This window comes from Silene latifolia, chromosome X (assembly GCF_048544455.1).
Source record: "Silene latifolia isolate original U9 population chromosome X, ASM4854445v1, whole genome shotgun sequence".
Taxonomy (NCBI): domain Eukaryota; kingdom Viridiplantae; phylum Streptophyta; class Magnoliopsida; order Caryophyllales; family Caryophyllaceae; genus Silene; species Silene latifolia.
This window is the reverse complement of record NC_133537.1, coordinates 264,019,990-264,092,078: the sequence shown is the minus strand read 5'-3', so window position 1 is coordinate 264,092,078 and position 72,089 is coordinate 264,019,990. Positions and strand designations below refer to the sequence as shown.

General features: G+C 41.8%; 2 protein-coding genes across 2 annotated transcripts; one reads left to right on the top strand and one right to left on the bottom strand.

Moving 5' to 3' along the window:
• Positions 1 to 18,799: 18,799 nt before the first annotated feature.
• On the bottom strand, positions 18,800 to 20,961 carry LOC141623960 (F-box/FBD/LRR-repeat protein At1g13570-like). Its single transcript, XM_074440123.1, has 4 exons — positions 20,839 to 20,961; positions 19,707 to 20,550; positions 19,455 to 19,613; positions 18,800 to 19,268 (listed from the first exon to the last, which is right to left on the bottom strand). The coding sequence occupies exons 2-4, from the start codon at positions 20,541 to 20,543 to the stop codon at positions 18,996 to 18,998; spliced, it is 1,269 nt and encodes a 422-aa protein (XP_074296224.1). The 5' UTR covers positions 20,544 to 20,550; positions 20,839 to 20,961; the 3' UTR covers positions 18,800 to 18,995.
• A 22,922-nt stretch (positions 20,962 to 43,883) lies between these two features.
• Positions 43,884 to 44,741, top strand: LOC141620043 (uncharacterized). Its single transcript, XM_074437017.1, has 2 exons — positions 43,884 to 44,196; positions 44,314 to 44,741. The coding sequence occupies exons 1-2, from the start codon at positions 43,884 to 43,886 to the stop codon at positions 44,739 to 44,741; spliced, it is 741 nt and encodes a 246-aa protein (XP_074293118.1).
• The last annotated feature ends 27,348 nt before the right edge of the window (positions 44,742 to 72,089 follow it).

The following is a 72,089-nucleotide window of genomic DNA, read 5'->3' as shown; positions in this document are numbered from 1 at the left end:
TCTCTTTCTCTGGGACAAGGTAGACATCTTCAACGTCGTCTCTCCAGATGCCATTGATTTCAGGATCTCGAAGGCACCTTGGAGGGGTATTCCTTGGTAAGTAGTTTTTGTGAGGGATATTCTTGTGAGGGTGATTTTTGTGGGGGTAGTTTTTGTGAGGTTGATTATTGTGAGGTGCATGCCAGAATGGTCGCGGGAGCAATCCGTCCTGGTGTGGGTAGTTTTGGGCGCTCGGGGGACTTTCCCTCGGGCGTGGTGCCAGAGGATTGAAGATAAGTCGACGGTAGGCATCGTCAAGTCGGGTGATCCTCTCGGAGAGACTGGCTATGGCTTCCTCAACCTGTAGGAACATAGTGGCAGTACTGAACACAAATACCCCGTCCGAGGGATCTTTCTCCAAAGCATTCACCTCGTCATCAATTGGCAGGATGAGGTGTGAGCAGTCCAGAGTTGGCTCATCGTCGGAGATGGCGTGGATTCCCAGAGGATTTGTTTTGTTGTTTGTCTTAGTCGGTGGGGGTAAAGGCAAATCTTTTTTCTCAATCATGTCTTGGATGATGTGTTTGAGTTTGAAGCAGGTTTCAGTATCATGCCCCTTCCCTTGATGGTACTGACAGTAGGCATTGGGGTTCCCCGGCAACCGGACTTCTTAGCATCGGCCGGATCCGGGGTAGGTCCGATTGGTTGTAACTTTCCCTGGTCCATGAGCCTCTTCAGAGCACTTGCGTAAGTTGACCCTATATTAGTGAACACTCTCTGGGGGCGCTCAGCTTTCTTAGCAGATGGTTCGACGAGGTTGACCTCATCGATTTTGTTTGTTTGGCCACAGGGACGGGATCCGGTTGAGGTGGATCCTTGGGAGCCTCTGCCAGTAGTCTTGGCCAAGACACCCTTCCGGAGGTCATATTCGATGCGCGTCCCCAGAATTTGCAGATCCTGAAAGGTCTTGATATTTTGATACCTTAGTAAGTTGGCATATACTGGGCGGAGATTGTTGACGAAATTTTCCATCAAAGTTGATTCACTCGGTTTGGTGACCAATTGAGTACTCACCCTCCTCCAACAGGTTAAGAAATCGGTGAACCCTTCCTTATCGTTCTGGGTTAGAACCTCAAGAGTATGGATATTGGCTTGGATTTCAACATTGTCAGCGTATTGTTTAGCAAATTCGACTGCGGCCTCATCCCAAGTGGTAAGGTTTTTCGGATCGAGGGAGTAATACCACTGGCGAGGGATTGGTTCCAAAGAGGATGGAAAGATCCGGGTGAAAAGTTCCTGTTTGACCTCTTTAATGGCCATATAGTCTTTGAAGGTACGGATATGATTGAGCAGGTCCTCCACTCCTTTGAACTTGGGTACGTCAGTCAGGGTAAAGTTGTCAGGTAATTGATCCCCAACAGGCTCGAACCTTCGGTTGTTCTCAAGATGGATATTGTTACCCTGGGCTAGGAGATGTTCTTCCAAGAGCTTTAGCCTCTTCTCAGTTTCAGTCAGAGGTGGAGCGTTATGTTCTCCAGTTTCTTTGTTTTCCAGGGCGTCGATACGGGTCTCGACGCGATCCAAGGTGACCTTAAGAGCGGTAAGCAGGCTGGCTAGCCGATCAGTCATGACATCCCTGTTGTTATCATTGTTGTTGTTGTTGACAGACGAAGTTGAAGACGGGGCCATGGCTCTGAGGCAGAAAAACGGCTCACATTACAACTCAATCCGACACGGTTCGAAGACTGAACGCAGACAACACAAGGATGAGACAAAGACCAGACTCAACAGGACGAGGATGACCGTGTGTGGTTCCTCGGTGTTGACTCGATTTATGACGTGACGGTGTCGACCGAACTTTTGACACGAGTCCAACATAACGGCGCGACGCCATTGGACGGGTCTCGTGGAGAGACAACTCATAAGTAAAGACCCATAAGTACGTTTGCTTCGACTTGATAGACACGAGGCGGAATTGGAATGGTGGACTAAAGTTTTCGAAAATAGAAATTTTCAAAAAGATTCATTTGTCGCTTTATGGACGGCATCCGAAGATAGAGATCTCCGCAAGTCGATCAGTTGAAAGGGTTGTCTTAAGTTTATTTGCAAAAGACGGTTTTGAGTTTGAATCGGCTCGGAAAACAGTGTATTGTTTCCCAAGACGGTTTTGAAATTCAAAATTGTATGTTTTGAAAATCGAGTTTGAAAAGTTTGAAGAGGTCTCGGGGACGGTGCATGGTCCTCGGGATCTCGAAAGTGTCTCGAGAAAAGGGTGTGTGCTTTTCTCGGGTTTTGAAAGAGCCATCATCGGCGCGAAACGGGTTAAAATCCGTGTCTAGACGCGGCGATTATAACGGCGTAAAAAAGTGATTTGAAATGGTTGTGAAAAACCGGGTTTTGAAAGTCATCATTACGACAGCCTAGAAAGGCGTGTTGAAATGGTTATAAAAACCGAGTTTGAAAATCGTCGTTATAACGGCCTAAAAAGGTGTGTTGAAATGGTTATAAAAACCGGGTTTGAAAATCGTCATTACGACGGCCTAGAAAGGCGTGTTGAAATGGTTACAAAAACCGGGTTTTAAAATCGTCATTACGATGGCCTAGAAAGGCGTGCAACGGTCGGCGAAAGACCGAGGTTTGAAACGGCCATTATAACGGCGCAAAAAGGTGTTTTTGAAAGTTTGAAAATGACACGGAAGGACTTATGATCAATTAGCACATAAGCACTCACAGTTCATTATATTATGCATTATGCTGACACGGGTTTTGGCTTAGAAGGGTGGGTTACACACCAAGCAATCAAACCCCGATTTGCGAGAGGGATACCAATCCAACAAAATGTGTAAGAAGGGTGCCCTAGCCTCGTGCTCGAAAGTGATGAAAGCTCTTTGACGAAACAGAAATGTGTGACGTCAATGGTATGCTTAACTCAATCGGGATTCGAAACGCGGGGATGAGAAAACTCACGCCGACGAGATGAGCCAATTGGTCGAAAAGGGTTAGGTTATGGGCCCGGACAAGGAACCCAACCGTGACCGTAATATCAATTAATGCATTCCAACCAAGACCTCATTCGAGTCTCACCATCTAGGGATCACAAAGACGTAAGTGTCCTAGTTCTCCCCAGCGGAGTCGCCAATCTGTGGACATGGCCCACATGCGAGCCCACTTCGATCCGTGGACGTGAAGCGGTCTTTTGAAAGCCACGCTCGGCGGCGTAAAAATGCTTTCGACCGGATTATTTTAGATCGGTCGGTTTCGTCTCGGTAAGGGTCTCGAAACGATTAGAGATGTTCGGAGTCGCCACCAAGCATTTGTGGGATGCTTGGAACCCATTCGAAATCCACTTTATACCTCGGTCAAATCGAAGCACAAAGCAGCGTTTGACATAGGTACTAAAGATAAGGAAATCGTCCCTCTTTAGCATCCTATCTCTAGAATGACTCTCGTACGCTCTGGATAAGGTCGTCCACTATCCAAAGTTTCTGAGTAAGAGGTGAAGGTACGTATTGGGAATCCCTTTAATCAGACACCCAATCCCGCCCACGGTAGCGGCCTCTACTGATCGATCTTGGTTGGTTGAATGCAAAAGTTGATAAAACGGTTTAAATGCATGAATGCGCATCCAATGATTTAAACCTAACATGTGAGAGCTTTCTAAGTCGGTTGATTTAATCCAAGTATCAAGTATAAGATGTCGAGTTGGATTAATGATTGATTTGCATGCAAGACGGAAATTAAACATCCATTTACCGTATTAGGTTTAAGGTGCATAACGTGATCCATTTGTCTTAGTAGAGCGTTTTGCAAATACGATTTCGGAATAAACAAATAGTCTTCTGATCCGTCCTATATCCGGGCTAATCGGAGTCGGGATCGTCCTAGACTAATGCTGGAAAGGGATCAGGCCCTGTACCAGACGGCTACATGAGGCGCGAGCCAGCCGACGGTGTAAAGGGGCTTCCCCTGGTTCTGAAAATGAGTAAGAAAGGGCCTGCGTGAGGCGCGGGTCAGCCTACGGTTATATGCCGTGTTCTGACCTTTTGGAAAACGTTATAAAACGTGTTGAGAAATGGGTATTTGAACCCGATTTGGTTTGAAAGGGTCGTTTAGACCGCATTTGTTGATTTGAAGAATGAGACTCGAATAATCATCATTGTTTTGATGATATTCGGTGTCGGGTTCGACTTTGACAAGCTTGACATGAATAGTTTTGAAAGTGATTATGAACTAGTTGTTTTAAGTTCATTTGACTATAATTAGTCGATACTCATCATCGTACCCAGGTTAAAATCCGGCATGGTATGTAGAACCAAGGATGACTTTGTGTTGATGACTAATATGATTATTTTGGAAATGTAAAGAAATGAAATAAAAGGTTTTAAAATACCTTTTAAATGTTATTAACCAAATATTATCACCGAAACATGGATTTAACCGTCATGGTATGAGGAACTAAGGGTGAAAAATGTTTTATGGTTAAAACAAATGAAATAAAATAAAAAGAGTTTGAAAATATTTGAAATGGTAAAAACCGATTACAAATATGAAAATGAATTAAAGGGAAATGACGAGAACAAACACGGTTGATCACTGACCTGGACACCCCATTTAGGCGCGGGCAAGCCGGCGAACCAAGGGGCTTCTGTCTCAGGCCAAAAATTAGTTTTGGCTCGTTTATCCCATGTTTTGGTTCATGTTATGCATGTTTTAGCATGTTAAAGTCATGAAACAAATGAAAACATGATAGAAGAAGGAGTTTTACACCCTCATACTTACATGTTTGGTTATGGCGAGTGACCGACGTAAGTGTAACAACTCGTTTGGTCGGAAAAGACTCGGTTTAAAACCGTTTTGGTAAGTAAAAAGAGTGTTTTAAGTTTAGTGACGGTGTAGTGGTCAAAGTGGTCGGTCAAGTGATTTAATGCATGATGACGGTACCAAACAATGTGTAAGGCTTGTATTTACGATCAGTAGGTCGTAAATACGCGTCGGATTGTGACTTAAGAAGTCGAGTCGAGAATTTTAAGGGAGAAAAGAGAGGGCGGACACTCGCGTAAGTCTCAAATGGGGGCATTTGAGGGGTATTTATAGGAGAATGAGTGGTTGTGTGAGTTTTGAGCGACGTGGCCACCTGGGCTGCTCAAAGAGGCGCGAGCCACGTCGCGGGTCTTCGAGGTGAGTTGTCGCTTTCACACAAACGCAATCATGATTTGTTCTATCCTAGGTTTTGTAGTCATTTGTTTGGTACTTGACCAAACATAAATCCGAGAAAACTTAAGGTAGAAGGTTTGAAATGTTTTGTTTTTGGTGGTCGACTCGGTTTGACTCGTTGTTGGAGTCGGGATTTGAATTTTTGAGGCGGTTTTTGGTCCAGTGTCGGCTTTGACTCTAGTTAGTGTCATTGCGACCCCGTCGTCGTGCATTAAACATTCCAGGTATTTTTGAAATGTTTTGAAAAGTTTTATTTTTTTAAATCGTTTTAAGTTTTACGACGTAAAGTTGTACACAAACTGTCGATCAAACGCCGTGATTCCAAAACATGTTGTAGTCCGATAATCATCGGGTGTTTGTTGGAGTCTCAGCAGATACTGGGTATCTACAGACCCATAGGTAGAAGTCCTCTCTTGGAGTCTTTCATATTGAACCGGTCAAGTACTTTGTCAATATAAGGTTCTTGACTCAATGCTAGTATCCTTTTGGACCTATCCCTATAGATCCGAATACCCAAGATTCGTTGTGCCTCTCCCAAGTCCTTCATCTGGAAGTGATTCCCTAGCCACTCCTTAACGGAAGTGAGCGATGGAACATTATTCCCGATGAGCAATATGTCATCCACATATAGGACAAGGAATGCAACCTTACTCCCACTAAACTTCATGCATAAACACGGCTTTTCAACACTTCTAGTGAAACCGTATTGTTTAATAACATGATCAAAGCGATGATTCCAACTCCTAGATGCTTGCTTAAGACCATAAATGGACTTCTTGAGCTTATACACCTTCTTAGGGTTAGATGTATCCACAAAACCTTCAGGTTGTATCATGTACACTTACTCTTCTAGAATCCCACTTAAGAAGGCGGTTTTGACATCCATTTGCCAAATCTCATAATCATGAAATACGGCAACCGCTAAGATTATCCTATGGACCGAAGCATAGCGACTGGAACGAAGGTTTCGTCATAGTGTAAACCATGAACTTGGGTGAAACCTTTTTGCCACCAATCTAGCTTTGTAAACATCTATATGTTTATCCACGCCGAGCTTAATTTTGTATATCCATTTACACTGAAGGGGTCGCACTCCTTCAGGTAAATCCACTAAGTCCCATACTTGGTTCTCGTACATGGAATCCATTTCGAACTGCATGGCTTCTAGTCAATGCGAGGAGTCGAGACTAGACATGGTCGATTTGTAGGTAGTGGGTTCACCACTTTCGAAAAGTAACAAAACACCATCCTCTTCGATGTTACCAAGGTAGCGGTCAGGTGGATTAGAAATCCTACTTGACTTTCTAGGAACAATTACCGTTTCAGAGCAGGAGGGAACGTTATCCTCCACGTTCTCCTCAACCTCATTCTCGGTTTGTGGCTCTCGAACTTCTTCAAGTTCAAATTTTATCCCACTCTGTCTTCTAGAAATAAACTCTCTTTCTAGGAAGACATCATCACGAGCCACAAATACTTTGTTCTTGTTTTTATTGTAGAAGTAATAGCCACGTGTTTCCCTTGGATATCCTACAAATAAACATTTGTCAGATCTGGGTGCAAGCTTATTGTCAGACTTGATCTTGACATACGCTTCACAACCCCAAATGCGCATGAATGACAAATGAGGGACTTTCCCTGTCCATATCTCATATGGAGTCTTATCGGCCGCTTTAGTCGGGCTTCGATTTAGTGAAAATATTGCAGACAAGAGGGCAAAACCCCAAAATGAACTAGGAAGCTCGGTTAGACTCATCATAGACCGAACCATATCTAGTAAAGTTCGGTTTCTCCTTTCAGCCACACCATTTAGTTGTGGTGTGCCAGGAGGAGTCCATTGTGATACTATACCACAATCTTTTAAGAGTGAATCAAATTCAGAATTTAGGTATTCACCACCACGATCGGATCGTAGGGTCTTAATCTTTTTATCCAATTGGTTCTCTACTTCATTCTGAAACTCCTTGAACTTGTCAAAGGCTTCACTTTTATTCTTCATCAAGTAGACATACCCATATCTACTCAAGTCATCAGTAAAAGTAATAAAGTAGTGAAAACCTCCTCTAGCGGTGATGGTTAATGGTCCACACACATCCGTATGTATGAGAGCCAAAACCTCACTAGCTCATGTCCCTTTTCCCGCAAAAGGTGCACGAGTCATCTTGCCTAAAAGGCAAGACTCGCATATACCATAAGATTCGAAATCAAATGGTTTGAGCACTTTTGATGAAGCAAGTCTCTTAATGTGTCTTTCGTTTATGTGACCTAAACGACAATCCAAAGGTAGGATTCATTTGGATCACCCATTTTGAGCTTTTTAGTTTCCACATGATAAACGTCATTAACATCATTTAAAACATAAATGCCTCCAATTGAAATGGCCTTGCCATAAACCACATCATTCAATGAAAAAGTACAACTATTGTCCTTGATCATAAAACAAAAGCCTTCCGCGTCTAACGCGGAAATGGAGATGATGTTCTTGGTTAAAGTTGGTACAAAATAACACTTATTTAAATATAACTCTAGACCACTAGCTAAAGTGAGCACATAGGTCCCTACGGAAACGGCCGCTACTCTAGCTCCATTGCCCATGCGGAGATCCACATCACCTTTTGCTAGTGCTCGCACGTCCCTTAAACCCTGCAAATGATTACAAAGGTGAGAGCCACATCTGATATCAAGTACCCAAGTGGAAGTGCAAGCATAATTAACGTCTATCACATAGAGAGAGGAAATCATACCAATAGGCGTCACACGCCCTTCCTTGAGATCCTCCAAGTATTTGGGGCAACTTCTCCTATAATGCCCCTTCCCATTACAATGGAAACATTCGGCCTCGGAGAGTTTGACACTTTTTGCTTTGGGATTGCCATTCTCAACGGCTTTCCCCTTTCCCTTGTCTTGTTTCTTTGACGGTCTCTTGAATTGCGACTTTTCCTTCCTCTTTCCCTTCTTAACTCCAAGGGACATGTTTTTTAACTTCATGGTTAGAACATCTCCTTTTTCACTCCCACTAGCTTCCATATTCCTCTCCGCTTGGGTGAGGAGTGCATTAATTTCATGATAACTCTTATCCATGCCATTCATGTTGTAGTTTACCCTAAAGTGGGCAAACTTGGTGGGAAGTGAGTGGAGGATTCGATCCACAACAAGAGTCTTAGGAATGTTACACCTTAGACGCTCTAGGATGTCGACATATTCGAACATTTTGAGTATATGGGGACCAACCTTTTGGCCCCTCTCAAACTTTTCTTCAAAGAAGCGTGCCGCCACTTCGTATTGGCGGACTTTAGGTGTTTGTGAAAACATAGTAGTCATACGAGTGAATATCTCGTACGCATTTAAAGAAATGCATGAAAGCTTGAGCTTTGGGGACATCAACCATCAACACATTTTTGATATCATTCAACATCCTCACATGGTCATCATAGGCGGTCCGCACCGCCGATGAGGCCCTTGGACCGGGCTCGATGGGAGGGGCATCGGTCAAGTAAGTGAGTACATTGTCGGACAACGCGGCACTTTTGATGTTGGATTCTCATTCAAGAAAGTTACTACTGTCATCTTTTAAGATACATTTGTCCATTACGGACCTTAGCCATGAATCTTTGCCTAGTGGAGTAGTCGATGGAGTTGATGAAGTTGCCATTGCGAATTAAAATGCTACAACAAAATAAGGAAAAATTAACATTCATTGTTTTAAAATTACTTGTGAAAACATGTTTAACAAGTTTTAACATTTATATGACGATCTCCCACTAAATTATATAAATGATTCCAAGACCCAAATTTTAAACAAAAATGAGCATCGCTTGGGCGAAACATCCCATAATCGTGTAAGTTCGGTAAGTCAACGGTTGACTAATTCTACCTCTAGAACTTTTGGTTGACGAATTTCCTTAAATCCATCTACTAGCCCCGGAATACAAGACCGTCTTATACCCCGTTGAGTCCAACCAACTTTGGCGCATGATAACCGTTTACCACCCTACTTACCTGAGGTAAAAAGAAAACACTCCGCTTGGGCGAGCGTGACTCTAATGAACAAGGGATTCATAGGTGTTACTAATTGGTAAGGCTAATCTCAATTTTAGTTATGTGAGAGATCTTGTCAATTTAATCATAAATTCCCTATAAGTGAACTAAGTCGGTGAATGTAAATGACGTGAATTGACAACCGCGAAAATAAAATGTATGTGAATGGCGATTTTGGCATGCGCGGAAAAATAAAAGCAAGCAAGCATATGAATAATCCTAGTATGGCCACCTAGTTAATAAAAACTAAACTATTACATATCGGAAACCAACTCCTTGGTCCCTTGCCTCTTCATTCCAAAAGTGGCTTCTTCTTGTGGGATTTGGAACACCTTCCAAAAATAAACTCTGTCTCGATGTAAATCCGTCTTTTGGAAACGCCGGTAAGAATAACTATTACAATTACATTACATAGCTATTCATATTATACATTAATTAATAAAATAAATAAAACTATTAATTAATTAAAAACCGACGATTCGAGATCGTATTTAATTACAAACAAATCGCTATTCCCATTCATTTCGGGTAATAATGATTAAAAATAACTATACCATACTAGGTACAATAAAATAAATACTTTAAATAAATGACAATCATTCATTCAACTTAAATATATATGCTTAAATTTTTTTAAAAAGACGCCAAAATCGCCCTATCTAACAATCGTTGGTATCCATCTCGGTTTTGTGGATTTAATCGATTTTTAACTTGTAAAAATCAATAATCAACTCTTAAATCTCATTTAAGTCCAAACTAGTTGTCCAAACTGTTTTGAACCTCAAAAATCAGTCCTCACTAATTTGATGATGAATAATTAGTTTGATTTGGTGATATTTTGCTAATTTAATCGGAAAAAACATAACTTTTAAGTAATAAATCCAAAATTAATGAAAATATTACCAAAAAATGAAACAAAAAATTTTGAGTATTCTGAAACACTCCCAAGAACACCAAAATGATAGAAACAATGCCCAAAAATTTCGAACAAATTTTATGAAGAAAAAGATCGATATTTATCAGTTTTTAACCACTAAAACCAATAAACATCAAAACAAGGTGAAATCACATTTTAAATTTCACTTTTAACTTTTAAATCATATTTTTAAATGTACATAAATTTATCAAGGGCAGGAACAAGTGTTTAGAGTATATGATTAATTTATTTCACTTTTATCGAATTTTATCTCATAAAATCAATAAACATGCAAAACTTCAAACCAACCTTCGAAATTTTACATACAATCTGTAGAAAATATGCATGAAACACCATAAAAATTTCATGATCCGAATCAACATTTAACTATTTTTAGTTAACTCTTAACCAAAATACGGCATTTTTGACTCGGTTTTCTACCAAAAATCATTAAAAATAGAAAAATAACTTCACAAATCACCAAATTTTACCACAAACCTTTTGATATTAGTAGGTATGCATGTCCAAAAATTTTCGTGCTAAGACCCCTTCTAACACAATTTTTGAGTTTTTCAAATTATCTCATAATATGTTTAATATGCTCAACATCAACATGCAAATTACAAGCTTAGCTCATGATACCACTTGAAAGATCATAGATCTAAATTATACTCTCTAATTAAAAACAAGTTATCTCATAAAATATTGTTTTAGTGATCTATGTAACATGCATGCTAATATAAAAGCATAAAAATAAAGATTAAGGAAAAATAATTTCCTTACATTGATTTTGATGGTAATATGGGCACAATCAAGATCTCCTATCTTGATTGTTTTTGAGCTTAAAATAAAGGATGATCCTCCTTACCAAATCTTCAAAGAGAAGATCTCCTAACAATGTGCACCCAAGAACTAAACCCAATAATATAACAAGTATTTACTAGAAACTTGTTAAATTTATTCCCTTGATAATATGTAAATATTACTAATATTTTTAGTAATTATTTTTGATTAATAACTTCTTAGTAAAAATGGTTTTTATTATTTTTAGAGAGAGATGATTTTTACATGCATAATGTTCAAAGCATGAGAAAATGAACAAAATAAATTGGAGTGAAGGAGGAGGGGAGGCCGGATCTATAGAGGGAGGTGGAGTGTTCTTTTGCCTTTCTTTTTTATGTCCAATAGAACATAGTTTAGAAAAGAACAAAAGTTATTTTGGGAAGAAAATGTGTAAGTGGAATGATTGTGTTTAAAGCAACACACAATCCCATTTACACGATTTCCATGACCCATTTACGGGTCGAAATCGGTTCTTATATTTGTCGCACAAATACGTGTAATTTTACTTTAAACATCGTTTTATGTTTAAATGCTTCCCGATTAATTTTGTCCAAAACACTTCGTAAATATACGTATACCGCTACACGTATTATTTACGTACTAATATTAATCACATTAATCAATTAGTACAATTTTAGTGAATTAACAATTAATTTACTAAAACCCGTCTCAATAAATTTATTATTCAATTATCGTATAATTAAATAATAATTGCCGCGCCTCGAGTTCGCAACTCAAAATCTCTCAAAAAATAATCGACTAACCTATTAGTCAATAAATCAAGGGACTAAATAAATTGTATCTCATACAATTAATTAGTTCAATTGGGGTTCGTTCCTTTAGGTGTGACCGAAAGGGGTCAGTTGATCACCGCCGTCTCAAGACAATAACGTCAAACTCTAGTCAGCCAACCGTTATCGATTTACGTTAATCAACTGACGAGAATCAAATAATAAATATCCTGTTGATATTCCTTTAATGAGATTTAATATGTAAACGCACACTATTGTGGAGGACACTAACTCCAACAATTATAATATATATATTTACTAAATTATATTTAAGTGATATTTCCAATTTTTATATCAAACTTTTACATTTCATTTGGCAGAAAAATATCGCTAAAAAAATTATTAAAATAATATAATTAGCTTCGTGGTAAAAAAATGATATCATTAGAGTATAGATTTCATATTATTTGCACATATTAAAACTTCTTAGTATGTAAAATTGTGTAATTTTTAGTATGTTTTGTCCACATTGGAAAATAACGTAGGTGTGGTGAATATACTATATATAAATAGTAGAACTGTCCCACATCGAAAGATTAGTATAAGGTGATGTGATCCTATGATTATAAATAGGAGGCATATTTGAAACTTATGTATCCATATTCCACCCAAAATTTTTTGAGTCTCATAAATATTGTTTTAAAGAGCTCTTAAGATTTTCTATCATTATCTACGATATGATATAAAAAATAAAGTGGAAATCGTTGGGAACTACCCGGGAAAGAGTTAAAAACATGAACAAGAAAATCAAGAAATACAAAACTAAAGGTTTTACTAATGGTAGTCTCTTGTACGATGTAGAGATCCCTATCTAATGATCGAGACTAAGTGGTTTTACCTTCAAAGAAAAATAATATGTAGACAATAGTGGTTTTTTTAAGAAGAGACATGTACTTCTTGGTATGTTATATCTTTAATATTTAAAAATAATGTAGGCATGATGAACATACTACGTCTAAATAATTAAATTATGTATCTCACATCGAAAGAATAGTATATGGTAGAGTGATCCTATAAATATAAATGGGAGGCATCTTTGAAACTTAATTATTAACCCAAAAATTTTTATTATAAAAGATATGTACTTTTTAGTATGTTATTTGTCCCACATTAAAAAATAGTGTAGGTGTGGTGAATATATTATGTATAAATAATAGAACTGTCCCATATATATACATTTTCTATATTATATTAAAGTGATGTTTATAATTTTGATATAAAAACTTTATATTTCATTTGACAAAAAAGTATCGTATGAACATTATATAATTAGATTGTGACAAAAAAAATGCTATCATTAGAGTGTAGATTGTTGTATTTTCTCATTATTAAATCGGGTTGTTGTCAAAGTAGGTTCGAAAAAGGCGTACTTAGTATGTTATTTGTCCTACATTGAAAAGTAATGTAAGTGTGGTGAATATACTATGTATAAATATTAGAATTGTCCCACATCTGAAGATTAACATAAGGCAGGGTGATCTTATGATTATAAATAGAAGTCATAACCCAAAATCTTTTGATTCTCTTAAGTATTGTCAGAAAGAACTCTTAAAAGAGTTTGTATTACTGTCTCTAAAATAATGATTTCTAACCTAAGTTAATCTTTGGAAAATCTTTTAGTTATTATAATATATATTCTGTATTTCTTATTTTATATTCAAGTGATGTTTCTAATTTTTATATAAAAACTTTTACATTTTAGTTGGCAAAATAATGTCGGTAAAAAAAATTATGAAAATAATATTATTAGATTCATGGTAAAAAATGCTATCATTAGAGTGTATATATATAGATTTCATATAATTTGCACATATTAAAGATGGTGTATTTCATAATATGTTATATGTCTCACATTGAAAAATAATATAGGTGTGACAAATATACTACATATAAAAAATAGAATTTTCCCACATCGAAATATAGCATAAGGTGGGTGATTCTGTGATTATAAATAGGAGGCATCCTTAGAACTTAGGCATCAACTCAAAATCTTTTGAGTCTTTTAAGTATTGTCTTGGAGAGCTCTTAAAAGTTTATATCATTATATTATCTACCTATAGATTTTATATGTCCCACACTGAAAAATAATGTAGGTGTGGTAAATATACTACGTTTAAATAATATAATTAGAATTGTGTTAAAAAAAATTCTATCATTAGAGTATAGGTTCATATCATTTGCACATATTTTAATTAATGTAAAGAAAAATAGAAAACAAACGTATGAGTATTAATGGATAATATAGTATTTGCTTATTATTAAATCGGGTTGGATGTCGAATTAGATTCAAAAAATATGGTGTACTTTTAAATATGTTATTCGTCTCACATTGAAAAATAATGTAGGTGTGATAAATATATACTACGTATAAATAGTTGAATTGTCCCAAATCAGAAGATTATCATAAGGTGGGGTGATCACATGATTATAAATAGGATTTATCCTTGGAACTTAGGTATCACCCCAAATATATTGAATCTTTCATAGTATAATTATTATATAAGAGACTTTAAACATAATCTTGAATTAAATGTTAAATTTTTAAAGTTGTAACATTTTTTTAGGTGGGAGAAAGATTGATAAAATGGTCAATATTAATAACGGAAATTTTTCATGGTACCCTCGAATTTTGTTAGATTACACATAATACCCCTAATTTTAAGTTTCTACATATAATACCCTTATGTTTACTTTTTTCGTAACGTCGTTACTCCTATGAGTAACTAGATGAGTAATTGAGCATGCCATGCTATTTTTTGTTATTTAGGTATTAAATGTTAGTTTATTAAATAAAATATGGATTTAGGAATTAGATGATGAAGTTTTTGTGTAATAGATAACAAAAGAAAAAGGCTTCACAAGTCATATGAGTAATGGCGTTATGACGAAAGTTGTCAAATGGTATTCTGGGAAAGAAAAAGGTGAACACAGGGGTACCATTTGTAGAAACTTAAAATTAGGGGTACCATGTGTAATCTATCAAAGTTCAAGGTTACCATGAGAAATTTCCAATATTATAATGATATAGTTAATTAAATTTTCATTTAAAAGAGAGAGATATCCGTACCAATAAAACAATAAAGGGGGTATTATTTATTTAATTGTCACGCCATCAAACTTAACGTCCATTTAACAGCCTTTACATTATGGGGTACCATGGACAAAAAAATGGAACCTCAAGGGTACCATAGACAGATTCTTAAAAGTAGGGGTAACATGGAAAATCTGACAAATTAAGGGGTACCACGGAAAATTTCCGTATCTCAATTATGATAAAAAAAATTGAAGAAAAACAACACGTACAAATATTAATGGATCGGAGAGTACTTGATCATATTATTAAATTTAAATATAACTATTAGATATAATGAATAGCAATTGTCCGTATTTGGTATTCGGGATCTGGTTGGATATCGGACTAAGTGCAAAAAAGATGGTGTAATTCTGAGTATGTTATTTGTCACACATTGAAAAACAATGCAGGTTTGTGAATATATACTACGTATAAATAATAGAATTGTCACACATCAGAAAAATAATCCAAGTTTGGTGAATATATTACTTATAAATAGTAGAATTGTCCCACATCGAAAGATTAGTATAAGGTGGAGTGATTATATGATTATAAATAAGAGTTAACCCACGTATATTAATCTTTTATTTTTTTTGAAAGAGATATTTTAATAATATGTAAACAAATCATTAGACATCAATACTGTATATATTAATTCCAGAAACCAAGGAACTTCAATGTAATTAAATAAATCTATACAAATTAATTATACTATATAGTTTTAAATCAATAGCACTGTGCGATGGACCTTAACAAGGGACTTCAATGTATAAATATTATATAGTTTTGGTTGAAGTATGAATTTAGAGAACACCGTAATATGGTGATTTTCCTTAAAATAAATACGCCCCACTTATGGTATTAATTAGTATAAGGATGATAATTATTTTAACATAAATAAATATATTTATTTCGAGTATATTATATTTTGGAAACTATTAAAAAGTAAATAAATTAAGCTAGATTTCCAAAAAAATATAATATTCCATAATTATTTCGACTTAATTAATTTAATGCATATATGTAATATATTTATTTCGAGTAGTGAGAGTAATAAAAGTAATCTTGGATATAGTAATCACTCATTAGATACTTAAAGAGTAAAAAAGTAATTCTGTTAGTTAGTAGTGAAAAAAATTGTAGTAATATTGGATATAGTATTATGATAGTAATCATTTATTTGAATAGTCAAATAACAATATTAGCAGCGAACGGGAGTAGTGAAAGTAGCAGAAGTAACAACGGGAGTAGTGAAATTGTCAATATTAATGTACAAGTAGTGAAAGTAACAATAATTAGATAACAATAATTACGGCGAGAGTAGTGAAAGTAAAAGTAATAATAACGAATGTAATAAAATTAATAATACTAAGAACAAAAGAAAGTATATATGAACAATTAGCTAGACAATCGATTTAAGTAAAATATTAATAGCGGGAGTAGTGAATTTGTCTCATAATTTATTTCTTTGTAATTTTAAGATATACTCCGTACCATAGAAAACTATATTAATAATAAATTTATGAGTTGTGCAACTTTAAAGTAGTTTTAGTTAATTAAAAATATATTTTAATGCTAAATAGAGGTAACCCGGGCGAAGCCGGACACCCATACTAGTAGAATGTAAACATTAAACCCTTATAATGTTTTTTTGCATTATAAATAAGTTAATTACTCCGTTGCAACACACGAGCATTCAAACTAGTTGTTCACTAAAGTTAAGTGTAAGTACATCTCGACTTCCTAAAATCGGACCTACTCAGATTGAAGTAAGAAAAGACTCTTGTGAGATAAGTTAATGCCGTAAATTTGACCAAATATGTCTAGAATCTGGGCGCGGGTAGTTATTAACCAAAAATAAAGAAAATAAAGGTAGTTAAAAAAAAAAAAAAAAAAAAACGTATGGTAGTATTTTTACAAATACTCCTAAATATAAGGTAGTTTTTGGCAAAAAAAAAAATTAAAAAATTAAAAAAATCTTATCTTTATTAATTCAGAAGACAATGCTGAATGGAGAATGCTTCAAGTCATTTGTACAACTTTTCTTTTGGAAATTCAGGTTATGGTGGGCCCCGTTCGTGTGCAAATAATTTATTTATTCAAATCGTCTGACAATACAACCATGCGACAATTTCCGTCTTAAAAACAATTTATGAAATATGTATATACAATAGGAATAAATGAAATTAATTGCATATAATCGGAATGAATTATAAATCGGAATAAATGAAATAAATTACCTATAATCGGAATGAATTACATAATTAATAATAAAATTACATAATTACGAGAATAAATTACATTTAATTACGAGAATGAATTACATATAATGGGAATATATTACAGAAATTAATGAAATTAATTATTACAAACAATGCGAATAAATTAAATAACTTAAATAATTTTTAAAACTAGATAGTAAGATGTTGTTGAGCGCTTAGTGAGAGATCTATGTGTCAAATATGGTGAAACTCTTGCTGATTTTAATCCGTCTGTAACGGGAAATGAACATTCACCCGGTAGTTGTGGTTTTAACGCATCCTATTTACGTGGAGAATGTTCATTTCCAGTTAGATCAGTGATCTACATTAAACATGTAGATCACTGATATAGAACTATTAGATAATTACAATAGAAATGTAAAAATAAAATATTCATCAAAAAACATTCATACCGTCCTAAATACAAACCCGTGCAATTTTGCACGGGTTTAAAACTACAGTCCGGATCGTCTGTCCCGCAATTGTGTCCCTTTCCCTGTCCCATTTATCCTATTGGACCACGTAGCATACAAAAATCCAGCTCATAGATATTGGCCTTCACAACCTAAAACAATTAAAAGAGGTGAAAGTCACGCACTATGCCTCTTCCCCTCTAAAATTACATCTGCACAATTCATTCAACTCCTTCATCTGATCTTTTCATCAAATTGGTAAGGTATTTTAAGATTAAAATATATTGTATGTCTACTTTTCTACTCCGTATTCAATCATCAACTAAGAGTAAATATATTGTAACTGTTTTTTTTTTTTTTGGAATTCACCCATGATAATTGATATATATCCAATTATCTGGAAAATAGAAAAAAAAAAGTCTTTAATTTATGTAGTTGGTATGCAAGGGAGATGAAAGTGGAATTAAAAATCACAATAGTTCCTTGAGTTATGTGTTTAAGAAAATCAGCAACTTGATTCAGTATTTTGTTTGTGTGTTGAAGACCATAGATCCATGGAAAAGTCGAGATACATGATTCTTACCTGCCCTTTTGAGTTTTGACAGAACACAAATATGGAGTATTGGAGTTGGTGACTGAATGAAAGTAAAGTTTGGCACATGGGGCTGTTATTTACTTCAGCTTATTTAGAGTAACGCGCGTGCATTCAATTGTTTTAGGGAGAGTGATATTAACTTCAGGCAGACAAGATTGTTATTAGATTAATTCTCTTTTGTGCTACGTGGTCCAATAAGATAAATGGGACACAATTATAGGACAGACGATCCGAACTCTTAAAACTAGTAGTGTTATCTACCAGAAACATTGGTGTTGCAAGTAGTTCAAAAAACAAAAGCAAAAAGAGGGGGGGGGGAGAAGGGAAATCACAATGCGCACCCAAAAAAACAAAGGGAAATCACTATAATCAATTTTCACCAAAGTGTGTACTTGGGTTCAGACTTTTAATGCTTCCATACTTGTAGTTTCGTAATCAATGGGATCGTAAAGAAGTTGGGTAACCAGAATAGCAGGTGATTTAATTCTCGCAACCTCAAAGTTTCTAAGTCAATTAATAGAATCATAAACATACTCGTAACAGTTGTTAAGTTACACTGTATAACTTATTACCTGGAGGAGACCACATTCCTCATGAGAAACTTGTTCCCGAGCGTGGAATATCCCAATCGGAACTAAAATCGTAGAATGGTGCTAAAATTAAAACAGAAATAACACGGTTAAGAGACTGAAGCTACTACTAAGCTATCAGTACGCAAACAGTGTTACAAAGGGGTAATATTCCGTCGCAAAAACCAAACTGATGCAGGCAATGGTAGAGGTCAATTTGTTTTCTGGTAGGTAAATAAGAGGATTAGGTCTATTATAAAGATGCAGCAAAAATACAGGATGCATTTTTCTTAAAAGGAGTTCATATCAGGGGTCCTCGTAAACTATTTTAGCCACTGGTGATGCTCTACAAAAGTACATCAACTCTCGTGCCAACCTTGTTTCTAAGACTTTTGTAATTTTTGCATCTCTTTTGACCGACATTGTCTCGAGAGCTGGAGAGCAGCGCAGCAAGTATTCAATCAACTTTAGCTCCATGATAACGCCTGAAACGGAAGTTAACTGGACTTTGCGAAGACCACACAGTCGATAGTGAGAATCAAAGGCAATCGCATGTTCTTCACACTCCTTGCCTGAAAACTGTAAACAAACATACGCAGAGCAATTACTTTAACCAACAATGTTCAAAGAGGTAATCTTGTAACAAAAACCAAGCTAACGAACGAGTTTAGATCAACCCAACAATGTTCAAAGAGGTAATCTCATGAAATTCGAAAATACAAACAAGCGAAGACTTTCATCAACAAGGTTGGTAGAGACACTCACCGAGATTTTTAGATCTTCAACAACAGGACAACTTTTAATCAACCCAATAACCCAGAGAAACTCGTCCAAAACATGTGTTTCAATGTTTGATAGCTGGAGAGATTTCAAGCAAGAGTACTTGGTCGGAAACATTCTTCCAATTCTACCTGCAGTCAAAAACTTCATTGTGGAGCCAGGAAAATTTGTCAGACTAACATATTATGTAACTCATTCGGTTACAAATTGTATAACATCATGGTACTACTATCTTACCTTGCAAAAATGCCCGCCAAATGAAAGATTTTCAATTTTACATGGACGGGCAAGGTAGGCAAGGAGCTCACATGCTCCAGCACTTTGGTGATTTGCGACCGTTTCCTCTAATGTGACTGAAAATCCAATCAGAGTTGCAGCATTCCTAAAACAAACAGACTCAAAGTTTCCCAACACTGTCAAGTACTTGAGATTTGGTGCGATAATTTCCATATACTCAAAACCTTTGCATCTCGTTAATGTCAGGGTTTGAAGAGCTGGACAACTAGCAATGAAATCAGTAAGAGAGTTCCCCTTAAAAGTGACATTTTCAAACTCAATCGTCTTAAGATTTACGAATTGCTTAAAGAATGGTAGCAAATTGATTATGCAGTTGTCAAGTGTGAGTCTTTCAAGATTCAGACACGAAAAAAGGTGGTAAGACAACTTAAGAGGCGAGTTTTCCACATTCTTAATGGTGATATCCTTGACACCATTCCTTGAGAGATAGGAAAAACAAGGGCCAATATCAGGCGCGCTAGAAGACTTAAGTTTCGGAATGCAAACGTAAAAAACACTTATGGTGCCAATATGAGACAGCAGGATGACACTCAAAATGTTGAACAACTCCTCCGCTGTTGGTGGTTTGCTTTTTAGCACCGCGGCAAAAACTTTTGCATCAAATCTTAATTCAGAAAGTTCTTCGAATGCACACAGCCAACTCCTTGAGACAAGACACAGTTTTGCAGCATCGTGAAGGGGCAAGCATTTCAAAATTCTACGAATTATGTCATCGGGCAATTTATTGGCAAGACCTTGTGTATCAGTTACAGTTTTGTTGCGCATGTACCGGTTCATTATTAAACTGAAACGCCAAAAAGATGACAGTCACTAACAGAAGAAAAATGATAAGTCATATAATTATCCTCAAATAATCGCAAACCAAAAACTCCGTCTGTCTACATCATTTGTTTACCTCAAAAAAAAAAAAACACAATAAAGTAAAGAAATGGTTGGAGTGGATTGAATTGGATTCGGTTCAGTAATTCGAAATAATCAATCCCAAGTCTAACCTATATGACGACAAATAAACAACAAATGTAGAAATAAAAAACAATCAAAAAAACCTTTATAGATTGAATAGAAACGAAACCTGAGTCTGCTGTCAAAAAAATCACAAATAGTCTAATAAAAGAGTCGGGAAAGATCAAGTGAAAGCAAACATTCCCGTTTCTCCGGTTCCACGGCTCATTTAACCTAGAATCTCGCGGATTTCATTAACTTGCCTTTTATACCAACCTTTGTAGGGCGTAGGGGTGTTCGTTGGTCCAAGATCGGATCGGATAGATTAAACTCTATGGGCAAAAGACAAAATAAGGGTAAAAGAGGTGGATGAGGATCGGACCATATTAATATTGGATCGGACCAAATGCACTAAAGTGGACTAAATATTATCGTTATTGACATATTTTAGCATAAAAAACTAGAACTCGAGAAGTTCATAACAATTAAAATAAGCAACATTATTTTCTAGATTTAATTACATAATTACACATCTTATAATACTTGTAATAAAGTAAAAAATAAAATCAATAAAATTACAATTTTAAAAAAAATTTCTTATATAACTTCGATCCGGTCTGGTCCGAACCAAATGGTCCGGTCTTATCTGATCTTTGATACGGACCACTGAGTGAACATCCTTATTTGTAGGTGTACGTGCTTTTTTGTTTGAAATTAAGACGGAGAAAAATTAATCTATTTATGATAAAATATGATATTTTTTTCAGAGCAACTCTTAATAGGGTGTGAACCATTTTAGCTCTACTTTTACTCTCAACATTTTGTCATTAGATGATCATTTTTTTAGTATAAATTAGTGACATATTATCCTTCTTAATTTCAGACGAAAAAGACCCGTTTGAAATGAAAATTTGCCCTTTTCAAATAAGTAAAAATAAATTAATAAACGTGTTAATGTCTCTTCTCATATGTGTGTGAGAGCCATTGTCCCACATTGGTAGAATAATACTAGAAGGGACTCGTTTATAAGTAAGTGGACTACTTCTCCTACCACCAATTGGTTTTATAATGGAACCTTACTTACTTGTGAGCCGGTCTCATACACTTAATTCCATAAGCCCATTGCGGAGGACTCAACAAAACGTAAATTGACAACTTATATCTAAGATAACTGTTTCAGAAAACTTTTAACTAAAATATTGTTTTCTCCTCCCACCCATTAACCCACACATCCGCATTACCGCCGCAACAAACCATTAGCACCACCATCAACGCTATCGTTGCTGTCCTCCCGCCGACGACCCCTCCTTTCCCTTTTTCCCAACCTATCACCACCATCTCCAATCACATTAACCCACAAACTCCCACATCCACCACATACAACCCACCACCATCACCCACCTTATATAACCTGCAATTTTATCTTAATGCGTAACTAGTTTAGATACCGCGCATAAATGCGCGGTATTTATAGAGTTTTTACTTTTATATTACTTAATAATGCTAAATTAATACCTCACTAATTTTTCATATTTCATGTCATTATATTTTGATATGAGAAAAAAAAAATTAAACTGTAAAATTATTCAAGAAAACCGAGTAAAATTGAACTGCAAAATAATAATGGTATTTAATTAATTGTTCATTTTCTCGTTATTATATATTTTTTCGAGAAAAAAAAATTAAAACTGAAAATTAGTCAAAGAGAATTGAGTAACGTGCTGAAATGTATTTTTTGAAAACTATTTTTTATAGCACAAAGCTAATGATTCCAATTTATTAATCCTCTCATTTGTTTTTGTCATGTAAGTAATCAAAACGATTTATAGTTTTGTTTATACATAGTATGAGTCAAGTCATTCTCAAATAATAGCATCAATAAAAGATTTAATAGTTTATAGCTTTATATTATTTATATTTTAATTAAAATATTATAATTTAGTGTTTAGTAAAAATTATAAAATTTGATGAAAAAGTTAATATTAAGTGAAAAAAATTATATAATGAAATACATTATAATTATTAATTACCTTATTTAGTGAATACAATTAAAGTATCAATAGTTTCCTTATTTATAAAGATGATTTTTGGAGGGAACATTTTGGAGTTCACCTATTCATTTAGTAAATAGGGGATTTGTTAAAATCGCTAATTTGATAATATTAATCCATTTTTGTTTTATTGGGAAAGTTATTTTAATTCGCTAATTCTTTAATAATTGCCTCGTGAAACTCGACTCATTAAGTTATAGGTCAAGTCTACTCAAATTGGATTAAGTTTTTAGGTTTAATTTATTGATAAAAGAATCAATTCATCTCATTCCTCCAAAATTTCAGATTTCTTATAGATTTCATCTTAAGATGAAATTGATGGCCCTTGTGTTTAATTATTGTAGGAATGGGTCCAACACTTTATAATAAAACTATGCATCCCAGCCTCTAATATTCTCTCAAGATCGTTATGCGTTTAAGACAACTATAAAAGTTGTGGGAATGCCACAAAAGCATCTTTGTGTTTTTAACTTCCGAGTATGAAGTTCATTTAAGGGAGGGGGAGATTTAAAAGGAAATTTAAAATTAGTTTCAACCGTAAAATTTAAAAGGAAATTTAATTAATTAAGAAAGTGTAATTAAGTCACGAACCGAGTTAATGAGTGGAAACTAATTTAAAACAAGAGGTATTAAAGAAATTGTCGGGTTGAAGATTGAGTAATTACACAAGTCGGGTTCGGGTTCAAGAAGTAGCAAATCGTGACTCGGGTTTCATAAAGTAGAATATAAAACAAATAGTATAACTAGTGGTAATATAATGACTAAACTAATTGTGTGACTTCTGGTCAGGTCCTGAGTTACTCGGTAGAGTAAGTGGAACTCGACCGAGTAAGTCGTTGTGTGACTTCTGGTCAGGCTACTGCCCAGGAGCACTCGGCCGAGTAGTGAGATACTCGGCCGAGTAGGTCGTACTCGGCCGAGCACCCCAGATACTCGATCGAGTACCCGGTCTGACGGGATTAATTTTCGCGGTTTTGATTAAGATGATTAAAGATTATAAATTACGTTTTATTGGTTTACAAATCACTTTTTACAAAACCTAACGGCGCTTATCACCTCTCTAATCACCCTAATCACTTCCAAGGCTAATTGATCGATCTTGGGTCTACAATCCGTCTTTTCCGTATCGATTTCGTTGGTAAGTGTAGATACCTCATTTCTACACCTCCCGCCAACCACCCAGTGATGATTGGGCCGCATATTTGATACGCGGAATGATTTATGACAGTCCGTAAGTTCGTCGTCAAGTGATAGCTCAAACACTCGAGTCAACCCCTGGGTCATCATCTACGCACCGATACGGTTGTTTTGACAGTAATTAGAGTTTATTTGGAGTCCGGGTCAAAAACCGCTTCATTTTCTAAAAACCGTTTAAATACCGAGTTGGAATACTCTGGAATGTTCTAGAATTCTCTAGATATTTATTCCTAATTAAAATTAATATTTGAAGTAAATATCTACCGTAATATTGTGTTTCATGGAATAAGGAAGTGTAAATCTACCGAAATTCTATAATAAAACGCGGAAATCTTTCTTGCCAAGGAGGAAACCGTTGGAGAAAAGACGCAGCAAATGCTGCGCCTCTTCGAAGAAACGCAGTAGTTGCTGTGCCTCTTCTCTAGTCCTCTTTTCGCATTTTCTAGAATATTTTCGAGATTTGTTTCTAAATCCGTGTCATTCCAAAACTCTTCCATGTGTTTAGTATAAATAGAGGCCTTCGGCCTCCATATTTGGCACGCGAGTGTTCCGCCCTTTCTCTCTCTCTCTCTCTCTCTCTCTCTCTCTCTCTCTCTCTCTCTCTCTCTCTCTCTCTCTCTCTCTCTCTTTGCATTTTAGACTATGTTATTGCCTTTCAACGCCTACGTGCTTGATCAATCGACCACGTAAGCTCAGATCATTCTGAGTCCCAGTCACGTTGCATAGACCGACCAACTTGACCAACTCCACCTTTAATCAACCTAATCAATCTACTAATTAAATCCTCTAACGAGGACACTTTCCACGCATATTCGAGTCGAGCAATCACTAAACGATAACTTTAATCAATCTCGTTTCGTCAAACATGTAAGTCTGAGGGTGTAAATCCCATTTTATTTTTGTTCTTTTATTTTGTATCAATTAATGTAAATTTATATCAAGAGCACGTTCGAAAACCGATTTAAAATCCACCCTTTAAAGCCGTTTTTACGAAACAGCAGAGGTCAGACGTCGAGAAGAAATGCAGCAGCAGTGCGCTTTTTCGAAGGATCGCGACCTTCTTGCGCGCTCTTCCGAGGCCGCCTCTTTGCTCTCTCTTCTTTCTTCATCCTCGACTTCCTGCAAATTTCCTCCTTTTCTTATTCTTGCATTTTCCTTCATTCTCTTTGTTATTTCAGTATATAAATCATATTTTAACAACTCCCTTTTAATTACAATGCTTAATTCGTCCTTAATCCCGAGTAATTCAATACTTGCGGCTTTTCGCCGTTTTAATACAAATCGATTCTTCGGGATTTCGACTTGTTCATGTCGAGATTCTGGAGTCCCAGTTTGATACATAAGTTTTCTTCCGAATCTTATTCGTCCAGTTTCGTCTTAATCTAGCCTCAAGTTTTGCCTTTTTGTATTTCCGACACGAGTTCATCGTATAATCATAATCATGTAAACCGCTGTAAATTTCTCGTTTTAATACGTTTTATGACTTGCCCAGATACATATGATCGGTTAAAACACTTCAATTCGAGTCTAATATCGATAATCCATCTTAAATCTACCAAAGAACAACAACAGTGTTGCGATTCTGACTTCACAGCCAGAACCCAGCTCGAGAACAGACGCATGAAGTGTTGCGCCTCTTCTAGAGGACGCAGCAGATGCTGCGCCTGTTCTGAGTTGGTTTCTGTCTCTGAACTCTTTCTCACTTTGACGTAGCTCCTAATTACGGTTTAAATCAACTATTATTCATATTTTCACCTCTAATATGACATATTTTCATATTTTAATTTTAATTTAATTTTCTTTTATTTTCTTCTTCAAAATCCCGTCTTTAAGCGTGCTTTTGACGTAGATCAAATAAAGCTTGTAACTTTTGTAATTTTAATTATTCATTGTAATTATTATTATGTATGATTTAATTGTATGGCATTCACATGTATTGAATCTAATATTTACTTCGACCAAATTGTTTGCTAAAATACGTGTTAACCGACATAGTCTAATTTCACATGCTAGGATTAATCCATGTTTGTTGCATTGCATGCATTACATCGACGACATATCAAATATGAACGACTTCCCTAATCATTAGTAGAGGCCGCTATCGAGGCGGGCGGGATTAGGTGTTCGAATTAAAGAACTTCCTGATACGTACCCTCACTCCTTACTCCAGTTATCTCTAGACATCCGTGTCCATTGGTATCTCGAGAGTCATTCTAGACATAGAATGCTAAGGGTAACGAGTTCTTAGTGTTCATGTCATTACTTTGTGTCTTGACATGGCACAAGGTATTCGAACAGTTTCCAATTTTCCACAATAAATTGGTGGCGACTCCACAAATGCAGGCTTATTCAACCTTTCACCGGTTTCAATGCCTCACAAATCGGTAACGACCCATGACATGCTTTGGCAAACCAAGGTTCCGTGGGAGAAGTGCCGCCGCCTCAAAACCACAACGCGCGGGTGCGCGTGATGCGGGTGGCCCCTGTCCTCAGTAAGTCTCTAGTACCTTGTTAATTAGTTTATGTTTATCCTTTATGGGTTGCCCTAATTGATTAGGTTTGGGAAAAGGGTTGTTTGGCATGATTGTGATATAGTATTGTTGTAATTATTGCTAGGTGACGAGTTCGTAGAGGAACAATTCTACTTTCCGCTGTTGTTTGTTGATTTCAGTTTTGCTAATAAGGTAAGGTTTCTATACTCAGTCGGTTGTGTATTTAAATTGAAATATATGTGATTGATTGATTTATTAACATGTTGTATTAGATTGATATTGGTTGATTGGTATTAAGATTGGTATTATTGATATGGGACCATGTTCGGGAGATGGTTCCAACCCCATATTCACCTCTTGTGGCTCCCGTCACAAGGGGGATGTGCACATTAATGATCTGGGTGCGCATGTTGCGATGAGCGGCACTTAGGTGGGAACGGTTGCGGTCCCCCCACTGGCGGGGAGGATTACTTCTTGCTATGAGTAATCTGGCAGGACTACACACTTAAGTGTGTAGTCACTTAGTGATTGATAATGGAGTTGGAGATTGTTATTGCAATTGTATTGGTTGTATCTTTAGTATTGTGAAATTCTTATTTTGATCATACAGTTGACTGATCCCGATTTTGTTTTCAAAACTGTGTTGATCCATTCGGGGTTGGTGACCAATTGATTGAGCAGGAATAGCTCAGGATAGCTCGCGGGTTTGCATGGGGGTCGAGTCGTCACCGGTTTTATCTAGCTTTCGTTGACAGTTTTACTTTAGTTCCTTGACAGTTTTGTTTGTAAACGTTTGAGTTTGATTTCAGTTGTATTCATACTTTAAACAGTTTTGGTATTTTATAATAATTGTTCTTTGATGGTCAATTTGATATACTCTACCTCGGGTAACCGAGATGGTATCACCTTGATATGATAGGGTGGTCCTTGGTAAGGCACCTTGGTGTATGGGGGTGTTACAAAGTGGTATCAGAGAGACGATTTTGGAACCTAAAACCAATTAACAAAATGAACATATGGTGTTTAACTAAAATGAACCTGGTAGGAGTTGTTTGGAGCTACCGTAAAGGCTTGGGAGACGTCCTAAAGCCGCAAATTGGCCCTTACAACTTTGAGCCGGTTAGGGGCATTTTGGGAAGTTGTTACTGTGGACATGGGTCGCCTACATGTTAAACCAATCTGTGGACGTGCAACAGTCGAAAAGCCACGCTCGGTGACGTAGAAATGATTGCTAGAGATGTTTAGAGTCGCCACCAAGCAATTATGGGATGCCTGGAAACCGTTCGAATCCACTTTGTACCTCGGTCAAACGAAGTAAAAAGCGGGGCTTGACAAAGGTACTTGTGGAGAAGTCCCTTCGTTTGGATCCCCTAGGATACTCAAAGAAGTATGGCTTATGGAGAGGCTAAGGTATTTTGAGCCTCCGGTTGATGCTTCTTCTTACTCCTTTCGTCATTTTACCACGAGGAATAAGTTGTATGCGGATAGTTTTGCATGCACTCAGGCCTATTGACCTCGAAATTTGTGGAGGAGGGCGGTCCTCACATCCGTTGGGTGGTGCCGTGGTGGCACTTGGGGTCCTTTATGGGGTTGCCCGCTTCGGCCTCTTCTTCTCACTCTTTGATGGTTGTGGGTTTGGAGGTTGCTTCCTTCGTTTATCCGGAAAGGGTCAGGAGGCTAATGGGCCGTCAACAAAAGGTGCACGCTCAAGATACTCTCGTCCAAGAAAGTGTATTCCAAAACTCCGAGCTTGTGGATGCCTTCGAGAGGTGGTGGGCCACTCGGCCAATTTGGGAGGTATCAAACCCCGCTTTAACGACATGGGTAACTCCCGCTTATGTCAAATGCACAAGAGCCTCAACCTTGGAAGAAAGGTCAAAGTTCCGCAATGATGGAGTCATCGACTTGAGGTATATGGAGGCGGCCAAGGCAAATCGCGCCTAATTTGATGACTTTGGCGATAATGTGAGCCCAGATGTGATGAGGCCACCGAAGAAGAGGGGCTTGGGCCCCAAGGAGGCAGTGAGCCGCGTGTGGGCTCGGCTTGGGCCAAGCATAGGGCCGTGTAAGAGTCCAAGTGCCATTGTGGATCCATTGAGGATCCGTTCCGAGGAGGAAGCCCATGCTAGGCGGGCTAGCAAAAAGAACAAGGGGAAGATGCATCCCGAAGGCAAAGGTAATGATAGAATGGAAGAGTGAAGACCTCCATTACTTGCTTTATTATTATGTCGTATTAGCATTTGTGTGCATTTTTATTATGTTGTATTAATTATGTATTGTGTGTTTATGTGTGTTAGTTTCAGTATGTATAATGTCTTAGTCGACACCCTAACTTGGCAAGTCGTGGAATTGTTTAGCTTTATTGTTGTCAAGTTTGTAATCCTTTCTATTATTAATTAAATAAGAGGACTGCTTGTGCTAAAAAAATGTTGTGAACATTTGTTATTTCTCCATCCATCTTGTAAAGTAATTCATTTTGAATTGTCCTAAACTCTGCACATGTGAAGGGGATTTTCGTGGGAACGAAGAAAGGCTTTTTTTTTGGTCGTTGTGAGGAAAGGGAATGCTTTTTTTGAAGTTTGTATGGGTTGTTGCTTTTGTGTGCGGGGATGGTTGTATCCTCCTTCTGTAAGAAAGGATTGCCTACGTCTTCACCTGAAGAGGTGAAATCAAACCATGCTATTAGTTCAAGTGTTTTGTTTGAGTTGAGGTGTTCATTTTTTTTGTTTGGGTGTTGTGGTTGTATCCTTCTTACATAAGAAAGGACTGCTTACGTATTCACCTGAAGAGGTGAAATCAAACCATGCTCGTAGTTCAAGTGTTTTGATTGCTTGTGCAAACGGATGGTGCCTTTGACATATCAAAGGCTGATGGAAACATAGCCAAGTGACGTAACTTAGACTCGATTAAACATGCAATTTCAAATCAGAACTTTTGAGGAATTGACTTGAAAGGGGGATTGCGGTCACTAGTTGTAAAACTAGGGAAAGGTCGTTGGTTGCTGGTGCTAAGGTGCAAGGATAGTATTTCTTGGGTTGGTCTAGGTTGGTTGGGTTTGTGAAGTCTTCCCCGTCTAGGTCACTCAATCTCACAGCGCCCCGTGAAAGGATTTTCTTAACCAGGTATGGCCCCGACCCAACTGGGTTTGAATTTCCTCCTCGGATCGACGGGTAATGGTGCTCGAACCGACTTGAGGATCAAGTCGCCTTCTTTGATGTTTCTGGGTTTGACGTTTTTGTTGAATGCCCGTTGTATACATCGTTGGTATAGCTGGACGTTGTCCAAGGCGCCGAGTCGCCGTTCGTCTAGGAAGGTGAGTTGCTCGAACCTTCGACATGTCCATTCCGCCTCAGGGACTTGACTTTCTAGTAGGATGCGTAGAGATGGGACTTCCAACTCCACTGGTTGTACTGCTTCCATACCGTATGCTAGGTAGAAGGGTGTTGCTCCTGTTGGTGTTATAATGGAGGTTCGGTATCCCAGAGTGCGAATGGGAGTTTGGTCGACCAATCGCGGTAATTGTCCTGCATCTTTTTGATGATGGCGACGAGTGTTTTGTTTGCTGCCTCAACCGCTCCGTTGGTTTGGGGACGAAAGGGGGATGAACGATTTCATTTGATTTTGTATTTGTCCAACAATGCTTGCATTTCGGCCCGGAAGTGGGAGCCTTGTTCGCCGATGATTTCATGGAGTACCCCATATCTGCAGATGGTGTTTTAGATGAACTTGACCACTTGTTTGGCGGTCAAGACTGCATAGTATTTTGCATCTACCCATTTGGTGAAGTAGTCGATTGCGACGAGGACAAAGTAATGTCCTTTGGTGCCTATCGAATTGACTTTGCCGATGATGTCGATGCCCCAGATCGAGAAAGGCCAGGGTGATGTCATGGTGTACAAAAGGGATGGTGGTGTGTGTTGTATGTTAGCGAAGATTTGACAATTGTGGCAATGTTTGACGTAGTGTAAGGAGCCACACATTTAGCCGCATAATCCCTGAGAATTGCGCGCGCGGTCCTTTCACTTCGAGCCCTTAGATTTTATATTTCCGCTTATGTATTTTTATTTCTGTTTTTAGTTTCATTTAGTACTCCAAGACTAATTCCTGCGTGTCGGCTTGGAGTCTCGTTTTTAGTTTAAGATATGGTTTTAGGCGTTTAGAAAACATATCGCTATTCTGCACAATCAATGTATCCTGCTACCAGGACCAAACTATCAAATTTGCCTGTATGAGAGGTGCTAGTCAATTAAAAACCGCTTCTCATCCAAAAGCTTGTTATTGCTTATTGCATGCTTTCAATAATTGTATTGCTTACTTTTATTGCTTTCGTGTGTCAGACTTGATAATCGAGACTAGAGTTCCCGACACACACCCCGAGTCCCGAGAAACGTGCTAATGGGCAATACCTCACTAGTACGAGACCCTTGTTGCTTGCATTCTTTCCCTAGAGTTGGGCAAGGGTGCGCACCACGCTCCGGCAAAAGTACCGGACCGTAACATTTGGTATTAGAGCCCAGTCTTCGGACGGGTTTCTGCAAGCCGCATTTGTTCATTGAGATCGAGAAAATGGGCGATAATATAGAGGACCGAGTGGACGCCTTAGAGGAGGCTATCGATAAGAAGCTTCCCTTACTCGAGGGCATCGTTATCCGAATGGGAGAGAGCCTCGAGGAGATGGAAAAGACGGTTGGTGAACTTGAGTCGAAGATGGATGGGATGAGTACCCTGATCCAAGCGATCAGTGAGGCAATCCCCGATGACCGGTCGGAAGAGATCAATCACTTCCATCGAAAGATCGAGGAGCTAGAGAACACTTGTGCCACGCACTTGAAAGCGGTGGCCAATGACAGGAAGTCTTTAGGGGGCCTTAAGGTGAAGGCGCCCCAACCTCGTACCTACAATGGGTTGAGGGATTCGAAAGCGGTCGATAATTTCGTCTTCGATATGGAGCAATACTTCCGAGTAAGTGGGCTCGACGAAGAAGGGAAAGTCGACACGGCAAGTATGTACTTGGTGGACGATGCCAAGATGTAGTGGCGGGCTAGCTACAAGGAAATCGAAGCGGGCACGATCACGCTAACATCGTGGGCCGACTTCAATAGGATTTTGAAGGATCACTTCTACCCCGAGAACACCGAGTTTGTCGCTCGGAGGAATCTGAAGGATGTAAAGCACACCAAATCAATCCGAGATTATGTGAGGGAATTCTCAGCTTGCATGCTCGAGATTACGGAAATGACCGAGACGGACAGGACATTCGAGTTCGTCAACGGATTGAAGAGGTGGGCTCAACAGGAGGTAATGAGGCAGAACCCCAAGACTCTGTCTTCAGCCACATCGGCTGCGGAGCGTCTTCTCGATTTCCAAGGGGAGCGAGAGGTACCTCGAGATGTGGCACCAACGGAGAATACTGGTGCGCCTTAAATTGGGTTCAACGGAAGGAAGCCACAAGCTAGTTCAATTTCGGCTGGGAACAGTCGGTTTCGCTCACCGAGCAGCCATACTTTAGCGGCGAGCACTTCGAACTCGCCCACAAGCTCATCTTCAAAGGTGGGAAACTCGACTGCGTCCACAACAAAGAAACCGTTCGCGTGTTTTGTGTGCAAGGGTCCTCACAAGATGGGCGAATGTCCCAACAAGTCGAGTTCAACGCAATGATTCAGAAGATGCCAAAGGGGGCTCAAGAGCGTCTTGACAAGGCGTTGGCTGACTATCACTAAGAGTATGATGAAGACTCGGGTGATGAGGAAGACCAGCCGCGTATGAGCTCACTACAGAGGATAAGCGCGGTGGGGAAATTGGACGAACCCCTCGCCAAGAAATCCACCGGGCTCATGTACGTGGACTTGATGGTGAATGGGAGGAAAGCACGAGCCATGATCGACTTGGGTGCATCCCACAACTTCGTGACTAAAGAGGAAGCTGATCGATTGGGATTAGTTCTGAGTGACACGAACAGCTGTCTCAAGCCAGTCAATGAGAAGATGAGACGTGTCCAAGGAGTGGCTAAGAAGGTCGCGGTTCAGGTGGGTGAATGGGCAGGGGAGCTTGACGTCACCACCGTTCCGTTAGATGAATTCAAGTTAGTACTCAGGATGCAGTTCTTTAAGAGAGCATTAGCAGTGATAAAGCCAAGTGATGGTTCGATGCTGCTGATGGGGTCTTTCGTAGTGAAGACCGTGGATGGGGACGAGGACAATAGGAACCCTCGGATCTCGGCAATGAGGGTGATACTGTCGCCGAGACGGGGGACGCAATCTTGGAAAGTACCCAATGGTTCAGCAGAACCGAGGGTGAACAAGACTCGAGCTAACTACGCTGCTAAGTGGCCCGAGAGACAAAATGAGAGTCTACCACCTCAAAGGGGAGTAAAAAATGAGGTTCATGAGACCCAAAGAAGAAGGCCTCGTGACATTAGGGGGCCGCATCGATATGCTGAATCGACGTCCTGGTTTGAGGGTCAGTCGATCCAAACAAGAAGGCCTCATACCATTAGGGGGCCGCGCCGAAGTACTGATTCGGCGTCCTATAGAACTCACTTACCCTTGAATGCAGGTACTAAAGTGGTGATTGACAAGGTGAAGGTGCGCTGGAGCCAGCACCTGGAACGATCTCGTGAAGTTTCCGCTCGAGCAACGAGGACTTGGACTTCCCAGAATTACCACAAGCAAGCGATAAACTTGGAGGAGATGATGTTCGGAAGTCTAACCGTCAAGGAAATACACTCTATTCTTGGAGGGACGATGAATACGATCATGGTGTGGACCGAGAAGTATCTACGAGCCGGACTCAAGAGAAAGCCAAACCTCAATGCAGCATGGATGGCCACAGCTCACCGAGAATGTCTCACTAAAGCGCCGTTCGAGATTTTTGTGTTGCCGAGGGCGGCAACAGATTAGGTGGGGGAGAGTGTAAGGATCCGCACATTTAGCCACATAATCCCTGAGAATTGCGCGCGCGGTCTTTTTTCTTTGAGCCCTTAGATTTTATATTTCCGTTTATGTATTTTCATTTTTGTTTTTAGTTTAATTTAGTACTCCAAGACTACTTCCTGCGTGTCGAATCTTGGAGTCTCGTTTTTAGTTCAAGATATGTTTTTAGGCATTTAGAGAACATATCGCTATTCTGCACAATCAATGTATCCTGCTACCAGGACCAAACTATCAAATTTGCCTATATGAGAGGTGCTAGTCAATTTAAAACCGCTTCTCATCCAAAAACTTGTTATTGCTTGTTGCTTGCTTTCAATAATCGTATTGCTTACTTTTATTGATTTCGTGTGCCAGACTTAATAATCGTGACTAGGATTCTCGACACACACCCCGAGTCTCGAGAAACGTGCTAGTGGGCGATCCCTCACTAGTACGAGACCCTTGTTGCTTGCATTCTTTCCCTAGAGTTGGGCAAGGGTGCGCACCACGATCCGGCAAAAGTATCGGACCGTGACATGTAGTCTCTGCAATCGATTTCCATGGTAGTCCAGTAGTAGCCTAACCGTATGATTTTTTGGGCTAGCATCATTGCGCTCATGTGAGGGCCACATTCTCCATGGTGGACCTCTTCCATGACTTTCTTGGCTTTTTTATGGTTAATGCAAAGGAGCAGTATCCCTTGGGGTGTTCTTTTGTATAGTTTCCCTTGGTTTATGACAAATTGTGATGCTAGTAAACGGATGGACCTTTAGCCTCTTGTATCAGAGTTAGGAGGGAATTCGTTTTTGGTCATGTAGTTGAGGATGGCTTAGTACCAAGGATCGACATGGTTTTCCTCGTCGTTGTTGATGGCGCAGATATGAGCTGGCTCGCTCCTTCTTTCGACACACAAGGGCATGGATATCATGTCGTCAGGTATGTTGACGAGTTCGGCAAGTTTTGCTAGGGCATCGGCAAATTGGTTTTCTTCTCGTGGCAAGTGGAAGTAGTCGATTTGGTTGAAGAATTCGACTTCCTGGTTAATTTTTGCTTGGTATGGTTCTAAGCTGTCGCTTCAGATTTTCCATGATCCGGACACTTGATTGATGATGAGTGAGGAATCGCCGTGCACTCTCAACCTCTTGATGCCAATTGTTATGGCTGCTTATAGGCCGATGAGGCATGCTTCCTATTCGGCGGCATTGTTGGTGATGGCGAAGTCTAGTTTGATTGAGATCGGAACGTGTCCCCCTTCTGGTTATATTATAAGGATTCCTACCCCGAAGCCTCTCAGGTTTGATGCACCGTCGAAGTATAGGTCCCATGCGTCGGTGTCGGTATAAAGGATGTATTCGTCAAGGAGTGACCATGTGTCGGTCGTTAGATCCTCGTTGACGGGATTTTCTACTAGGAAATCAGCGACTGCCCTTTGCTTGATAACCTTGAGGGGTACGAATTTGAGGTCAAATTCGGATAGCATGAGTGTCCACCTGGACAACCTTCTATTTAACACGGAATTTTCGAAGATGTATTTGACGGGGTCCATCTTGGAGTAGATGTGAACCGTGTAGCTGACCATATAACGTTGAGCTTCTTTGTTGACCAAATCAGGGCGAGAAATGTCTTCTCCAGTTGGGTGTACTTGGTTTTGTATTCGATGAATTTTTTGCTGATATAGTAGATGGCTCGTTTTTCGCCGTCGACTGTTTGTGATAGCATTACTCCCATGGCCGTGTCAGTGACGGTCAAGTATAGGGATAAGGGAATTCCCTGCTGAGGTGGCATAAGGACAGAAGGCTTGGATAAGATTTCCTTTATCCTGTCGAAGGCTTTTTAGAAATCGTCGTCCCAATCGATATGATTGGTGGCGCGGAGCTTCTTGAAGACAGGTTCGTAAGTCATAGTGAGTTTGGCTATGAAGCGGCTGGTGTATTGGACTTGATAGAGAAATCCCTGAATCTCCTTCTCGTTCTTATGCCTAGGCATTTGTTGGAGAGCTTTGATTTTGGTGGGATCGATTTCGATGCCTATTTTGCTAACAACGTGTCCCAAGAGTTTTCTGGAGGTGACCCCGAATGCACACTTCTGAGGATTTAGTCTCATGATGTTGTATTTTCGAAGGCGAGCGAAGAATTTTCGAAGGGCGCTGATGTGGCCGTACCGCTCTTTGGATTTGACGATCATGTCATCGACGTATACCTCCACTTCCTTGTGCATCATGTCGTGTAGGAGAGTGGTGGCGGTTCTTTGATAGGTTGCTCTGACGCTTATTAGGCCGAAGAGCATGACAGTGTATCAATATGTGCCCCATTACGTAGTGAATGCAGTTTTGTGCATGTCTTCTTCAATCATTTTGATTTGGTTCTACCCAGCATACCCATCCACGAATGATAATAGGGCGTGCTCGGCGGTGTTGTCTACCAAGATGTCAACGTGCGGCAGAGGGAAATCGTCTTTTGGACTTGCCTTGTTCAGGTCTATGAAGTCGATGCAAAGCCGAATTCTCCCATCTTTCTTGGGTACGGGGACAATGTTAGCCACCCAGTCAGAATATTCGGAAACTTTGATGAATCCGGCTTTGAATTGCTTGTCTACCTCTTCATTGATTTTCAGGACCCACTCACGGAGCATGTGGCGTAATTTTTGCTTCACCGGTTTAGCTCCAGGCTTAATAGGTATGCTATACTCTGCAATCTCTCTGTCGATCCCAGACATGTCTTTGTAGGACCATGCGAATACGTCCTTGTATTCGTGCAAGAGGTCTATGAATTGTTGTCTTTCCGAGGGGTCACGGGTGGTCCCTATCCTAAGTTCTTGAGGTGTATTATCGGTCCCCACGTTGATGGGTTTGATCTATTCAATGATGGGTGTTCTATGTTCACGCTTGTCGAGTTCTTTGGCTAGGTGAGGTGGATAGTCACTCAAGTTAAATTCCTCATATTTGTTCAGAATTGCATTGAAGTTAAATTGAGACGAGTCATAAGCAAGCTTAGCATTCATTAAGTCGAGCTGAGCGAAAAGCTCGGATAGGACGGATATCTCATGGGGATTTAGAGGCGACGCAATATAGGAGATGGCCCCCGGGACAAGCTCTAGGTTGCTACCTTCTGTGGGTGTAAGGGTGACTTTAGTTGACTCAGTCTCTGAGACAGCCAAAAACTTATGATAAAATAGTGGAAAAGAGACTTTGACAGAGGTGTTAGGAGTGATAGAACCTAAGAGAAACTCTAACTTAGACTTGTCATCATACTCAGAGATCAAGGCAGTAGGGTCGAACTGGCTGTCTTTGAGAGCAATGTTTATGATATCCTCGTAGTTGAGGTGCTTGATGTCGTCTTCTCCGAAAAAGGAGGCTCACAGCTTTTCCGTCTAGGCAAGGGGTCTATTCAGACGATCGATGCAGCATTGGTGTTGTTGTCAGGGATGAAGTAGCAGTCTTGAAAGACTTCTATACCCAAATACTTGACCTTTGTTATGGGGTCGTAGATTGGCTTAGAAAAACCGTTGTAAAGTCCAGACTCTACTTCGAGGATGAAATATCCGTTGAGGGTCAAGTGATATAGGCGGAGGGTGACTCCTTGCTTTTTGCGCTTCTTCACGAGGAGACCCATCTTTCGGATGTCTTCATCAGTCGGATCGTAGCCTAGTCCGAAAGGGATGTTGGGGACCTTGGTCTGTTTCAAGGGAGGCAAGGTGCTTTTCACTGGGTTAAAAGGCATGCCCAGGAAATACCTCTGGCACATCAAGATACGGTTGATCGTGAGGTTTCAGAATGGATCACAATCAAAAGGTGTTGGTTCGTCGGCTAGGGCATTCACGGCTTGGAATCTCCACATTTCGTTGTCGATCTCGTCAGTGACTTGAGAGGCTATCCTCTTTTTCATAATAGCTTTGATTGGGGGTGTGGGAATTGTGACTGTTTTCCCGTTGAAGGGGACTCTAATCTTCTGGTGAAGGGTAGATGTGACGGCTTTGGCAGGATGGATCCAAGGGCGTCATAGAAGCATGTTGAATGATGCATCGATGTCGACTACTTGGAAACTGGCTTGTCTCTCCAAGGGTCTTGTTGCGATGGTTAGGTTAATAAGACCTGCGACCTTATGGCGAGTACTGTCGTAGGCGCGAACTCCTTGATTGGTTGGGACTATGTCAGCTTCTTTAATCGCCAGCGGAGTCGCCAATATGTGGACATGGGCCACCTACACGCCAAGCCAATCTGTGGACGTGAAACAGTCGGAAAGCCACGCTCGGTGGCGTAGAAATGCTTTTGATCAGATCGCTTTAGATCGGTCGGCTTCGTCTCGGTGAAGGTCTCGAAATGATTGCTAGAGATGTTCGGAGTGGCGTGAATTCTCAGAGGGTTTGTTTTGTTGTTTGGTTTTGCTGGCGGAGGTAGGGGTAGTTCTCCTTTCTCGATCATGTCCTGGATAGCGTGCTTTAGCTTGAAGCGAGTTTCTGTGTCATAGCCCTTGCCCTGTTGATATTGGCAATATGCGTTAGGGTTCCAAAAGCGGGTTTTCTTTGCTTCATGTGGGTCTGGAGTGGGCCCGATTGGTTGCAGTTTTCCTTGTTCCATGAGCCTCTTCAGAGCACTAGCGTAGATCGATCCTAAGTTGGCGAATGTCCTTTGGGGACGTTCGGTTTTCTTTGCAGTTGGCTCGAGGAGGTTGACCTCGCCAATTTTGTTTGTTTTACCGTAGGGATGAGATCCAGTTGATGTAGACCCCTGATAGCCTCTACCGGTGGTTTTGGCCAAGACGTCCTTGGTAAGTCATCCTCGATACGGGTCCCAAGGATTTGCAGATCCTAGAAGGTTTTGCTGTTCTGGTACCTTAACAGGTTGGCATAAACCGGACAGAGATTGTTGACGAATTTTTTTTACCAAGGTTAATTCGCTTGGTTTGCTGACCAATTAGGTTCTCACCCTTCTCTAGCGGGTTAGGAATTTGGTGAATCCTTCTTTGTCATTTTGGGCTAGGACCTCAAGGGTGCGGGTGTTGGCCTGAATTTCAACATTGTCGGCGTATTGCTTGGCGAATTCAACAGCGACTTCGTCCCAAGTGGTAATGCTATTTAGGTCGAGGGAATAGTACCATTGACGGGGAATTGGTTCCAAGGATGATGGAAAGATCGGGGTAAAAAGCTCTTGTTTGACCCCCTTTGAAGGATATGTAATCCTTGAAGGCTCAAATATGATTGAGTGGGTCCTCCACTCCTTTGAACTTAGGCACATCATTCAAGGTGAAGTTCTCAGGTAATTGATCCCCGACGGGCTCGAACCTTTGGTTGTTTTCGAGGTGAATGTTGTTCCGACGGGCCAAGAGTTGCTCTTCCAAGAGTTTAAGCCTTTTCTCAGTTTCTCTTAATGGCAGAGTGTTATGCTCTCCGGTTTCCTTGTTTTCCAGATTGTCGATACAGGTCTCGACACGGTCCAGAGTGACCTTAAGGGCTGTGAGCAGGCTGGCTAGCTGAGCAGTTGTGAGATCTATGTTGTTATCATTGTTGTTGTTGTTGGACAAAGCTGAAGATGGACCCATGGTTCTGAGGCAGAAAACAGCACACGTTACATCCCAATCCGACATGGTTTAACGACTAAACGCAAACATCACAAAGGACGAAAAGACATTTTAGACTCGACGAGACGAGGGCAAGCGTGTGTGGTGCCTCGGTGCTAACTCGATTGATGGTGCGACGGTGTTGACCAGAACTTGACTCGTGTTCAACGTGATGGCGTGACGCTGTTGAACGAGTCTCGAGGTGAGACGACTAATAAGTAAAGACCTATAAGTACGTTTGCTTTGATTCGGTAGACACGAGGCGGAATTGGAGTGATGGGCTCAAATTTTCGAAAATAGAAATTTTCAAATAGATGCATTTGGTGCTTTACGGACGGTTTCGAAGAGTAGGGATCTTCAAAGAGTCGGCTAGTTGAAAAGGGTCGTCTTAGGTTTGTTTTCAAAAGACGGTTTGAGTAAGTTACGGCGGCTTTGAAAACAATGAGTTGTTTCCGAAGAGTTTTTTTTAAATTCAAAATCGTGTGTTTTGAAAATCGAGATTTGAAAAGGGTTGAAATTGTTGTGGTCTCGAGAACGGTGTGTTGTCCTCGGGATTTGGAAAGTCCTCGAAAATTGTGTGTCATTTTAGGGTTTTGAAATGGTCATTATGTCGGTCGGTTTCGTCCCGGTGAAGGTCTCGAAACGATTGCTAGAGATGTTCAGAGTCGCCACCAAACAATAATGGGATGCCGGAAAACTGTTCGAATCCACTTTGTACCTCGGTCAAACGAAGCAAAAAGAAGTGCTTGACATATGTACTAAAGATAAGGAATCACCCCTTTTTAGCATCCTATCTCTAGAATGACCATCGTTTTCCCTGGATAAGGTCATCCACTATCCAAAGTTTCTGAGTAAGAGGTGAGGGTATGTATTGGGAATCCCTTTAATCGAACACCCAATCCCGCCCGCGGTAGCAGCCTCTACTGATCGATCTTGGTTGGTTAAGTGCAAAAGTTGATAAAACAAGATAAATGCATGCATGCGCATCCACAATTGTAAGCCTAACATATGAGGTTTGCTATGTCGGTTGTTTATCCAAGTATCAATTAATTGATGTCGAGTTAGATTTAATGTTGATTTGCATGCAAGACGAAAATTAAACATCCATTTACCAAGTTAGGTTTATGGTGCTTAACGTGATCCATTTGCCTTAAAAAAGTGTTTTGGAATGCAAAGTGTAAAATGCAAACTCATCAATCTGATCCGTCCTGTATTCGGGTTAACCAAAGTTGGGATCGTCCTAGATGAGTGCTGGAAATGGGACAGGAGCAGTGCCAGGCAGCCATTGAGGCGCGAGCCTGTTGGCGATGCAAGGGGGTCTGCTCAGGTTTGAAAACTGGAATTCAGAGAGCCTGCTTAGGCGCGAGCTAGGTGACCCAAAGGCTCCTGGTTGTTGAAAGTGTTTAAGAAATCGTTTGTAAAAGGGTGTTAAAACCCGCTTTTGTTGAAAAGGTCGTTAAGACCGTTTTTTGTGCTAATATGAAGAACGTGACTCGGAAAGATTATCATTGTCTTGATAATATTCGATGTCGGGTTCGGTTTTGCAAGCTTGACATGAATAGTTTTGTAAAAAAGGTGTAAAAAATGCTTGATATTAACTAATTATATTAAGTTCATTGCTTTGTAATTAGTCAAAGTTTATCATTGTACTCGGGTTAAACCGACATGGTATGTAGAACCAAGGATGATTATCCATTTGTGGCTAATATGGTTTTTGCAAATGTAAAAATGAATAAGAGGGCTTTAAAATACCCTTTAAAAATGTAATTAACCAAATATTATCACCGAGTCACGGGTTAAACCGTCATGGCATGAAGAGCCAAGGGTGAATGTAATTCATGGTTAAAAATGCTCATCATAAAAATGATTTGAAATATTTAAAATGGTAAAAACCGATTGTAATTAAGAAATGAAATAGAGTAAAGATGAACTCAAACACGTTTGAGTTCTGATTGGGGATGCCTAAAGAGGCGCGAGGTTGGTAGTAGTGACTACCAGCCTCTGTCTCCAGTCAAAACTCGATTTTGGCTCAATCAATCGGTATTTTGGATCATGTTATACATGTTTTATCATATTAAAGTCATGAAAACAGATAAAAAGAACATGAAAGAAGAGGATTAATTACACCCTCATACTTATATGCTAGGTTGCTTGACGAGAAATCGACAGTGTAAAAACTTGTGAGTCGGAAAACTCGATTTAAAATCGTTTTTGTAAAATATGGAGTGTTGCTTTACTTTAGTGATGGTGATGACGGTACCAAACAATGTGTAAGACTCTTATTTTCAATCAGTAGGTCGAAAATACGTGTGGATTGTTGACTCGAGAAGTCGAGGTCTAGAATGTTAAGGGAGAAAACAAGGGGCAGACTCTCACGTACCTTCAAATGGTAGCATTTGAGGGGTATTTATAGAGGATTTGTGTGGTGTGGTGCATTTTGGGCGACGTGGCTGTAAAAGCTGCTTGAAGAGGCGCGACTATGTCCGCGGGTCTTCGAGTTGTCTTGTCACTATCACGCATTTGGATTTGTGGTTTGTTCTATCCTAGGTTTTGTAGGATATGATTTGTACTTGGGCACCAAGTATACCGTGTATACTTAGCATGGAAGCATTGTGTGAGGTTTGTTTTTTGTGTTTCGGAATATCATAATTTATTATCGGAAATTAACGAGATATCGAAGCTGGCTTTGAACCAGCATCGCCTTCGGCGTCTAGGGGTCACGGGCTGGCCAACCTTTTCATATATTCCCTCCGTCCTGGTCAATAGTTTACATTTACTTTATTTCCCCATGTAAAATAAAGCAAATGTAAACTATTCACTAGGATAGAGGAAGTAAGTTTTTGTATTCAGCAAATTCTGAATTTACGATTTTTAAGTTTTTAGCCATTCAAGTTCAGGTCGACCCAAATCACGCGGTGTAGTTCATTCGGTCAAGTGTACTACTTTAGCAATATTCCCAACTAGAGAGGATTGTTTTGGTTTGACTCGTTGTTGGAGTCGAGATTTGAATTTTGTGTTGTTTTTGGTCCGGTGTCGGTTTTGACTCTAGTTAGTGTCATTGCGACCCCGTTATCAGGCATAAAACACTCCAGGTATTTTTGAAATGTTTTGAAAATTTTTTCGTTTTCGAAATCGTTTTTTAAGTTTTCCTACGCGTAATTATATAAATTGTCGATCAAACGTAGCGATTCCTAAGCATGTTGTATTCCGATAATCATCGGGTGTTTGTTGGGGATTCAACAGATACCGGGTATCTACTGTTACATGTGTTATATATGTTTCTTGTGAGAATGTTGGATGGATTGGAAGTTGTATGATTGTATGAATATGGAGTATTATGGATGATATGATCATGATGGATGTTATTAATTGGCTTTTGTATGTTTAGTAACATGGATAGGAAAGGATATATGTATACATGATGTTTAGTGACTGGTTATAACATTTTTTGGCATGATTCGGCTGAGCAGGGCTGGTACTCGACCGAGTAGGGGATACTCGACCGAGTGTGGGTATGTGAGTTTTGGACTATAGCTAATGGTTATGACCACTCGGCTGAGTAAGTGGGGCACTCGACCGAGTCGGGCGTACTCGACCGAGTACCTAGATTACTAGACCGAGTATGCTTTATGTGTTATCTGAGGTCAGCTACTGGAGTGAGATACTCGACCGAGTAGTGTAAGTACTCGAACGAGTAGTCCGTACTCGACCGAGTACCTCAGGTACTCGACCGAGTACCTCTTTGGCGGACGTGTTGTTTATTTTGAGCCGTAGGCTATGTGCTTACATTTATCTTGGTTATATCAGCTCAAAATGCCGCCAAAAAGATCTGCCGCGTACCTTCAAGCCTCTGAGATGAGTCTTAAGAAGGTTGCCAGAATGATTTATCAGCAAGAAGTGCTCATAGAGGCAATCAAGAATGTGAGAAAAGGGGAAGGGAAACTGGTGGATGTATCTCAGCTGAGCACCACCATTTCTCGCTTCAATCCTACTACCTATGAGAGCACCTGTGAGCCCAAGCTGCTTGACAAATGGCACCAGGAGATGGAGAGTGTGCTAGAGTTGGTTCGTTGTCCAGAGGAGATGATGGTAGAATAAGCTGCGTTCTACCTAAGGGATGAGGCTGAGGTTTGGTGGCAAAACGAAAGGGAAGGAGCTTGTACATAATACAGGAATCTGGGTCAACCTGCAATTCAATGGGCAGGATTCAAGAGGGCTGTGAGAGATCACTTTGTTTCGGAGCACATTCGCCATAAGCCGAGGGCTGAGTTTGATTCCTTTTCTATGGCTGATGACATGACCGTCACCGAGTACTACCACGTGTTTATCAAGCTGTCACCATATGCGGAGGATATGTAACTGAGTCAACGGAGTTTGGCTCTTCGTTTTGAGATAGGGCTAGCAGTGAAGATCACTGATCTGAAAGATTTATACGCAAGGGTAAGGCACGCTGAGAGGCTAGTGGACATGGCCAAGGAGGCTAAAGAAAAGAGTGTGGAAAAGAGAAAGGCTAAGAGTGAGGGTGGCAACCAGTCAAGCCAAAAGAGGAGCAATCACAATCAGGCTAAGAATTTTTCTGGGGGATCTAGCTATGGCGGGGGATCTCGAGCTTGGGTAAGAGACGGCCAGAGTACTAGTGAGAACTCCAATCTTCTATGTTTCAATTGTGGTGGGATGGGCCACAAACGGTTTGAGTGTACGAGCGCTGCAAGGGGAGGAGGAGATTTTCCGAGGTCATATCAAGGAAACTACTCGCATGCTCCGAGTCAGAGTCTAGCTAGTAATAGGCTAGCTGGGTCATGGGGTAATCAAGGAGGCCAAGGCAACAACAATGATAGCTACAATCGCAATAATGGAGGGTCTTATCAGCATCTGACCAACAGGTGACACAGAACTCGGTAGCTAAGCCTACTACTTCAGCAACCACGGTTCAAGGTAGAGGTCAGAAAAACAGCGGGAACTTTTTATGATGGGTAAGCAGGAAGCTGAGGATGATGCTCATGTTGTTACTGGTACTTTCCTTGTTCATAACACGCCGTCTTTTGTTTTGTTTGATTCAGGGGAAACCCACTCGTTTGTGTCTAGGGGTCATGCCTTAGTTATGGGGTTGGGAGAATATGAGTTTGTAAAAGATGATGTGTTTATACCTTCGGGAGAGTCCGTGTCATGTACTAAGTTATATAAAGGGGTGTCTATGATGGTTGGGCAAGTAGACTTACCAGTCAATCTGTTAGAGTTACCTTTGGAGGGGTTTGTGGTTATAGTCGGGATAGATCGGTTGGGTAAGTACTAGGCTAAGATAGATTGTCGGTAGAAGATAGTGTCTTTAAAAGGGCCTAAGGGAACCAAAATGTCATATAGGGAGTTTGTTGTAACGCCCAAGATGAAACTTATATCAGTGATGACTTTAAAGTCATATTTGAGAAAGAAGTGTACTTTGATCCTTTGCCTCGTGTGGGATACTCGGGTAGAGGAGCCGTCAGCAACTGATATACCAGTGGTTAGTGAGTTCGGGGATGTTTTTCCGGAAGAGATACCAGGATTACCTCCTAAGAGGGACATTGACTTTAGTGTTGAGCTTAAACCGGGGACGGTATCTATATCTCAGGCTCTATACCGCATGGGACCTAAGGAGTTGGAAAAGCAACTGAATGAGTTATTGGACAAAGAGTACATTAGACCTAGTGTATCGCCTTGGGGTGCACTAGTTTTGTTCGTGAAAAAGAAAGAGGGTAGTATGAGGCTATGCATCGACTGTAAAGAGTTAAACCATGTCACCGTGAAGAACAAGTATCCTTTGCCAAGGATTGATGATCCTTTTGACTAGCTGAGTGAAGACGGAGTGTTTTCTAAAATAGATCTGAGGTCGGGTTACCATCAGTTGAGGATTGCAGCTGAGGATATTCCTAAGACAACATTTCGATCACGGTATGGTCACTATGAGTATGTGGTAATGCCTTTTGGGTTGACTAAAGCACCAGCAGTATTCATGGACCTTATGAACTAGATCTTTAGTCCGTTCTTGAACAGGTTTGTGGTAGTCTTTATTGATGACATTTTGGTCTACTCTAAGACTAAGGAGGATCACGAGGAGCACATGAGGTTAGTACTGCAGACTTTGCGAGATAATCAGCTGTATGTTAAGTTATCTAACTGTGAGTTCTGGTTAGAGAGGGTGGCTTTTCTAGGCCTTGTGATCTTAAAAGAAGGTGTGTCGGTGGATCCTAGTAAGATTGAGGCAGTGTCAAAATGGGAAACACCAAAGAATGTTGCTGAGATCCGAAGTTTCTTGGGTTTAGTTGGCTACTACACGAGGTTCGTAAAGGATTTCTCTAAGACCGCTAGACCTATGGCAGTTTTGATGAGGAAAGAGACCAGATTTCTTTGGGATGAGAGTTGTGAAACGACGTTCCTGTAGATACCCAGTATCTGCTGAGACTCCAACAAACACCCGATGATTATCGGACTACAACATGTTTTGGGATCGCAGCGTTTGATCGACAGTTTGTGTACAACTTTACGTCGGAAAACTTAAAACGATTTCGAAAACAAAACATTTCAAAAAATTTCAAAAATACCTAGAGTGTTTAATTCACGGTGACGGGGTCGCAATGACACTAACTAGAGTCAAAACCGACACCGGACCAAAAACCGACTCAAAAATTCAAATCCCGACTCCAACAACGAGTCAAACCGAGTCAACCACAAAAACAAAATATCTTCAAACCTTCTATATTAAGTTTTCCCGGATTCATGTTGGTCAAGTACCAAACATGTGACTACAAAACCTAGGATAGAACAAATCATGATTGCGTTTGTTGTGATAGTGACAACACAACTCGAAGACCCGCGACGTGGCTCGCGCCTCTTTGAGCAGCCCAGGTGGCCACGTCGCTCAAAACTCACACAACCACTCATTCTCCTATAAATACCCCTCAAATGCCACCCATTTGAGACTTACGCGAGTGTCCGCCCCCTCTTTTCTCCCTTAAAATTCTCGACTCGACTTCTTAAGTCACAATCCGACGTGTGTTTACGACCTACCGATCGTAAACACGAGCCTTACACATTGTTTGGTACCGTAATCGTGCATTAAACCACTTGACCGACAACTTTGACCACTACACCATCACTAAACTTTTAAAACACTCTTTACTTACCAAAATGGTTTTAAACCGAGTTTTTTCCGATCAAACGAGTTATTACACTTACGTCGGTCACTCGCCATAACCGAACATGTAAGTATGAGGGTGTAAAAATCCTCTTTTATTATGTTTTCATTTGTTTCATGACTTTAACATGCTAAAACATGCATAACATGAACCAAAACATGGAATAAACGAGCCAAAACCGATTTTTTGGTCTGAGGCAGAAGCCCCTTAGGTCGCCAAATGGCTCGCGCCTAAATGGGGTGCTCAGACCAGAGATCAACCGTGTTTGTTCTCGTCATTTCCCTCAACCCATTTTTCATATTTGTAATCGGTTTTTACCATTTCAAGTATTTTCGAAACCTTTTTGTTTTTTTTTCACATGTTTTAACCATAAAACATTCTTCACCCTTGGTTCTTCATACCATGACGGTTAAATCCGTGTTTCGGTGATAATATTTGGTTAATGACATTTAAAAGGTATTTTAAAGCCTTTTATTTCATTTCTTTACATTTTCAAGCAAACATATTAGTCACCAACGCAAAATCATCCTTGGTTCTACATACCATGCCGGATTTTAACCCTGGTACGATGACGAGTACCAACTAATTACATTCAAAATGGACTTAAAACAATTAGTCCATAATCATTTTCAAAACTATTCATGTCAAGCTTGTCAAACCGAACCCGACACCGAATATTATCAAATAATGATGATTATTCGAGTCTAGTTCTTCAAATCGACAAATGCGGTCTAAACGACCCTTTCAAAACAAAACCGGGTTCAAAAACCCATTTTTAACACGTTTTATAACGTTTTCTAAACAGTCAGAACACGGCATACAACCGTTGGCTAACCCGCGCCTCAAGCAGGCCTTTTCTTTCTCATTTTCAAAACCAAAGGGAGGCCCCTTACACCGCCGGGCGCTCGCGCCTCTTATAGCCGTGCAGTGCAGGGGGCTGTTCCCTTCGGCATTAGTCTAGGACGATCCCGACTCTGGTTAACCCGGATATAGGACGGATCAGATGACTATTCGATTATTCAAAACCATATTTGCAAAATGCCTTACTAAGATAAATGGATCATGTTATGCACCCTAAACCTAATACGGTAAATGGATGTTTAATTTTCGTCTTGCATGCAAATCAACCATTAATCCAACTCGACATCTTATACTTGATACGTGGATTAAATCAACCGACTTAGAAAGCTCTCACATGTTAGGTTTAAATCATTGGATGCGCATTCATGCATTTAAACCGTTTTATCAATTTTTGCATTCAACCAACCAAGATCGATCAGTAGAGGCCGCTAAACGCGGGCGGGATTGGGTGTCTGATTAAAGGGCTTCCCAATACGTACCTTCACCTCTTACTCAGAAACTTTGGATAGTGGACGACCTTATCCAGGGCGTACGAGAGTCATTCTAGAGATAGGATGCTAAAGAGGGACGATTTCCTTATCTTTAGTACCTATGTCAAATGCTGCTTTGTGCTTCGATTTGACTGAGGTATAAAGTGTAATTCGAATGGGTTCCAGGCATCCCACAAATGCTTGGTGGCGACTCCGAACATCTCTAATCGTTTCGAGACCCTTACCGAGACGAAACCGACCGATCTAAAACGATCCGGTCGAAGGCATTTTTACGCCGCCAAGCGTGGCTTTCAAGAGACCGCTGCATGTCCACAATTTGGCTTGGCGTGCAGGTGGCCCGTGACCGTAGATCGGTAGGTGGCCCAAATCCACAGACCGAGACGTAGCCCATATCCACAGTTTGGCGACTCCGCTGGGGAAAACTAGGACACTTAAATCTTTGTGATCCCTAGATGGTGAGACTCGAACAAGATCTTGGTTGGAATGCATTAATTGATAGTACGGTCACGGTCGGGTTCCTTGTCCGGGCCCACAACCTAACCCTTTTCGACCAATTCGCTCGTCCCGTCGGCGTGAGTTTTCTCATCCCCGCGTTTTGAATCCCGATTGAGTCAAGCATACCATTGACGTTACACATTTCTGTTTCGTCAAAGAGCTTTCATCACTTTCGAGCACGAGGCTAGGGCACCCTCCTTACACATTTTGTTTGGATTGGTATCCCTCTCGTAAATCGGGGTTTGATTGCTTGGTGTGTAACCCACCCTTCTAAGCCAAAACCCGTGTCAGCATGATGCATAATATAATGAACTGTGAGTGCTTATGTGCTATTTGATCATAAGTCCTTCCGTGTCATTTTCAAACTTTCAAAAACACCCTTTTTGCGCCGTTATAATGGCCATTTCAAAACTCGGTCTTTCGCCGGCCGATGCACGCCTTTCTAGGCCGTCGTAATGACGATTTTCAAACCCGGTTTTGTATAACCGTTTCAACACGCCTTTCTAGGCCGTCGTAATGACGATTTTCAAACTCGGTTTTGTATAACCATTTCAACACGTCTTTCTAGGCCGTCGTAATGACGATTTTCAAACCCGGTTTTGTATAACCATTTCAACACGCCTTTCAAGGCCGTCATAATGACGATTTTCAAACCCGGTTTTGTATAACCATTTCAACACGTCTTTCTAGGCCGTCATAATGACGATTTTCAAACCCGGTTTTGTATAACCATTTCAAATCACCTTTTTACGCCGTTATAATCACCGCGTCTAGACACGGATTTTAACCCGTTTCGCGCCGACAATGGCTCCCTTTCAAAACACGAGAAAAGCACACACCCTTTTCTCGAGACACTTTCGAGATCCCGAGGACCATGCACCGTCCCCGAGACCTTTTCAAACATTTCAAACCCGATTTTAAAAACATACAATTTTGAATTTCAAAACCGTCTTTGGAAGCAACAAACTGTTTTGCGAGCCGACTCAAACTCAAACCGTCTTTTGCAAATAAACTTAAGACAACCCTTTTCAACTGATCGACTTGCGGAGATTTCTATCTTCGGAAGCCGCCCATTAAAGTGACAAATAAATCTTTTTGAAAATCTCTATTTTCGAAAACTTCAGTCCACCATTTCAATTCTGCCTCGTGTCTATCGAGTCAAAGCAAACGTACTTATGGGTCTTTACTTATGAGTCGTCTCACCACGAGACCCGTAAAATGGCGTCGCGCCGTCATGATTGGACTCGTGTCAAAGGTTCGGTCAAACACCGTCACGTCACAAATCGAGTCAGCACCGAGGGACCACACACGGTCACCCCGTCTTATTAAGTCGATCTTTGTCTCGTCCTCTGTGTTGTCTGTGTTCAGTCTTGGACCGTGTCGGATTGAGTTGTAATGTGAGCCGTTTTTCTGCCTCAGAGCCATGGCCCCGTCTTCAACTTCGTCTGTCAACCACAACAACAATGATAACAACAGAGATGTCACAACTGATCAGCTAGCCAGCCTACTTACCGCTCTTAAGGTCACCCTGGATCGCGTCGAGACCCGTATCGACGCCCTCGAGAACAAGGAAATTGTGGAACATAATACCCCACCTCTGACTGAAACTGAGAAGAGGCTGAAACTCTTGGAAGAACAACTCCTAGCCCGGGGTAACAACATCCACCTTGAAAATAACCGAAGGTTCGAACCTGTTGGGGACCGTTACCGACAACTTCACCCCCGACGATGTGCCTAAGTTCAAGGGAGTGGAAGACCCACTCAACCACATCCGTGCTTTCAAAGACTACATGGCCATTAAGGGGGTCAAACAGGAGCTTTTTACCAGAATCTTCCCGTCCTCTTTGGAGCCGATTCCTCGCCAATGGTACTACTCCTTGGACCCGAAAAACCTTACCACTTGAGATGAGATCGCAGTCGAGTTTGCCAAACAGTATGCCGACAACGTCGAAATCCAGGCCAACACCCGTACTCTCGAGGTGTTAACCCAAAATGACAAGGATGGGTTCACTGAGTTCCTAACCCGTTGGAGGAGGGTGAGTACTCGGTTAATCGATGGCCGTGAATCAACTCGTGGAAAAATTTGTCAACAACCTCCGCCCGGTTTATGCCAACCTACTGAGGTATCAAAATATCAAAACGTTTCAAGATCTGCAGATTCTAGGGACACGTATTGAGGACGACCTCCGAAAGGGTGTCTTAGCAAAGACCACCGGCAGGGGTTACCAGGGATCCACCTCAACCGGATCTCGCCCTTACGGACAGACAAACAAGATTGATGAGGTTAACCTCGTCGAACTATCTGCCAAGAAAACTGAACGCCCTCAGAGAGTGTTCACCAACATAGGGTCGACTTATGCAAGTGCCTTGAAAAGGCTCATGGACCAAGGGAAGTTACAACCGATCGGGCCCACCCCGGACCCGGCCGACGCCAAGAAATCCCGATTTTGGAACCCCAACGCCCTCGCCGGTATCATCGAGGGAAAGGGCATGATACCGAAAATTGCTTCAAACTCAAGCACCTCATTCAAGACATGATTGAGAAGGGAGATTTGCCTATACCCCCACCAACTAAGCCGAACAACAAGACGAATCCTCTGGGAATTCATGCCATCTATGACGATGAGCCGACCTTAGACTGTTCAGTACTGCCACCATGCTCACTATGTTTCAGCAAGTCGAAGAGGCCATAGCCAGCCTCTCTGAGAGAATCACCCGACTCGACGATGCCTACCGTCGACTCATCTTTAATCCCCCAACACCGCGTCCGAGGGAGAATTCCCCAAGCATTCAAAACTACCCACCCCAGGATGGATTGCTCCCGCGACCATTCTGGCATAGACCTCACGAAAATCACCCTCAAAATAACTACCCTCAAAATAACTACCCTCAAAATAACTACCCTCAAAATAATTACCCTCAAAATAACTACCCCCATAAAAATCGCCCTCACAAAAATATTCCCCACAAGAACTACCCACCGAGGAATACCCCTCCAAGGTATCCTCGAGACCCTGAAATTAACGGCATATGGCGGGATGATGTTGAGGATGTATATGTCATCCCGGGGAAGGAAAAGCGGACGAAGGAAATCGGACACCTCACCCGGTCCGGACGTCCCTATCAGAATCCGAGCAACTCAGCGGTCGTTCCAACAACGAATGACCAAATCGTCCCGGAAGCGGACACTCAACCAAAGGCTCCCGAGAACTCAATCCCGAGACAACTCCAGAAAGCAAAGGCCGAAATCTCAATTTGGCAACTGATTGCAACGTCTTTTGAGCACCGATAGGCCTTACTGCAGGCCTTGGGGAAATTAACCGTGCCCTCCACCTCTTCCCCAGAAGAAATAGTGGCACACATGACGAGAGACGCCCCTGATTTGAGTAACCCGGTCGTCTTCTCCGACGAGGATATCCCCCTGTTCGGAACCAATCATAACCTGGCTCTGTACATCACCGTACAATGCCTCCAGAAAAATATACCAATGGTCCTCGTGGATGACGGTTCCGCCATGAATGTCATTCCTCTCAAAACTGCCCACAGGCTGGGTATCAAGGAATATGATTTAATCCCAACGAATCAAGGAGTACGCGCCTACGACGACACTCGTCGCAAGGTCGCTGGGCTAGTCACTTTGGCCGTCGCAACCGGGCCACTGGAAAGGCAAACCAGTTTTCAAGTGGTCGACATCGACGTGTCCTTCAACATGCTCCTGGGACGTCCCTGGATTCACGCCGTCAAGGCGGTCACATCAACGCTCCACTAAAAGATCAGGGTCCCCTTCAACGGGAAAACGATCACAATTCCCGCTTCCCCAATCAAAGCAGTTTTGAGAAGAGGGGTAACCTCCCAAGCCATTGAGGAGGACGACAATGAAATGTGGGGTTTCCAAGCCGTGAACACCATAACTGATGAACCTGCAACCTTTGAGTGTGACCCGTTCACCAACCTCACGATCAACCATATCATGATGCGTCAGGGTTACTTCCCGGGTTTGCCGCTCAATCCACTAAAGGACCCATTGCCTCCCTTGAAACAAGCTAAGGTCCCCAACATTCCCTTTGGGCTGGGATACGAACCTACTGACAAAGATATCCAGGAGATGAACCTCCTAGTCCGAAAACGCAAGAAGCACGGGGTTATCCTCCGTCCCTACCACCTGACTCTCAACGGATACTTTGTCCCCGAGGGAGAGTCGAACTCTACCACGGCTTTCCGGAGCCAATCTATGACTCGTGGCCGGGGATAGATACCGGGAGTGGAAGTCTTCCAGGATCGCTACTTTATCCCCGACAACATCGAAAAGATCATCAGCGAGTCCAAACCGTCACCATGCCTTGACGGACAAGCTGTCACACTCCTCTTCGGGGAAGATAACATTAAACACCTCGACTATGAGGACATCATCAACATCGCCCTGAAAGACAACCAATTTGATCCAACCGCCTTGATCTCCAATACTGACCCGGAGAAAGCCACCCAGGGCTGGAGGAAGACCATCAAGTGGACCGATCGCCAAGGCCGCATTCTCAAGATAACAACTGGAGAAGGCCCTATGTTCAAGGAGGGAAGTGAGGAAGATTCTGAGTCTGAGTCGGAGTCAGAGTCTGTCATAGCTCCTAACACTTCGGATGTCCCAGTCAAGGTCCCCTTCCCACTGTTTTATCACAAAGTCGTGGCTGATTCAGAGGCTGAGTCCACTAGGGTCACCCCCACTCCCATGAAAGGTGACAACCTGGAGCCTATTCCAGGAGCCACTTCTCTGTTGTGTCGCCTCTGACTGACCACGAGATGTCTGTCCTTTCCGAGCTTTTCGCTCGTGTCAACTTAATGAACGCTAAGTTTGCTTATGACTCGTCTCAATTTAACTGCAATGCAATTTTGAATGACTATGAGGAATTTGACTTGATTGACTACCCACCCCACTTAGCCAAAGAACTTGACAAACGGGAAACCAGAACCCCCATCATTGAGGAAACCGAACCTATTAACGTAGGAACCGACAATACACCTCAAGAACTTAGGATAGGGACAACCCTGGACCCCTCGGAAAGACAACAGTTCATTGACCTCCTCCACGAATACAAGGACGTGTTCGCCTGGTCTTACAGAGATATGCAGGATTGACAGAGAAATTGCGAGCACCGGATACCCATTAAACCGGAGCTAAACACTCGTGAAAAGCAGAGTTACGCCGGATGCGTCCTGAGTGGGCCCTAAAAATCAAAGAAGAAGTGGACAAACGGTTCAAGGTGGGTTCATCAAAGTGTCGAATACTCGGATTGGGTGGCCAACATTGTGCACATGCCAAAGAAAGACGGAAGAATTCGGGTTTGCGTCGACTTCGGATCGAACAAGGCGAGTCCAAAAGACGACTTCCCTTTGCCACATGTTGACATTCTGGTAGACAACACCGCCGAGCATGCTCTCTTATCATTCATGGACGGGTATGCTGGGTACAACCAGATTAAGATGGCTGAGGAAGACATGCACAAAACTGCGTTCACTACACAGTGGGGTACATATTGCTACACGGTCATGCCTTTCGGCCTCATCAATGCCGGAGCAACCTATCAAAGAACCGCTACCACTCTCCTACATGATATGATGCACAAGGAGGTAGAGGTATATGTCGATGACATGATTGTCAAATTAAAAGAACGGGATGGCCACATCGGTGCCCTCCGGAAATTCTTCGCTCGTCTGCGGAAATATAACATGAGACTAAATCCTCAGAAGTGTGCATTCGAGGTCACCTCCGGAAAACTCTTGGGACATGTCGTCAGCAAAAGAGGCATTGAGATTGATCCAACCAAAATCAAAGCCCTACAACAAATGCCTCGGCCTAAGAACGAGAAGGAGATTCGGGGATTTCTCGGTCAGGTCCAATACATCAGCCGGTTCATTGCCAAGCTCACTATGATCTGTGAACCGATATTCAAGAAGCTTCGTGCCTCCGATCACACCGATTGGGACGACGACTGTCAAAAGGCATTCGACAGGATAAAGGAAATCCTATCCAAACCTCCTGTCCTCATGCCACCTCAACCGAGGATTCCTCTATCCCTATACCTGACTGTTACCAACACAGCCATGGGCGCAATGCTAGCACAAACAGTTGGCAACGAAGAGCGAGCCATCTACTACATCATCAAAAAGTTCATTGAGTACGAGACGAGGTATACCCAACTGGAAAAGACATGCCTTGCCCTAGTATGGTCAACAAAGAAGCTGCCGCATTACATGCTCAGCTACTCGGTCCACATCTACTCCAAGATGGACCCGGTCAAGTACATCTTCGAAAAACCCGTACTAAATGGAAGGCTGTCTAGATGGACACTCATGCTGTCCGAGTTTGATCTCAAGTTTGTACCCCTCAAGGTTATCAAGGAAGAGCGATCGATTTCCTAGCGAAAAATCCCGCCAATGAGGATCCAACGACCGACACATGGTCACTTCCTGACGAAGACATCCTTTGTGCCGACTCTGACGCATGGGACCTATACTATGATGGTGCATCTAATCGAGAGGCTTCGGGGTAGGAATCCTTCTAATATCACCGAGGGGAGAACATGTTCCGATCTCGGTCAAGTGGACTTCGCCGTCACCAACAATGCCGCCAATATGAAGCATGTCTCATCGGCCTACAAGCGACCATCACTCGGGCATCAAGAGATTGAGGGTCCATGGCGATTCCTCACTCATCATCAATCAGGTATCCAGATCATGGAAAATCCGATCTGACAGCTTAGCTCCCTACCGAGCGAAGATCAATCAAGAGGCCGAGTTCTTTGACCAAATCGACTACTTCCACTTACCGCGAGAGGAAAATCAATTTGCTGATGCCCTAGCAAAACTCGCCGCGCTCGTCAACATACCTGACGACATGACATCGATGCCCCTATGTGTCGAAAGACGGAGCGAGCCAGCTCACATTTGTGCCATTATCGACGACGAGGAAAGCCATGATGAACCTTGGTACCAAGCCATCCTCAATTACAAAACCAAAAACGAATTCCCTCCCAACTCTGATCAAAGAGGACAAAGAGCCATCCGTTTACTTGCATCACAATTCGTGATAAACCAAAATCAACTCTACAAAAGAACACCCCGAGGAATTCTCCTCCTTTGCATTGACCTTTACAAAGCCAAGAAGGTTATAGGAGAGGTCCACGACGGAGAATGTGGCCCTCACATGAGTGCAATGATGCTTACACGGAAAATCATGCGGCTAGGTTACTACTGGACAACCATGGAAGTCGATTGCCGTAACTACGTCAAACATTGCCACAATTGCCAAATCTTCGCCAACATACAACACATACCACCATCCCTTTTATACACCATGACATCACCCTGGCCATTCTCGACCTGGGGCATCGACATCATCGGAAAAGTCAACCCGATAGGCACCAAGGGGCATTGTTTCGTCCTCGTCGCCATCGACTACTTCACCAAATGGGTGGAAGCGCAGTCATATGCAGTCTTGACCGCCAAACAAGTGGCCAAGTTCATTCAAAACAACATCATCTGCCGATATGGGGTACCCCATGAAATTATCAGCGATCAAGGCTCTCACTTCCGGGCGGAAACTCAAACCTTGCCGGACAAATACAAGATCAAACGACATCGATCATCCCCCTACCGTCCCCAAACCAATGGAGCGGTGGAGGCAGCGAACAAAACTCTTGTTACCATTATCAAGAAAATGCAAGACAACTACCGCGATTGGCCGAGCAAACTCCCATTCGCACTCTGGGGATACCGAACCTCCATTCGAACACCGACAGGCGCCACACCCTTCTACCAAGCATACGGTATGGAGGCGGTTCAACCGGTAGAGTTAGAGGTCCCTTCTCTATGCATCCTACTGGAGAGTCAAGTCCCTGAGGCGGAATGGACCCGTCGAAGGTACGAACAACTCACTCTTCTAGACGAACGGCGACTCAACGCCTTGCACAACGTCCAGCTATACCAACGACGTATACAACAGGCATTCAACAAGAAGGTTAAACCCAGAAACATCCAGGAGGGCGACTTGGTCCTCAAGTTAGTTTGAGCACCATTACCCGTAGATCCGAGGGGAAAATTCAAACCCAACTGGGCCGGGCCATACCTGGTCAAGAAAATACTTTTGGGGGGCGCAGTGAGACTGAGTGACCTAGACGGGGAGGACTTTACAAACCCAACCAACCTAGACCAACTCAAGAAATACTACCCTTGAACCCTATCAGTCAACAACCTAGCCTAGTTTTGCAACTAGCATCGACCTCAACCCTTTTCAAGTCAAGTTCCTCAATGTGTTCTGATTTGAAATTGCATGTTTTATCGAGTCTAAGCTGCGGCACTTTGCCCATTTCGAATGTCCTTTGATCCGTCAAAGGCAACGTCCATTTGCACTACAAAAACCAAACCCCCTGAACTACGAGCATGGATTGATTTCACCTCTTCAGGTGAATACGTAGGCAGTCCTTCTTATGCCTGAGGGATACAACCACAAAACCCAATTCAAATTCACAAAACATTTCGAACTACGATCATGTTTTGATTTCACCTCTTCAGGTGAATACGTAGGCAGTCCTTTCTTACACAAGAAGGATACAACCATTCCCACTTTCAAAAATAACCATTCCCACAATAAAAAAAAAACATCACCCACATCAACTTTCAAAAGAAGAAAGGGAAAACCATTCCCTTTCCCACAAAATACAAAAATGAGCCTTTCTCCCTTTCCACAAAATATCACTTTCCCAAGTGCAATTGTTTAGGACGATTCAAATCGAGTTGCCTTCACAAAATGGATGGAAGAAACAAGCGTTCACAACTTTCCGACACGAGCAATCCTCTTATTTAATTAATAATGGGAGGGATTACAATTTCAACAACAAATAAAGCTCGACGAGTCTACAACTTGTCAAAGCTAAGGTGTCAACTAACACACCTCACATAGTAAAACTAGCACAAAACACACAACAACTAGCTAGTACAACATAATAAAAACTCACAACAATAATACAACATAATAATAAAGTGGGTAATGGAGGTCTTCACTCTTCCATTCTACCCTTGCCTTTTCCTTCGGGGTACATCTTCCCCTTGTTCTTCTTGTTGGCCCGCCTAGCATGAACTTCTCCCTCGGAACGGATCCTAAACGGATCTAAGACGGCGACGGCCTCCGGTCTGGCACAAGACCCCATATTTGACCCAAGACGAGCCAATGCACGGCCCACCATATTCTTGGGGCCGGAACTCCTCCTCTTCGGTGGTCTCATCACATCGGGGGTAGCTCCATCAACATACTCCTCAAAGAAGGCACGGTTGGCCTTGACAACCTCTCGGTACTTCAAGTCGACAACCTCGTCCTTACGGAATTTGGATCTCTCTTCCAAGGACGGAGCACGTGACCATTTGACATAAGCGGGAGTCACCCATGTCGTAGCAACGGGGTTTGGTACCTCCCAAAGCGGCCGAGTGGCCCACCATCTTTCGAAGAACTCCACAAGCTCGGAGTTCCGGAAAACATTCTCTTGAACAAGAGTATCTTGAGCGGGCACCTTTTGTTGACGCCCCATTTGCCTCATGAGCCTTTCGAGATAAATGAAGGAAACAACCTTCAAGCCCACCACCATCAAAGAACGAGGACTAGCACCCGACGCGGGCAACCCCGTGAAGGACCTCAAGTGCCACCACGGCACCACCCAACGGATATGAGGACCACCCTCCTCCGCCAATCTTGCGGCCCAATAGGCCTCGGTGGAAGCAAAACTATCCGGGTACAATTTCTTCCTCATGGTAAGGTGACGGAAGGAATAAGAAGAAGGATTAACCGGAGGCTCTACATACCTTAGCCTCTCCAATAGCCACACTTGAAGGATCCTTGGCGATCCAAAAGAGGGAGCTTCTCCACAAGAGCCTTCCTTGTCCAAAGCTTGGATAATCTCTCCAAGCACCAACCATGATGGATCTCTACCATGCTCCATTTGCTCAATCACATGGATAAGGGTCATGCTACCATGACATCTTGGCCCCTCCTTCTTCAAAACATCAACAAAGAGATACACATGGACAAGGCAAAATGCAAGAGCCCTTCTCCTAGCAACCTCCGAGACATTAGCATCTAACCGATTCGAGAAGATGTTGATAAGAGCCAACATATCCACACCATGTAGAGCAAGAAGGAAGTTGACTTGGCTTGTTGACAAGCCCAACATGGAACAGAATTTCTCCTTGTAGCACAACCGGGTCAGAGGAAGCACCGGAGCACAACCCGGCGACCCACCAATGGCTCCAACTTCTTCGGCAAGAGGACAAATTTCACCTTTCGGGAAAACGAAAACATGATGTTTCGAATCCCAAAACCGAGAACATGCTTCAAGAAACGAAGGTTGCACCTTGACTTGACGAAGCAGCAACAATTGACCAACTCCCATGCAATCGAGTTGATACTTCTCGGGAGGCGACAAATCCCGGCACCATTGTCGCAATGCATTCTCGAAAGCATCCATGAAATATTTTTGTGGAAGAAGAAGAGGTTTTGTAGAGATGTTTTTGTGTTTCGGATGATGAAACAATGAAGCGCAAACGTCCCTATTTATACAAAATGATCAGCGCATTTTTCAGAAAAAGAGGAGAGCCGGCTTCTATCGCCAAGACGCTCGCGCCTCTTTGAGGCTTCTCCAGGATTCCCGCTGTTGACTTGTCTCTTTCAACATGTGTTTTCTCCTGACACCTCAAACCTCCCGCCAGGAACCTCGCGCCTCTTCGGGATGATCCGGGAAATTTTGTGTTTCTTCACACTCACATTTCCTTGTTTTCGCGTTTTACGAAATCCGACACGGTTTCCATGACGCAGCTTTAAACATACGGATTTTTCTTTCTTTTTTTAAAGGGGGGAAGGGCTAGTCGCCCCGATCCGCGATGGATCGTTTCCACGTCAGTCGGAATTCCGAAAATTTTTCGCTTTTTCGCAAATCAAATATCAAAATCGAAAATTGATAACACGACATCAATTTTCCTCAAAAATTCAAGCGCTCACAAATTCGAGTCTGGACATCAAAAACCAAATATACTCGCAAAAATCCTTTTCTAAAAATTCGTTCCTGACGGTTTGAGTTTTTATATTTTTTTCTCGAGTCAATTTTCAAAATTTCAATGCAATTTAATTAACGGCACGAGTTAATTGCTCAAATTTTCAAATCAATTCCTTTTAAATTCCAAACATGACGATTTGTCACGGAATTTTCAAAATTTCAATTTTAACTTCAGGTCTTCTTGGTTAATTTTGATTTTCAAATGCTTTACGTGTTTACAATCAATTGCTTCTACGTGTTTACGTTTGTGCATATGTGCTATCTGTTGCCTGTTTTTTTCTACACTAACGATGCAGGAACTGGTGCAAAGCAAAAGGAGAATCAACAGCCGACAAGCGCTCCTCCGAAACACAACACAAAAAAGCCAAAAATCACAAAACAAACTACAATCCAAAAACACATATGTACAAACCGCCTTACGCAAAATACATCGACAAACGTCTATCATACTGACACTGGCCTAAAACAAACGTCTATCATACAGACACTGGCCTAAAACAAACGTCTATCATACAGACACTGGCCTAAAATAAACGTCTATCATACAGACACTGGCCTAAGACAACGAACTGGGGGCTATTCGCCACCTACCGAACTAAGCACTCTCTATCCTCTCAAACGGAAAAGAAAGAGAGCAACATAGGAAACAGAGGAGCAACATCGAAAGTAGAGGAGGTTACCATGACGATAACCCCCCGCTCCTGCTCCTTGACAAAAAAGAAGACAGTGTCTTGCAGACTTCGGATGATGAGGAGGCCAAGAACCATGATGCGATGCACCATTCCGATACTGAACCCCACTCATCAGCCACCCTGTCTATGAGCCACAACGAAAAGGACAAACCAGCCATATTAGCCGCCTATCCTCCTCTACGGAAGCATCCTCCACCACCGCCTCGAATACGACAGCCTCCTCGGTCGCTACATCCCCTCCGGGATCGACTTCCTCCTCCAAAGACTCAACAACGGACCCCATCGGTCCCAGACGATACCCTGCGATCAAAAAACAAACAAAAAAACGTCAGCCGAAATTTCGGCATTACGACGGCATGAAATGGGTAAACCCAAAAACAACAAAAAACAACCTGCAATACAAAAAGCAAGGGGCAATCCCGCCCCTAAACCACTCACAAAAAAAAGACACAAAAACGACTCGCCCATCTTTTCAAGCAAAAGACGAGTTAAAACCACAAAAACGGCATTTCAAGACCCATACAAGGTCTGCCAAAAACCCAAAATACATTCCCGACACAATGGGATTTTTCTACGGTTCAAAAAGGCAATGCATACGCTAATTTGAGCCCAAACCGGTCAAAATTCAAAAACGACCGCAAAAAGGCGAACGTGATTTTATCACGCCCCAAGGTGACCTAAAATACCAATAAGGTCTATTTCAAGGCAAACTGACTCAATTCAAGCCCAAACAGACGCTTATTTTGTCAGACGTAAGATCGTCGCAAAAGGCAAAAACCCAATTTTGCCCACAAGCATCCAACGAAGGTCCTTAGATGGCAAACACGGGTTTTCCCAACTACAATGCAACCTAGTGGGACCCACTACCCAAGAAAATAAACTTGGCATTGTGAAATGAGGCGGTTTCTCGCCTCACTCACGTTTTTCGAGCATAGGGAGCGGGAACAGGGACCAAAATGCAAACTAAAAGCACCCCTATACTCCTAAACAGGTTTCTAACCTAATGCAAACATCAATTCCACTCGAAATTGGCTCAATCAAAAACGCCCAATTCGATTTTTTAGGGCAAAATTTCGCCCTAATTCAATCAAGCTAAAATCGACAAATTTGAAAGGATTCAAGAGGAAATACTTACCTTGAGATGACATTTGTTGATAATGGCACAAGCAAAAGCAAGCTAGAAGGTCCTTTAATGGAGATTTTGGCGAGATTTTGAGGTTGAAGATGAATAATCATCCGCAGCTCAACCTCGCGTCTTTTTAACAGAAAATAGAGAAGCCGGCTTCTATCGCCAGATGGCTCGCGCCTAAACCAGGCCTCCCCTTTTCTTTTTCAGCGAAATTTGGGCTTTGGCCCAATTTCCCATAACAAACCTCAAAATTTTCGTTGACGATATTGAATATTGTCATTTCCTCAAAAACAAACAAAACCAGATAGTGAAAATTCAAATTCGCTATTTTTCAAAAACTTCAAGCAAAACGGCGATCGAAACCGCCAACTTCAAAAACAATAGCGAAAATTCAAAATCGCTATTTTTCCTCAACTTCAAAATAATAGTGAAGATTCCAAATTCACTATTTCTTTCAAATGTCAACGGCGGCACATAAACCGTCACTTCAATCAATAGTGAAGATTCCAAATTCACTATTTCTTTCAAATGTCAACGGCGGCACATAAACCGTCACTTCAATCAATAGTGAAGATTCCAAATTCACTATTTCTTTCAAATGTCAATGGCGGCACATAAACCGTCACTTCAATCAATAGTGAAGATTCCAAATTCACTATTCCCATCAAATGTCAACGGCGGCACATAAACCGTCACTTCAATCAGTAAGTGAAGTTTCCAAATTCACTATTTCCATCAAATGTCAACGGCGGCACATAAACTGTCACTTCAAACGCTATAGCAAACTCAAATTTGCTATTTTCCTTCAAAATTAGAACAAACGGCGATCAAAACCGCCACTGCAAGTTCAAGCCGACGAATGATGAAGATGCCAAATTCATTATTCTTTCAAATACCAGCAAGGGGCTTCCTCACGGAACCCGTACATTCCAAAAACAGTGATAGTGAGAACCCATACTCACTATTTCCCCAGCGACATCATGAGTTCGTATTCTCAAAACAAGCCCAATCGACGCGGCTACTCCCATGGTCCATTAACCGACCTCACCACGGCTGGCGAGCCTTTGTCCGCACCCTTTCAAGGACAGATCCCGAAGATGCCTCGGGTACATTTCCTTGTCTCGGCTGGCGAGCCTTACAACGCATCGCGGCTGGCGAGCCCTCCTCACATACGCACCACGGCTGGCGAGCCTTTGTCCGCACCCTTTCAAGGACAGATCCCGAAGATGCCTCGGGTACATTTCCTTGTCTCGGTACGGCGAGCCTTACAACGCATCGCGCTGGCGAGCCCTCCTCACATACGCACCACGGTGGCGAGCCTTTGTCCGCACCCTTTCAGGACAGGATCCCGAAGATGCCTCGGGTACATTTCCTTGTCTCGGCTGGCGAGCCTTACAACGCATCGCGGCTGGCGAGCCCTCCTCACATACGCACCACGGCTGGCGAGCCTTTGTCCGCACCCTTTCAAGGACAGATCCCGAAGATGCCTCGGGTACATTTCCTTGTCTCGGCTGGCGAGCCTTACAACGCATCGCGGCTGGCGAGCCCTTCTCACATACGCACCACGGCTGGCGAGCCTTTGTCCGCACCCTTTCAAGGACAGATCTCGAAGATGCCTCGGGTACATTTCTTTGTCTCGGCTGGCGAGCCTTACAACGCATCGCGGCTGGCAAGCCCTCCTCACATACGCACCACGGCTGGCGAGCCTTTGTCCGCACCCTTTCAAGGACAGATCCCGAAGATGCCTCGGGTACATTTCCTTGTCTCGGCTGGCGAGCCTTACAACACATCGCGGCTGGCGAGCCCTCCTCACATACGCACCACGGCTGGCGAGCCTTTGTCCGCACCTTTTCAAGGACAGATCCCGAAGATGCCTCGGGTACATTTCCTTGTCGCGGCTGGCGAGCCTTACAATGCATCGCGGCTGGCGAGCCCTCCTCACATATGCACCACGGTTGGCGAGCCTTTGTCCGCATCCTTTCAAGGACAGATCCCGAAGATGCCTCGGGTACATTTCCTTGTCGCGGCTGGCGAGCCTTACAACGCATCGTGGCTGGCGAGCCCTCCTCACATACGCACCGCAGCTGGCGAGCATTTATTCGCAACCATGCAAGGACATATCCGAAGATGCCTCAGGTATGACTCCTTCTTATGGCTGGCGAGCCTTTGTACGTAGTCTAACGGACTTTAAACGACCCGCACGGATAGTCGACAGACTCTAAAATGTTTCCGACGACAGGTCCTTGACTCATACCTTCGAGTCGCCTTGGCGTCGCCCTTCCCGACGGCAGGTCCTTGGCCCGAATCCTTTCGAGCCGCCTCGACGTCGCTTGGGTCTTCAGGTTGTAATCTTCGAGTGACCTGGGGACTCTACTTTGACTTTCGCCCTGTCAAGCCTCGGTCAAAGTGGGGATCTGTAGATACCCGATGTCTCTGAGACTCCAACAAACACCCGATGATTATCGGACTACAACATATTTTGGGATCGCAGCGTTTGATCGACAGTTTGTGTACAACTTTACGTCGGAAAACTTAAAACGATTTCGAAAACAAAACATTTCAAAACATTTCAAAAATACCTGGAGTGTTTAATGCACGGCGACGGGGTCGCAATGACACTAACTAGAGTCAAAACCAACACCGGACCAAAAACCGACTCAAAAATTCAAATCCCGACTCCAATAACGAGTCAAACCGAGTCAACCACAAAAACAAAATATCTTCAAACCTTCTATACTAAGTTTTCCCGGATTCATGTCGGTCAAGTACCAAACATGTGACTACAAAACCTAGGGTAGAACAAATCATGATTGCGTTTGTTGTGATAGTGACAACACAACTCGAATACCCGCGACGTGGCTCGCGCCTCTTTGAGCAGCCCAGGTGGCCACGTCGCTCAAAACTCACACAACCACTCATTCTCCTATAAATACCCCTCAAATGCCACCCATTTGAGACTTACACGAGTGTCCGCCCCCTCTTTTCTCTCTTAAAATTCTCCACTCGACTTCTTAAGTCACAATCCGACGCGTGTTTACGACCTACCGATCGTAAACACGAGCCATACACATTGTTTGGTACCGTCATCGTGCATTAAACCACTTGACCGACCACTTTGACCACTACACTATCACTAAACTTTTAAAACACTCTTTACTTACCAAAACGGTTTTAAACCGAGTTTTTTCCGATCAAACGAGTTATTACACTTACGTCGGTCACTCGCCATAACCAAACATGTAAGTATGAGGGTGTAAAAATCCTCTTTTATTATGTTTTCATTTGTTTCATGACTTTAACATGCTAAAACATGCATAACATGAACCAAAACATGGAATAAACGAGCCAAAACCGATTTTTTGGTCTGAGGCAGAAGCCCCTTAGGTCGCCAAATGGCTCGCGCCTAAATGGGGTGCTCAGACCAAAGATCAACCGTGTTTGTTCTCGTCATTTCCCTCAACCCATTTTTCATATTTGTAATCGGTTTTTACCATTTCAAGTATTTTCGAAACCTTTTTGTTTCATTTCACATGTTTTAACCATTAAACATTCTTCACCCTTGGTTCTTCATAACATGACGGTTAAATCCGTGTTTCGGTGATAATATTTGGTTAATGACATTTAAAAGGTATTTTAAAGCCTTTTATTTCATTTCTTTACATTTTCAAGCAAACATATTAGTCACCAACGCAAAATCATCCTTGGTTCTACATACCATGCCGGATTTTAACCCGGGTACGATGACGAGTACCGACTAATTACATTCAAAATGGACTTCAAACAATTAGTCCATAATCATTTTCAAAACTATTCATGTCAAGCTTGTCAAACCGAACCCGACACCGAATATTATCAAATAATGATGATTATTCGAGTCTAGTTCTTCAAATCGACAAATGCGGTCTAAACGACCCTTTCAAAACCAAACCGGGTTCAAAAACCCATTTTTAACACGTTTTATAACGTTTTCTAAACAAATGAACACACGGCATACAACCGTTGGCTAACCCGCGCCTCAAGCAGGCCTTTTCTTTCTCATTTTCAAAACCAAAGGGAGGCCCCTTACACCGCCGGCTGGCTCGCGCCTCTTATAGCCGTCTGGTACAGGACCTGTTCCCTTCCAGCATTAGTCTAGGACGATCTCGAATCCGGTTAACCCGGATATAGGACGGATCAGATGACTATTCGATTATTCAAAACCATATTTGCAAAATGCCTTACTAAGACAAATGGATCATGTTATGCACCCTAAACCTAATACATTAAATGGATGTTTAATTTTCGTCTTGCGTGCAAATTAACCATTAATCCAACTCGACATCTTATACTTGATACGTGGATTAAATAAACCAACTTAGAAAGCTCTCACATGTTAGGTTTAAATCATTGGATGCGCATTCATGCATTTAAACCGTTTTATCAATTTTTGCATTCAACCAACCAAGATCGATCAGTAGAGGCCGCTAAACGCGGGCGGGATTGGGTGTCTGATTAAAGGGCTTCCCAATACGTACCTTCACTTCTTACTCAGAAACTTTGGATAGTGGAAGACCTTATCCAGGGTGTACGAGAGTCTTTCTAGAGATAGGATGCTAAAGAGGGACGATTTCCTTATCTTTAGTACCTATGTCAAACGCTGCTTTGTGCTTCGATTTGACCGAGGTATAAAGTGGAATTCAAATGGGTTCCAGGCATCCCACAAATGCTTGGTGGCGACTCCGAACATCTCTAATCGTTTCGAGACCCTTACCGAGACGAAACCGACCGATCTAAAACGATCCGGTCGAAGGCATTTTTACGCCGCCAAGCGTGGCTTTCAAGAGACCGCTGCACGTCTACAATTTGGCCTGGCGTGCAGGTGGCCCGTGACCGCAGATCGGTAGGTGGCCCAAATCCACAGACCGAGACGTGGCCCATGTCCACAGTTCCAAATATTAAAGGAGCGTTTGACCACAGCTCCCGTTCTAGCTCTACATGAGGGAAGTGAAAACTTTGAGGTATATACCGATGCTTCAAAGAATGGGTTGGGTTGTGTCTTGATGCAGAGTGGGAAGGTTATCGCCCATGCTTCTAGGAAGCTGGAGCCGTATGAGGAGAACTATCTTACTCATGATTTGGAACTGGGTGCAGTGGTATTTGCTCTAAAGATTTGGAGGCACTATCTCTATGCGGTGACCTTTAAGGTGTTTTCAGATCACAAGAGTTTGAAGTACATTTACACTTAGACAGAGTTGAACATGCGTCAGAGACGATGGATGGATCTGATTGGGGACTACAATATAGAAATAATCTATCATGAGGGGAAGGCAAATGTCGCAGCAGATGCTTTGAGTAGGAAGAGTGTGCATTCGTTGTGTACCACTATGTCTTTGATGAAACTAAAAGATGAGATAACTAAGATGGGGATTCATATGATTCGCAAGGGTGATGCCATCGGCCATTAACTATTGAGCCTAAACCGTATGACGACATAAAGAGGAAACATGAACTTGATTCCAAGATTCAAGAGTGGAAGTCAAGGGTAGAGAGTGGTACAATTTCGAGGTCTTCTATCCACACAGATGGGAGTGTTCGTTTTGATGGGAGGTGGTGTGTACATAGTGACGTTAACTTGAAGAAGTTGATTATGACGGAGGCTCATTGCACTCCTTATTCGGTACATCCAGGTGGTGACAAGCTCTATAATGACTTGAAGAAGAAGTTTTGGTGGCCCGGTATGAAGAAAGATGTTGTAGAGTTTGGGCTAGGTGTTTAATGTAATACCCGCCCTGTTAGAGACCTGTTGACTGACTTATTGACCAAAGGAGAGCTTTAGCAAGGGAGACAGAGAGATTAGTTGACCAATGTAACTTGTTACTCGACCTAGCTGGGGCCACTCAGCCGAGTGGTTAAGATACTCGACCGAGTGGGGCGTACTCTGCCGAGTATGCCCATACTCGACCGAGTACCTCGTCAGTCAGAGCGTTATTATAAAATGCAGAGTCTTAAACACAATTCATTTTCGATGGTTCCTTTCTCATTCTAAACCTAATGTCTATCTCCCCCAATCCTCTCATCTCACCCTACACTTCTTGAATAGTCTTGAACACTAATACGGGAAGGGAGATGGTCTACGCATGGTCATCGAGTCGGGTTGTCGCCGTCGTCGGCATCGCTTTGCGTCTCAAGGAAAGTTTGTGTTTAGTTGTTATCTTTCAATAGATTTTGAATAGTTTAGTGATAGGATATGGTTTCTACTAGTAGGATTCGTCATGGAGTCTTGGTTGGCTTGTATGATGGACACACTTTCATGAAATAGCGACAAGATAGGGTTTCCCTTCTCAGTTGACTGTGTAATTATGTATAAGATGGTGTGATTGTTTTACTGGCATAATTACTATTATTGTGAGATTGTTACTTTGGATTTGGCATGTTTATATTGGTATTATGAGTTTGGTTGCTTGTTGTATCTGTGGTTTGCGAGGTGCGCCCTCGGCTGAGTAGAGTCGTAATCGGGAATGGCTTCACGCCTTTGATTCGCCCCTTGTGGTTCCCGTCATAATTGGGATGTGCACATTAATGGACCTGGGTTATACGCTTGTTATGATGAGCGGGGCTTAGGTGGGCGTGGCTGCAGTCCCCCCACTAGCGGTGAGGATTACCTGTTGCAATGGGTGATCTGGAAGGACTACACATTTCACTGTGTAGTCAGTTATTGTTTGTTAATGGAGTGGAAGATGGATGTCGTAATGGAATTGGTTGTATTGTTTGTGTTCTGAATTTCTTCTCTTGGTTATAAAGATGATAGACCCCGTTTTATGTTTTCAAAACTGTGGTGATCCATTCGGGGATGGTGAGCACTTGGTTAGCAGGTGCTGGTCGATATGTTGCTTGCGGGACATAGAAGGGAATCGAGTCATCACGTTGTCTAGCTAGTTGCCGCTGTCACTCATGCTTAGTAGTTCTTTCGGTTGTTAGAGTTGTAATCCTTATTATGTTGGTATAATCTATAAGAAACATTTAATAAACGTTCTGTTATTGCTTATTCGATATACTTACCTCGGGCAACCGAGATGGTAACGCCATTACTTACTGAGGAAGGTCTTGTTAAGGCTCCTTGGTAAGTAGGGGTGTTACATTTAACTTGTCAGAGGGTAAAGGGAGAGCAACGGAGACCACAAGGTAAGATTCAGTCACTTGAGGTGCCAGAATGGAAATGGGAGTCGATCTCTATGGATTTCATTGTGGGGTTACCAAGGACACAGCAGGGTAACAATATGATTTAGGTTATCGTCGACCATTTAACCTAGTCAGCTCATTTTATTCCAATGAAAGATACATCGAGTAAGATTCAACTAGCTTTAAGGTACAAGAAGCACGTGGTACGGTTACACGGGGTACCAAGGGATAGTGTTAGATCGAGATGCGAGGTTCATATCACAGTTTTGGCAGGAGCTGCAGGAATTGATGGGGACTACCGTAAAGATGAGTATAACTTTTCATCCTATGACATATGGTCAAACTGAAAGAACTATCAAGACATTAGAGGACATGTTGCGAGCTTGTGCTATAGAATTTGGTGGGAGTTGGGAGGATAGATTGGATCTAATAGAGTTTTCATACAACGACAACTATCACTCTAGCATTGGGATGACACCTTTTAAGGCTTTGAATGGCAGGAAGTGTAGGAGTCCGGTTTGTTGGGATGACAGTGCTGAAGCTGTAATCTTAGGACAACAGATGGTGCAAGACATGATTGAGCAAGTACACTTGATTCACCAAAAGATGAAAGCAGCTCAAGATAGACAAAAGAGTTACGTGGATTTGCATCTCAGGGACATTGAGTTTGCGTTAGGTGACAAGGTCCTCTTGAAAATAACACCTATGCGGGGAGTTATGAGATTTGGCTAGAGAGGAAAGTTGAGCCAGAAATTCATTGGTCCCTATGAGATTTTAGATCAGATAGGCGAGGTAGCCTATCGGTTAGGCTTACCACCATCGCTTGATCGGGTCCATAATGTGTTTCATGTATCACAACTCCGGAAGTATGTGAGTGATCCGTCACATGTGCTTGAGGTCGAGAACAGCAAGTTAGACGAGGCTCTAACTTATCCAAAGGTTCCTAAGAAGATTTTGGATCGTAAGGTACGCAAGACTATGAATGGTGAAACCATCTTGCTTAAAGTGCTATGGTCTAATCACAACGTGGAAGAAGCCACTTGGGAACCGGAGGACGCTATGAGAGAGCGCTACCCACACCGTTTTGATCGGGTATATTTGGTTACGGGGACGTAACCGTTGTATTTTAAGGGGGGTAGGAGATGGTCGCAGATGTGTTTTGGGTTAGTTTTGAGGTAGGTATGGCCGTGTTGTTGGTTTGTGTGAGCTATAGTTGGGTTGTATAATTGGTCATAGTTGGTGTCGTTTGTGTCTTTGAGTAGTTGGTGTTGCTTTTGTTTTGGGTATGGTATGAACTCCGGGGACGAAGTTCGTTTTAAGGAGGGAAGATTATAATACCACGGTTTTCTGGTCCTGAGTTACTCGGTAGAGTAAGTGGAACTCGACCGAGTAAGTCGTCGTATGACTTTTGGTCAGGCTACTGCTCAGGAGCACTCGGCCGAGTACCCCAGGTACTCGCCCGAGTACCCGGCCTGACGGGATTAATTTCTGCGGTTTTGATTAAGATGATTAGAGATTATAAATTACGTGTTATCAGTTTAAAAATCATTTTTACAAAACCTAACGATGCTTATCACCTCTCTAATCACCCTAATCACTTCCAAGGCGAATTGATCGATCTTGAGTCTACAATCCGTCTTTTCCGTATCGATTTCGTGGGTAAGTCTCTAGTACCTTGTTAATTAGTTTATGTTTGTCCTTTAGGGTTTGCCCTAATTGATTAGGTTTTGAAAAAAAGGTTTTTTGGCATAATTGTGATATAGTATTGTTGTGATTATTGCTAGGTGACGAGTTCGTAGAGGAACAATTCTAGCTTCCGCTGTTGTGTGTTGATTTCAGATTCGCTAATAAGGTAGGGTTTTCTTACTCAGTCTGTTGCGTAATTAATTTGAGATATATGTGATTAATTGATTAACATATTTTATTAGATTGATATTGGTTGATTGGTATTGGTTTGTTGATATTGAGATTGGTATTGTTAAGATGGGACCATGTTCGAGAGATGGTTCCAACCCGATGTTCGCCTCTTGTGGCTCCCGTCACAAGGGAGATGTGTACATTAATGATCTGGGTGAGCTCGTTGCGATGAGCGGGGCTTAGGTGGGAACGGCTGCGGTCCCCCACTGGCGGTTAGGATTACATGTTGTAATGGGTAATCTGGCAGGACTACACACTTAAGTGTGTAGTCAGTGATTGATAATGGAGTTGGAGATTGGTATTGCAATTGTATTGGTTGTATCTTTGGTATTGTGAAATTCTTATTTTGATTATATAGTTGACTGATCCCGGTGTTGTTTTCAAAATTGTGGTGATCCATTCAGAGATGGTGAGCCGTTGATTGAGTAGGTATAGCTATGGATAGTTCGCGGGTTTGCATGGGGGTAGAGTCGTCACCAGTTTTATCTAGCTTTCATTGACAATTTTACTTTAGTTCCTTGACAGTTTTGTTTGTAAACGTTTGAGTTTAATTTCAGTTGTATTCATACTTTAAACAGTTTTGGTATTTTATAATAACTGTTCTTTGATGGTCAATTTGATATACTCTACCTCGGGCAACCGAGATGGTAGCACCTTGATATGCTAGGGTGGTCCTTGGTAAGGCACCTTGATGTATGAGGGTGTTACATAATCCCCCTCACTACTAAGAAATAAAAGATTCTCTTAGTTTTCCCGCCTAAGCAATATTTCTTATAATTCGACTTTTTTTTAAGTATAAACTCGTATGAATAATGGGTTACAAACCAATTTATATCAGTTGTCATTAATTCGTAAACGTAAATTCTTATTGTAACACCCTCATTTAGCAAGGAGCCTTTAGCTAGACTTTCCTTAGTAAATAAGGACGCTACCATCTTGGTTGCCCGAGGTAGTGTATATCAAAATTGACAATAGAAGAACAGTTACAACTTTATTAATGCAAAGTAGAAATTCTGTTACAAAACAAACTAAAATAAAAGACTGACAGCGGAAGATTACAAATAACTCAAACTACTACTGTCTAGACTAGATGAGACTCAACGATGTCACGCGCCCTCCAGGAACGCTTGTCAATGCTCAGAGCAGTCATCATACACCTGATAAGACTACCTGCTCACCATTTGTCGGCAATACCAAATGGATCACCGCAAGTACTATAAAGAAAACAAAGAACACACAAACACCACAAAACGTCAGCAACAGAATATAATACAAGTAGAAACAACTAGTACAATAGAATATCACAAGCGTGCACACCAATACCGACCTCCACCAACTCTGATCTCCATAGTAACCAACGGCTCTCATCGCAACGAGTAGCCGGGTTACCATCGCAACGGGTAACCCACCCCTATTGATGCCAAACCGCAGCGTGGACATCAAATTCTTGCTCATTGCAACAAGAGAACCCAAGCTCATTAATGTGCACATCCCCCTTGCGATGGGAGTCACAAGGGGCGAAACAAGGGGATGAACCATCTCCCAACATGACACACAATATCCAATCCAATACCTCCAACAACCACAATCACTATAACCACAACAATATATTACAAAGACAAACAAACACAACAATACCATCAATCATAAACTGTACTGAGTAGGGAAATCCTACCTTTTGCAATCTAAGCACAAACAAGTAATCGCACTAGCAATCATCCATGAAACTGTCACCTACAAGTAATAATCGCATAGACGATTATTATCTACATCTAATTAATCATTATAAACCATAACTACCTATTTCCCCCAATTTTCCCGAAACCTAGGGCTAGGGCTAGTATCAATTAAATGAGAATGAAGATCAGGACTTACAACAACGATTGATACGAAGAAAGGCGAAATCCCGAACCCAAATGACCAATTCCTTGCCAGTTGATAAAGAGAGTTATTAGGGAGAGTTTTAGAATTGTTTAGGGTTGACATGATGTTTTAAACTGATTTTACGTTTTATAAAACCTCCCCTAATCACTAAATAGAAACCGCGGAGAAACGACTCCAGACCGGACACTCGCTCGAGTGCCACAACCCACTCGACCGAGTGAGCCCTACTCAGTCGAGTGCCTCATCAGCTCGACCGAGTAAACACAAAGAGTAGCTCCCAAAA

Bases quoted from the DNA above. Each gene is read 5' to 3' on its own strand.
- LOC141620043 (XM_074437017.1), top strand. From the start codon at position 43,884: ATGGGTAAGCAGGAAGCTGAGGATGATGCTCATGTTGTTACTGGTACT. The intron at 44,197-44,313 runs GTAAGTACTAGG...AACTTATATCAG, and splicing joins AGTCGGGATAGATCGGTTGG to TGATGACTTTAAAGTCATAT.
- LOC141623960 (XM_074440123.1), bottom strand. From the start codon at position 20,543: ATGAACCGGTACATGCGCAACAAAACTGTAACTGATACACAAGGTCTT. The intron at 19,614-19,706 runs GTAAGATAGTAG...TCCACAATGAAG, and splicing joins TTGGCGGGCATTTTTGCAAG to TTTTTGACTGCAGGTAGAAT. The intron at 19,269-19,454 runs GTGAGTGTCTCT...GTTTGTTTACAG, and splicing joins TTGAAGATCTAAAAATCTCG to TTTTCAGGCAAGGAGTGTGA.